At 40.9% G+C, this 67658-nt stretch overlaps 9 protein-coding genes across 14 annotated transcripts in view; 3 read left to right on the top strand and 6 right to left on the bottom strand.

The window, feature by feature from the left end:
* Window positions 1-4077, bottom strand: part of slc30a4 (solute carrier family 30 member 4) — a 6048-nt gene extending 1971 nt beyond the window's left edge. Inside the window, exons 1-5 of the mRNA XM_028401589.1 lie at window positions 3922-4077; window positions 3114-3630; window positions 1904-2050; window positions 740-893; window positions 349-565 (exon numbers count right to left, since the gene is read on the bottom strand). Of these exons, the coding sequence (XP_028257390.1) occupies window positions 349-565; window positions 740-893; window positions 1904-2050; window positions 3114-3510 (915 nt within the window). The 5' untranslated portion in view covers window positions 3511-3630; window positions 3922-4077. The remainder of the gene's footprint in view (window positions 1-348; window positions 566-739; window positions 894-1903; window positions 2051-3113; window positions 3631-3921) is intronic.
* Window positions 4057-7600, top strand: bloc1s6 (biogenesis of lysosomal organelles complex-1, subunit 6, pallidin). Of its 2 annotated transcripts, none has more exons than XM_028401591.1 (6): window positions 4057-4197; window positions 4404-4498; window positions 5137-5287; window positions 5967-6054; window positions 6160-6246; window positions 6327-7600. In XM_028401591.1, the coding sequence occupies exons 2-6, from the start codon at window positions 4441-4443 to the stop codon at window positions 6444-6446; spliced, it is 504 nt and encodes a 167-aa protein (XP_028257392.1). In that variant the 5' UTR covers window positions 4057-4197; window positions 4404-4440; the 3' UTR covers window positions 6447-7600. The 2 variants fall into 2 exon arrangements, with proteins under 2 accessions (XP_028257392.1, XP_028257391.1); XM_028401590.1 differs by having other exon boundaries at window positions 4404-4502; window positions 5135-5287.
* A 5905-nt stretch (window positions 7601-13505) lies between these two features.
* On the bottom strand, window positions 13506-15910 carry mibp2 (muscle-specific beta 1 integrin binding protein 2). Of its 2 annotated transcripts, XM_028402552.1 has the most exons (8): window positions 15653-15910; window positions 15006-15096; window positions 14748-14796; window positions 14372-14558; window positions 14227-14298; window positions 14041-14147; window positions 13863-13954; window positions 13506-13772 (listed from the first exon to the last, which is right to left on the bottom strand). In XM_028402552.1, the coding sequence occupies exons 1-8, from the start codon at window positions 15676-15678 to the stop codon at window positions 13764-13766; spliced, it is 633 nt and encodes a 210-aa protein (XP_028258353.1). In that variant the 5' UTR covers window positions 15679-15910; the 3' UTR covers window positions 13506-13763. The 2 variants fall into 2 exon arrangements, with proteins under 2 accessions (XP_028258353.1, XP_028258354.1); XM_028402553.1 differs by lacking the exon at window positions 14748-14796.
* A 2805-nt stretch (window positions 15911-18715) lies between these two features.
* LOC114433527 (hyaluronan and proteoglycan link protein 3-like) lies at window positions 18716-20917 on the bottom strand. The gene is made up of 6 exons (XM_028402153.1): window positions 20843-20917; window positions 20243-20382; window positions 19952-20171; window positions 19734-19879; window positions 19195-19497; window positions 18716-19115 (listed from the first exon to the last, which is right to left on the bottom strand). Exons 2-6 carry the CDS (start codon window positions 20346-20348, stop codon window positions 18832-18834), a joined length of 1059 nt encoding a protein of 352 aa, XP_028257954.1. The 5' UTR covers window positions 20349-20382; window positions 20843-20917; the 3' UTR covers window positions 18716-18831.
* Window positions 20918-21852: 935 nt separating this feature from the next.
* Window positions 21853-29160, bottom strand: LOC114433227 (EGF-like repeat and discoidin I-like domain-containing protein 3). 2 transcript variants are annotated; one of them, XM_028401677.1, is made up of 10 exons: window positions 28899-29160; window positions 26939-27064; window positions 26721-26852; window positions 24707-24820; window positions 24438-24619; window positions 24210-24365; window positions 23985-24129; window positions 23060-23262; window positions 22822-22977; window positions 21853-22569 (listed from the first exon to the last, which is right to left on the bottom strand). In XM_028401677.1, exons 1-10 carry the CDS (start codon window positions 28972-28974, stop codon window positions 22426-22428), a joined length of 1434 nt encoding a protein of 477 aa, XP_028257478.1. In that variant the 5' UTR covers window positions 28975-29160; the 3' UTR covers window positions 21853-22425. The 2 variants fall into 2 exon arrangements, with proteins under 2 accessions (XP_028257478.1, XP_028257479.1); XM_028401678.1 differs by having other exon boundaries at window positions 23060-23244.
* A 1441-nt stretch (window positions 29161-30601) lies between these two features.
* On the top strand, window positions 30602-44415 carry LOC114433114 (monoacylglycerol lipase ABHD2-A). 2 transcript variants are annotated; one of them, XM_028401455.1, is made up of 12 exons: window positions 30602-30792; window positions 31782-31866; window positions 32283-32317; window positions 32497-32712; window positions 35858-36033; window positions 37172-37339; window positions 37603-37786; window positions 38549-38641; window positions 38742-38843; window positions 39010-39079; window positions 39192-39276; window positions 40697-44415. In XM_028401455.1, exons 4-12 carry the CDS (start codon window positions 32504-32506, stop codon window positions 40903-40905), a joined length of 1296 nt encoding a protein of 431 aa, XP_028257256.1. In that variant the 5' UTR covers window positions 30602-30792; window positions 31782-31866; window positions 32283-32317; window positions 32497-32503; the 3' UTR covers window positions 40906-44415. The 2 variants fall into 2 exon arrangements, with proteins under 2 accessions (XP_028257256.1, XP_028257257.1); XM_028401456.1 differs by lacking the exon at window positions 32283-32317.
* Window positions 44416-45045: 630 nt separating this feature from the next.
* rlbp1a (retinaldehyde binding protein 1a) lies at window positions 45046-47645 on the bottom strand. 2 transcript variants are annotated; one of them, XM_028402295.1, is made up of 7 exons: window positions 47614-47645; window positions 47186-47314; window positions 46902-47106; window positions 46149-46327; window positions 45921-46079; window positions 45728-45838; window positions 45046-45656 (listed from the first exon to the last, which is right to left on the bottom strand). In XM_028402295.1, the coding sequence occupies exons 1-7, from the start codon at window positions 47620-47622 to the stop codon at window positions 45510-45512; spliced, it is 939 nt and encodes a 312-aa protein (XP_028258096.1). In that variant the 5' UTR covers window positions 47623-47645; the 3' UTR covers window positions 45046-45509. The 2 variants fall into 2 exon arrangements, with proteins under 2 accessions (XP_028258096.1, XP_028258095.1); XM_028402294.1 differs by lacking the exon at window positions 47614-47645 and having other exon boundaries at window positions 47186-47326.
* A 4266-nt stretch (window positions 47646-51911) lies between these two features.
* On the bottom strand, window positions 51912-55482 carry slc39a1 (solute carrier family 39 member 1). The gene is made up of 4 exons (XM_028402803.1): window positions 55208-55482; window positions 53887-54017; window positions 53442-53756; window positions 51912-53169 (listed from the first exon to the last, which is right to left on the bottom strand). The coding sequence occupies exons 1-4, from the start codon at window positions 55320-55322 to the stop codon at window positions 52816-52818; spliced, it is 915 nt and encodes a 304-aa protein (XP_028258604.1). The 5' UTR covers window positions 55323-55482; the 3' UTR covers window positions 51912-52815.
* Window positions 55483-55892: 410 nt separating this feature from the next.
* tmem208 (transmembrane protein 208) lies at window positions 55893-59108 on the top strand. The gene is made up of 6 exons (XM_028402551.1): window positions 55893-56093; window positions 56607-56702; window positions 57125-57184; window positions 57511-57647; window positions 58015-58099; window positions 58194-59108. Exons 1-6 carry the CDS (start codon window positions 56088-56090, stop codon window positions 58329-58331), a joined length of 522 nt encoding a protein of 173 aa, XP_028258352.1. The 5' UTR covers window positions 55893-56087; the 3' UTR covers window positions 58332-59108.
* The last annotated feature ends 8550 nt before the right edge of the window (window positions 59109-67658 follow it).

Here is a 67658-nt window from a genome sequence, read left to right as displayed (position 1 = left end):
TCTTTTTTTTCTTTTTTTAATTAAATTTTTCTACAGAAAAATCTACAAAAGAAAAAAGATTTAGGTCTTTGCAGTATTATTGTTTCTGTTTGTAGTCCAAACAGCCCTGACCAGTTATGCATGTGCAGGATTTGCTTCCATGCACTCACTACCCTGTTGATAAGCAAGCTACCATGGAGTATTTGATATTAACTGTCCACACAAACACACTGTCTCTTATTCAACTACCTTCTCATGTCTCAAGTTGCTAGCCTCACTGTCAACAATAAATTTGCAAGCCAAATAGAAGGCCCCAAAACAGCTGCAAAATAAGTAGTTTCTTTACTACAAACAAAGAAGGCAGGTTACCTTGAACCTGACGATGTAGGCAGCTATGAGCACGCCAACACTCTGGAGCAGATCTCCCAAAGCGTGAATGAAGGCAGCTCTTACAGCCAGGCTGCCATGTGGCCTCTGCTGCTGACCCGATCCAGCTGACTGTGAGCCTGATGCAGCTGCGGGGCCGTGAGAGTGACCGTGTCCATGTGAGTGGAGATGGCCACCTTGGTTTAACAAAAAACCCATTCTACAAAATCACAAGAAACACAAACATTAAAACATTACATGCTTAAAAAAAGTAGTAAAGTAGTCAAACATTACACAGTAAGGATCACTAAATTAAAGTGCAGTTTAGAGCACTTTGGACTGAACTGTTTCTGCTGATAGTTTCTTGTCAGGTTGCTCTGCAGATCTCACTTACATGATGTTAACAGCCACACCAACAGCTGCAGTGATGAGCATGACATCTCCATCTATGTTGAAGTCCTGGTGCACCGTCCTCTGAACTGCCTCGTACAGCAGTATGGCCGTCAGAATGTAGATAAGCATCACACTAAGGACTGCTGATACCACCTCTACATCAGGAAGTCACATTTAGATGTGTGAGAGAAGCATATTTAATAAAACAATAAAAATACAGTCTGTGAAGACATTGTGATTTCCTGTTAAATTTAGTAGCTACCATGCATCGTTTCTCTTTTGATAAACTCTCTGTTCTACATGCTGTTAAAATATAGCTTGTGTGTATATATATATAATAAGAATTTCCTTAAATAATATTTCAGATGTCATTTTCACTTAACTATTTATATTTTCCCTTTACTACGTTTGTGCCTTGAATTGCTTTGATTTCATTTTACAGTCACTAGGAGAATAAGCAGATGGAGAAGTAGAGGATTGTGGGGAAATTTAAAAAAAAAAAATCTCTTAGCCTGATAAGAAAGAACATTCAATAGAATGTTTTACAAAGTAAAAGACAGAGGTATTTCCCCTTTTTTATTTTCCAGTCACCAGAAAAATACCCAGACTTTACTGGAACCAATAACCAAATTATTCAGATACTCAGTCAGACACAATGATAATAAAAATAATCATTGCAGTCTTGTATCACCATTCTTTATCATGTTTTAGGGAGCTTTTCGCTGTCGATTTGTTGACACACAGATCAGAAACTTTCAGATAACAGATAACAATATAAACTAAAATAATACATATGATGCTTAGATAGAGAGATTTCTGTTTTGATGACTGAGCTGCAAGGACTGTCATTGTCATGTTTGACAATGTCATGTCAAAATACCTGCTTAGTAATAAATCAGGACAAGAGGAAACAAGACACTGCGATTTGAAATGAAATGGCAATTCTTTGCATGATCAGTTTCAGGGAAAATTACCAATGATCTGTCTCTCTAACTCATCTGATCTGGAATCTGACCTTACTGGAACACTGCTGAGCACACACTTTCTGAAAAGAAAGTGACTCATCTGCAGAACCACAAATATACGTCTGCTTCACACCACAGAGAAAACAAATGCAGAGAAAACAGGAAGTGACAAAAATAATAAGAAGTTTTCTGAAACTCACCGAGGCGATGCAGCCCAAAGGTGAACCTTTTGGTAGGTGGCTTTGTGGAGAGCCACAGCGCCAACAGAGAAAACAGTATACCCACTACGTCTGTTAACATGTGCACAGCATCAGTCATAATGGCTAAACTGTTTGACACATAACCACCTGTAATTAGAAGAAACTGACGTCATTCATGAGGTAGATTCAAGACACAAACAATAATTTAGATGGGTATGAGTCACACTGTAAAATATATTGTTAGACTTCTACGTAATATGCTGTGAATGGACAGGTCTTGTTGAACATTTTACATTGTGAATAAAAGGTAAAAGACTTATACAGCTAAACATATTTGCTGCTTGCCTGTGCCATGCTTTTCTTTCTTTCTGGAAATATCTGCTCCACTGATTTATGAATCACAGCAAAAACACATGGAGCTGTGTGGAAGTGGATTTATGGGGGCTTTATTAGAAAAAAAAATGTAACTGAGATTTCATAATAACATTTTCTTTAACGTGTAATCACCTGTATCTAACTTTTATTGGCTTAGAAGAAGGAAAACCGAAGAATCCTCTTCCTTACTGTATTGCCCTGCAATGTTTCTACAGAAGCCAAGAACAGACAAATGACTCCATGTTTTTATGACTACAGGTTCTGCTACAGGCATGTAAAGGGAGCGGTATTCAGTGTGTCACAATCAGCAGTGTGGACAGCTGAATGCCACAGAATCCTGCACAATGGCATGTTCAATTCTTTATAAAAAAATAAATGTATAATCTGATAGATTGTTTGGTGTGATAAGGTGAGAGGAACATGTTGACTGAAAGGATAGGGGGCCTCCATCTTGAAAACATCTGCAGCAACTATGACCCTGTGATAGGACTGTGAGATACAAGTGACGTCTTTGTTGAGAATGCTACGCACAGCTGGTGATTTAACAAGGGCAACAAAAAGTTAAAGTGCTGCGTTTTTCATGGGTCTATTCATTTTACAGTTAATTGTTTATTATGTTAGAGAAGGCTGCCTTTGTTTGAGGCATCAGAAACAGCCTGATTGGTTACTGTTTGTTTACTCATTGAAGGTATCTGTGTCTGTGTTCCTGTTAGACTGACAGATCGAGTCAGCCTTGGTTTCCCTGTTGGTTCTCCATCTGTCCTTGCTTCCTTGGTCATAATAAATTTCTGATGATAATAAAATGATTGTGTAGTGTGATCTTCACTCTGCTTACCTATAATTTCACCTGCCATAAAAAGAAAATACAGCAAAGCTGCAATGACAAGCCTCCTCATCACCCTCTTGTGTTTGATCATCTCCCTCTTTTTGGTGCAGTTGTCACAGGGGTCCATATTTAACCCCGGGCTGCCCAGGCTGGAAGAAGAATCGAGCAGGGAGTCATCATCATCCGCCACCACCAGCGTGTTCACTGCTACTCCATTAGACGGAGCTCCGGCAGAGTAGTCTGACATCTCTCCGGAAACCACGACCTTCAGCTTGTTGAATTTGGGCGTCTCATCTTCCACCAGCTCGTCGCTGAAGTCGAAGGGAGCCGTGTCGCTTAGGTCCCAGTCGTTCCGCTGCCTCCTGAAGGCAGACCGCACCTTGCTGAAGAGGTTCCCACCTGACATCTTTCGTGTTTATGAGGGCAAGGTATATCCAGGTGAGCTCTGTGCGTCCTCTGGTGTAATCATTCACATTTTTGTGACAGGTTTCGGTGGTAGGTTTGCATCATTACTCCATTTCAGTGACTGGATTAAACAAACAAAAGTGATAGCAGAAAAAGACAAAGCATTAATTTTCACACAATTTCACATCACGGATAAGCCTGATGTGTAAAAAAATACGTCGTTCAGTCGCACACAGTCCTACATAAGGTGATAAACTTTGAGTTCAGTAGTCCTCACACTTAAAAACAGTCTTGGCTAAACAGTAACAAGCTAGCTCGTAAAGGTTAGCTATCCTGTCATGTCAGTTCGGGACTCAAAAAAGCCCAGTTTTTAGAGCGGGGGTTTATTAAAAAGAACATAAGCCGGACTTACCTGTGAATGTGTTTCTCAAAAGTGGAAACTTACTTCACCCTCAAATTAAAAAACTGTCATGACCACCACTGCCTCCTTCCTTCACACTGATCATACACTATCAAGTTAGGTTTCATGTGCACGCAGTCACGTGATGACGCAGAAGTCACATGACGGTTTTTTTTTTTTAACAAGCGCAGCAACAAATCCAAAATCTTTCCGCTGTTGTCTTGTCTGTCTGTCAACATAATTCAGCTCATCACATCTGGGGTTACTTTCGAGTAGACATTAAAAAAGGTAAGGTGCTGACCGTGTTAGAATATTTACAGAAAGTGGAGCAGCTGACTAACCTACCGCTAATGTGTCATGCTGTTCTCATTATCAGGGCTAGCTAGACTTCCTCAGTGTAAGCTAACTACCCCTCATGACCTCAGAAGCAGTCATTTAAAGGATCATTTCAGAGGGGGGGGGATCTTTCTGATTGTTTGGTGACTGTATTGCAGGTTATAAAAGCAGACTGGGTCAACAAAGTCGTTTGATATGGAGGTAGAGGAGATGGAAGATGAAGGATCCTCGTCCCAGAGTGAACTTCCACACAGTGAGTGTGTTTACTTGTGCTTAACATGCTCCCTACTCTCTATACTTGAATCCAGTTTCTAGCACCAGTGTCAAATGGCAGCTCATGATGTGGAGCCATGATAAAATGTCGGGATTAATGTTAACATAGTTAGCATAGTTTGTTTTAGCTTCCTATCTACTTTCTAACCTATATAACCTTTAGCAAATGTCAAAAATGTCACATTCATTACATCATATTAATGTCATTTTAGAGTCATTAGACTAACACCTTTTTGTCTCTAATTAAATGAAAAGGACAGGCAATAAATCAATGAACAGACAGAGAAGCAACTTACAGTAGCCCTTTTGGGATGCATTATGTTTGGTTGGACTGCCAGAGCGGTAAAGATGAGATGCAACACTAGGTGATGTATAAGATGATCGGTCTTCCAGAATTAAATTTGCATTAAGTACAGTCTTGTCAATCATGTGACCTGATGAAGATCTCTCATAATGTAATCCTGCATCTCAAGGGTCAGCTGTCTGAATAAAACGGGTGAAAGAAATGTCAGAGATAAGCTTTTGTTATGGTTTTGTGAAGCCGAACGCTTAAAAAAAAATAGAAAAATGAGGAAGAATACTGAATGCTTCTAATGTTTTTGCTTACATTTTCATCAGATCTCCATCAGGAATCATTACAGCTGGAAAGCACATCCCTTGTAGACCAAGTGTACGTGGACAAGAAAGCAGTGGACAAACTAACAGAGGGATTCCTCGCTCATTACCTTCCAGATCTACAGAACTCTAAACGAGCCCTGCAAGAGCTCACGTATGTATCTGCATGCAGATGATCTCTCACAAGTTTAAACCTGCAGGATTCTTTTTTATCACTGCATTTTTTCAAGCATTGATTAATCCTGTGTATGTCAGGTGGAAAACTGCAAATGGGGAAGGGCATTGGGCAGATCATGCTGGTTTTACTCCACCTAAAGATAGCATCAATTATTTTATTGATACATTTGACCTTGCAGTTGTAAGCTCAGCCAGGAAAATGCACTTTGTATCATCACAAATGTTTTCCTTTTCTTTATTGAAGTGGTACTAAGAGAATCTCACATAGCTTTCAAAAAGACTTTTGTGCAAAGCTGCTTGTGTTGAGTTGTTGTTTAAAGAGTAAAAGTAAGGTTAAGAGTAAAACAGGTTAAACGATAAGTAGAAGTAGTAAGTAGTAAAAAGTGGGTTTGTGGAGGATAAACCTTTAAATCTTTGCCTGCTCAGCAGTCAGTGCCACAATTTGCAAGTACTGACAAACACAGGCTCCAGCCTGCTGTAAACAAACGAGGTAATCATCCATTTAGCTGAACTGGACGGATGGGTGGATGACTCCTTCTAATGCTGGCAGTGATAAGAGTCTCTAAATCTACCAGTATTTCTTGACAAACATCAAATTTCATGGGAGAAAAGTTATCTGTATTGCAGTCAAATCACATTTTTTTTGTCTCAACCAGACAAAATCAGGTGATCTTGTTGGACACACTGGACCAAGAAGTCACCAAGTTCAGAGAATGTAACGCCTTACTGGACCTCAATTCCCTGGTATGTCTGGATTTAATTATAATCTCCTTTGTACTTGTGTCGCTCTGTTTCCGCTCTCTGCACCAGCCAACAGGAATTATTTCTAAACCAGTTTGTTGCGTTCAGTTTACAGAAGCAAAGGTTTACCACAATAAACTGGTGAACATACGGAAAGAGATGATTATGCTCCATGAAAAGACAACCAAGCTAAAGGTATCTGCGCTCTCAGGAAATGTTTGAGGACTAATGTAAACGACATTGTGCATGCACTGATGATGTGTTTTTTATCTCAGAAAAGAGCTTTGAAGCTGCAGCAGCAGAAGCAAAAGGAGGCACTGGAGAAGGAGCAACAGCGTGAAAAGGAGCTGGAAAGAGAGAGGCAGCTTATAGCCAAACCTGCTAAAAGAACGTAGGATCCCCATGTTTGTCTGCTGTATTAAAAGATCGGGCAGGGGTTTTGCATGGTTTAGTCTATTTACTACATATCGGTTGTAAGTCACAATTACGGCTGAACATTTTCCAAAGTGCATGTTTCAGATTGTAAAATAATTTTAGTATTTTTGCTTGTATTTGGGGAACAACGTTTGAGTGTCAAAATGGAATGGGTTGGTAGTCTTACAGGTGCTTAATCTATTTTCCTACACATTGATCGTGGCCAAAATAATTCATGTTAATTGTATTATTGTAGCACTGACAGAAGAAAATCTCCTCAATCTTTCCATATAATGGCGGGGGTCAAGCAGTGTTAAGGTGCCACCTACTATGCCAAAGCAAGAACAGAGTGCTGGATTATTTATACACCATAATCCTGCCATTTTTGTCAGAACCTCTGTATCTAAGCCCTAAGTTTAAACAACAAAAGTAAGGATTTGTTATTACACGTTATTTCTCTCTCTCTCTCTCCCTATTTTCTCTCTCAGCCAAGTCCATGTTTAAGGCTTAAAGCTTAAATTAATTCAATTTAATTAGGACTGAGACTGGCTTCATGTATTTTATTGGTCATGTGTATTAGCCTGCTCTTGTCTGCTACCCGGCTGCTGCTGATGCTTATTGTGCTGTATTCTTTGGAAAATGGTTCACTTAATATGTGATTCTTGAAAGTGCTAAAACTTGCAAAACTTCTGAAATGATCCTGTCTGACATTGCCAAGATCACCACAAACCAAAGACATGAACTAAATCATCCGATGCTGTGACTCCCTTCTGTTGACACACAGATCCTGTGCACTTTCCTGAGAACAGGACACATTGCTCTCATGACTCTTTCACAGACAATGACCAGGGAGGATTGGTGTGTTTGCTGTCTTTATTGTTAAAGTATTAATATATGTTGTTCATAGGCTACATGCCTTGTTAGCGTTGAACGTTATGAAACACGTAAAATTCAAATAGTTCTGCACTTATTTAGATTGACTGTGGATCGTATGAGATGGGTGATAATATTGCAAACACGTTATACACAGCATCTGTATATTTGTTTAACAGATCCCTTAGAGAGGCTTCTATACACTAGTTTTGCCTGGAACTTCACTGTTTGTACAGTTAATAATAAAAGCGACTCAAACTGGTTTGTAGGAAATTCTTTTAAAATCCTTCAGGTGACTGTAGTGTAGCTGCTGTGTGAAGATTAGTATCCATAATTATTTCACTTCTTTATAGTTATTGCACCACAAACTTCCTCATTTCAGTCTCACTTTGATTGAGTGTGTTGTATTAAGTCTCTCAGTCCACCAGGTGTCAGCAGAGAACAGTTCATTGTCAAGATGATCTCAAGGAAGCCAGAGTTTCTGCACCACCTATTATGTTTCTGTGTTGACATCTGTGCATCAACATTGGATGTAAACAATGTGGTTGTAGCTGGCAGCAAGTATCTATCTGATTTAACAAAAAATTTGTTTACTATTTGTTTTTTCCTCATTCAATTCCATTGGCCTAAGCCTTCACCCTGCTTAACACTAGACCTGTGTGTTCACCAAACACTGTCTCTATTCACATTTTATATACTATTGTCACATGCCAGTCATACAAACAAGAGTTTGTTGACAGAAAAGTAGGTTACATTCCTCTCTGTCCGTCCCACCTCCTTCCATTTCACATAAAACTCTAATTTTATACTCACTACTATGGCAGGAAGTTCAGTCAAAACCAACATGGCTCTCTGCACCCCTGCCCTGCCCTTCTTGGAGCGGAAACTGCACCACAGTGTGGCTGTGGAAGGGGTCCAAACAGAAGGAGAGGGAGACGCAGGGAGAGAGGGGCAACCTGATTCCACACTGATGAAAGTGAAACGGTGGAAACCACATTTCGAATATAGGTTTCACTGCCTTGGCTCTGTGTATACAGCAGCTCAATATATGTGTGTGTTTTGCAATGCCAATTGTTGTTTTTATTCATTTTTGCTGGAAGTGGGTCACAGACTGAGGAAGGATGTTACACCTGGGGGCAGAGAGGGTAAAAATTACTCTCAATCAGTTCATTTTCATGTCATTACAGGAGGTATTATGTCTCATATTGTCCATCGTTTACTTGTAAATATGTTAAGAGGATGTTCACTTGGACTAAAGAATGCCCTTATGATGGTCTAAGGTGGTTCACTGTCTTAAATCTAGTTAGCACTTGTTAATGTACTTTGTTTACCAGAAAAGAAAGTCAAATTTGCAGATTCCATTGTTATTGCTCCTTCATGTGAAGAATGTGAGTATAATAATCCTTACAAAGCCGAAGTGAACACAGATGTTAAAAAACATGATAAGTCCGGCTTGAGACGTCACCTACACAGCTGCAAGGCTCCATTTTTAGTTTCATTCATTAATTGTTTTTATTTCCCTTAAAATATCTTTAATGCATGACACACTTTTTTGTTTTTGTTTTTATATGCTATTTTTCTTTCAGGATCTGCTCTTCATTATTTTTGATTGAATAGTGCTCCGTTCTTCCAAAAAGAGGGGGTGTAAAAGGCCTCAGAGGTAGACAGCTCAGTGGTTTCCGAGGCTGGGCCCTGTTGCCTCCAAGCTCTTGGTTTAAACTCGTCTCTGCTTTTAGAAACTTGGCCGTCAGGGAAAACACAAACCCCCCCCACTATTACCAAAAGCCACAAGCGAGTCACAGACACGGAGCAGCAGCAGCGGCAGCAGCAGCAGCAGATGATGATGTTGTATAGAGGGCGGCCTTCCTGTCTAAGTAAACAGTGACTCAGATGGGTGAGGAGTGGGAGGCTGTGGTCGGCTTCAGACTGGCAGCACCAAGCCTCTCCCAGACCTGCCACAACAGGATACGGTCCTCCAGGCCCACATTGACCATGGTTGCATCATATTATTATTTTCCCTCGGATTTTACCATTTGGTTGGCGTGGTAATATTTATGCACACTGAGAGCCGTGAGAGGAGCTGGACCAAAGGTTCTGGAAAACATATCTCAGCGTGGTGTTTTTAACCAAAGCAAGAGTGAAACTTTCCCTTCTCAACCAGCTCTTATATAACTCATCATACGCAGTTCTGGATAAATGGAGAACATCAGTAATTCGATTTCTGAGACAGAGTGGATACTTAAACACAACAGTTTACGGTGCAACCACCTCATCGGTCCAAAACAAGAACATTTCAACTGATTGAAAGGGACTAAAATTCATAGTTCACTTGTATTTTTAGAGTTAAAATATGCAGAGCTTTAGAGGGATTTAACGGGAAAACAACTTTACAACATTTTCTAGCTGTAGTACAGTTAATGATTACATACATAAATTTTTAAGTGAAGCCATATTTTCAGGTTAAGACGAGGCCATGGAGGAAGTACATACCTGGCCAGGAAAAGGTCTGTAAGGGTAGGATTTAGAAGGCATTTACATGCACCCGCCCCCGTGCACATGTGCATGTGATGCATGTGAGACCTTACCACCATGTGTTTGCCTTGCAATGTATTAAGCAGGATGTTTTTGTATATCTTTATTAATAAACTCTGTTACTGTGTGTGCAAAACAGCAGCCAAAGGACAAAATGTTTCATTGTTGGACTGCAGCTCAGCTCAGATTCGTGGTTTTGAGTTCAAAAGGCAGGACATACTGTACCTTTAAGCCGTTAATATAATATAATAGTAGTGCATATTCTGTCAGCCCGTGTAAATGGTTTGTAAGAGATCATTTTGCTTATGTAACTCAACAATCTTTTCCTGCAGTAAACTACATTCTTCTCCCACCGCTGACTACCTCTGCTGCAGGAACAGCGGAGCTGTGTGTAGAGTCTAATGCCGTGTATGTGTTACACAGTGTCTTGTTGTGTCTGCACTGTGGTATAATTTCTCCCAAGGCTAGTTCCACTCAGAATAAACACAGACAGAGCAGGTCAACCACAGTAGGTGTTTTCACTCGGGCCCCCACAGGTGCAGAGTTAACCCAACTCGCTGCTGCTGCTGCTGCTTACGACGGGGTCACATTTTCAAAACATGTCCCTCCAGCAACCCCAATTGTCACCAAAATGTTTTATGGCACGAATGGCTGGTTTCATGGGCTCCTCTAAGACTGCAGTAAAGGGAGTAAATATAGAAACAATTCGTAGGCTGGGGGGAGACTTTGAAGAGCTGTGTGGTTGTGGTGCAGAGGAAAGGATGATTTGATTAAATGAATGTACCCTGTCTTTGTTGTTGTTGTTGTTTTTTCTGGTTGAAAACAAATTGAAGGATTCGTCGCAAAGCTACGAGTGAGACAAAGAAAATGTTTTCAGACAGGCAGCCGCAGAGTTGCAGTCACCTCTGCTGCCAGGACGGTCAGTGGTTGCTCGGCTGCGTCCCGTCTGACCTGCGGAGATGTGATAATCCAAACCTTAACTGTATGGAGTTAGAGGTCTGAAGGGAGGATTTATAGGGTTGTTTATATGCTCTATTTGAGTCGACCACAGCAGACTGTTGCTTCCTCTGCCATTTTAGAGAGGTGTGTGAAGAGACAGAGGAAGAGAGACTGGTGCAGCAGAGACGCACATACACCCATGCAGACAGAAAAGCACACACACACACACTTACGTACACAAACAAAATCCAGTAAGAGCCAGTATTGCAACCCTCATAACCCGTAGTGATGGTCGGAGTGGTTTAGAAAACTGCAGGGTTTGTTGCAGCCTCGTGTGAGAGGGCGATGTGCTGTATCGCAACAGAAATATCCCATTAAGTAGAGTATCTTTGCCATGATAAGATGCAACCTCTGATTTAAGTCATGAAACCACTTCAATGTTCAGTAATACAGAAGTAGAGGCAAGAAAAACATGCAGCTTCACTGCAGATCTGAAACTCTGCTCACTTTGTTTTTTTGTTTTTTTTTGAGGAGGCCATGCCAAGCAGCCTGTTATGTAACTCCTTATCTCTCACATTCAAGTCTGGAGTGATGGGTCTGCACACTTTGTGAAGTAACACTCATTTTAAAATGAGTTAGCTACCCTTTGAGGAAATTAACACCACCTCTAAATGATTTGTTGCTGTATTATGAGTAACTGTTAAAATGTTGTCCTATATGAGGGCCACAAAAAAGAACATGGTTTTCTCTGTTTTGTGCGAACTTCCTCTCTAAAGAATCGACCATGGACTGCCGGGGGATAAGGCATTTTGGTGTGTTTGTCCTGCTAAAGAATAAAGTAGGCGGCTTGAAATTCCCAAAGTGTATTGTAATAAGATCTCCCACTCAACCACAGTGTTCGTAACACTCACTCTCTCTTCCTCTCTCTCTCAACCTCAATACGATTGAATGTGCTGGGCTGAAGTATTTAAAATAACTGTTGTTGTTGTTGTTTAGGTTGTGGTTGTGTTTTAGAGGTGATGAATGAATATATGGTGCATGAATCTAAACAATCACAGTCCCAGTGTAACAAAAGAAGTTTATAGTGTGAGGACACACAGGGAAGATGTGTTGAAATGTAGCAGAAAGGAAATGGGTGGTGTAAAGTACAGTAAACAGTCAGCCAAGACACCACACACAGTTAATAAGCCTCCTATTCTCCAGTCTAGTGTATAAAAAAGGTGCAACAGACAGATGTTCATTGTGTATCTAAGACTCAGAAGTCATGCAGTCTGTCTGCAGGAGCTGTGAGTGCTACAACACATGCTGTCTGTGTGTGAGCGCCATGCACGCAGCGTAGTAACAACACTTGAAGATTGTTTTACTGAGTTTCCATCGAGCAGTGGAAAACAGTGACTGTCAAACGGAAACTGATTCATGGAGATAGATCTAAAACTTATAATATTTTGAAATGCAGGTTAAAAATAGCTGCGTGAATAAGGATCCTTTAAACAAAGAAACCCTCGAGCAAAGAGGAAGAAACCTCTTCTCACATATAGGCCAGGAGCCTCTTTCTCCAGCATACATATATACACCTCTGACCTACTTTCATGCGCGCCTATAGTTGTATTACATAATATGTGCTTTTACAGTAGAGTGAGGAGAACAGTGTGAAACTGATTTCACTGCCTCAGTGAGGCCTGACACACCCATGCCTCAGACAGTTCCAGACTTCTGTGGATGTTAGCTTTTATCTAATGCTCTACTGACACACATGCACATCGACAATGCACAGGCCTAATTCATTGTTATGGTACTTTACTGTACAGAAAAGGTTTAGCTGGAAGTGAGTGTTGAAAAACACACGCCTGCTGTACAAAAATAAAAAGGTTTAAATGGTTTATATTGAAACATAATTCTGTTTTTAGTAGCAAGTTGTCTGTATAAGAACTCATTTAACAACAGGCTACTTTTAGATTTATATAATTTGAAACATCCTTGAAATCTATTACAGATATTTTAATTAGCTGTAGAGCTGTTTATTTAAAAACATGGAAAGCACAGTGTCACTATTCTAATCTCCATGTTCCAGACATGGCTTCACTTTAATGCCACGCACCATGTGTGCTTATTGTGGTTTTCTAGAAAGTTTTATTGAATCTACAAACGTACAACCATGTGTTAGGTGAGCTACATACACAACTGGTGTAAAGTGCCTTACTCTCATAGTTTGTCCTTGTTTACAGAAACCAGGAACTCAACTGGTGCATACCTGACATCTAATGTTGTGGAAAACCTAAATAAAACTCACTACGCACTGTATGCTTGATACCTTGATTTTTATCTTCTAACACCAATGAAATAACCAGACAGGTGGGCACCTGATATTTAACCTGGTCTGCTTCTAAAAATATTAAAGTGTTGAGCTTTATTTAGCAGGAAAAACATCAGCAGTAAAGGTTCAAGTGTGCTGGAATTAAGATATGAGTTATTTAACCTGTGGTCACGAGACTCAACCTCGCCACTTATCGCCCACACCAACTGTCGCCCGAGGGCGAGATAATGGAAGCAGTCTGCCAAATGTAGCCACTGCCCAGGGTAGCAAGTGTTATAACTATATTTAATAACTGCAATTTATAAACATGGACGTCACAATTTAAAAGTAGTATAAAACAGCTGTACAGGAATCTCCTTTAATGAACACAACAGCACAAAAGTGTTGGCAGGAGGATCATTTATTGACATCTGCAACTAAGTGCAAGCTTTCTCTGAACAAATCCATCAATTCTTGTTGGAGTGCAGGCTGTAACAAAGCAATAAATATGGGAGATATAAAATCATGCCAGCATCTTACGCTCAGTTAAAAATTTACAAATAATAAAAACGCATAGCAGTCAGCCAAATGAGCTGCCAGGTAGAAAACTTAAGGCAAGGCGGTGGTCTGCTTGCAGGATAGTTATGCTTCATTTAGCCGATCAGATGACCTGAAATACAAGAAAAACAAGTCAGCAACAATTATTTATATTATATCTGGATAAAAAGATATTAGCTGTACAACTGGATGATTTTAGTACCTTTGTTTGCTGAGACTTCTGGATGTTATTCAGGATGTCACCATAGACAAAGTTGAACAGTTGCTCCTTTGACAAGGTTCCATCTAGCTGCGCTGTAACACCACACACACCTCATCAATATGATCCATCTTTTAATACAGTAACATGCACACACGAGAAAGAATAAATGCAGATTTACCAACGTCAACATCTGATGTCTCCATGATGTTTTTGTGTTTTAAGTACATGGGCCAGACGTGGCCATCGAACAGGCCGGGTGGGTCTGGCACTATGTAGTTCCTAGAGCTGCAGGAAGAGACAACACCTGTTAGGAAACAAAACAGGAGGCTGCAAGCTCACATGCATATGGAGTCTAGACACTTACCACCTCCTCTTTTTGCATTCTTCATATGGGATGGAAATGAAGTAACGCTGGTTCAGCACGTCGATCAATGGTCTGCAAAAGTAAAGCCAAATCAGTGTTGTCTTGCAAAACAAAAACAAACATTTAATGGACATGTAGTCCTTACCCGTAGGTGTAAAGCAGGAAGCCCTCCACGATAAGGATGTGAGTCTCCTCCTCCTCACGGTCAGACTTCGGGACGATCTCAGTATCCAGGGTGTTATTAACGCCATGAGACTTTTCAAACTTCACTGGGTTCTCCAGCCATGCGTAGATGGTACTCATCATGGCATCCATGTCCAGAGCAGTGATGACTGCAGAGAAAAGCGAGTAGGAAGGATGGAAAACGGGGTAGAAAAAAAAGCAAATAGAAAAATCGCAAAACACAAGTAAGAAATATGCTCAGATGAAGATTTTGTTTATGTTGCATGCAGATGACAACTGACAGCTCAAGCAAACAGACACACATACACACACATCCATTCATAAAAACCCAGGCTTACCATCGTACTGCTTAAAGCCATCTTCATCAACTTCAATCTGATCTTGGGGCTGAAACATACATTGATAAGATGTACCCGTGTACATTCCACTACACTCTATATGGAAGGCTCTGATAGGGTTTTGACACACTACTGTATCTGGTAACACAAGCAGCAAAGCATCAACACCCCACTTACTTGTGTTACTTAAAGCTATCTCTCCAGTTAACTACTTCCAAAAAAATGTAAAGAGATGTTTGTGTGTGTCGTGAGGCTCACCTTGAAGAAGTCATCCTGGTGCACCACACAGCAGTTGGGCAGGTTCTTGATCAGTTTGTTGGTGAGGGTGGTTTTCCCTCCATTGGTAACACTGCGTGGAACAAAGCAACATAAAGGAAATGAATGGCGCACGATCCAGAACACACATGAAGAAGTGAAACTACACCCATCACGTTTTATTGGTCCGAGTAATTTTCAAAGTCAACCATTATCATTTTACACACAATACAGTACGCTTAATTGGTCGCGTTGAATCCACAACAAGCCATTTGAAAACACATTACACTCGTAGATAAAATATTTAAAAAGTATTTCCTCATTTAATTCATTTAGATTTTAGTTCCTGCATAGTTAAAAATGGGTGGGTCAACAGGATACATGGCGCGCTACTCGCCTCTCTTAGATGCTTGTAAAAGGTTAGCTTAGCTATTGTTTATAAATTAGCATTACATGAACGGCTGACTAAAAACTGACTAATACACTTACGGAAGTTTTTTAACAAAACAACAAAAAGGGCACAACAATTTAGCGGATGTCATGAGCGACCTCTCCACGTGTACCGGGCTTTTACGGCCTAGCAGTTCGACTGTGGCTAACCAGCTAGCTTAGCTTAGCTTTAGCTTCACCATTCATCCAGGAAAACTCACCCGCCGATGCCAATGATGTACTTCATGATTCGGATGGTCAAAGCTCGTTGAAAAAGTCAAAACGTGGTTAAACCGGACCAGGAACGGAGCGATCAGACGTAGAAGAAAACTTAAAAAGAGAAGGGTGCAGCAGGAAACGTCAACTACTTGATTCCTCCATGGCACTTGAGTTAAGGGAGTATGGTAAGAGCAGAGACGGGCTGTCACTCGAGCGCGGTCTTCCACCAAGAGAGGGCTTCACTTCACTACCGCTTCTACACATACTGGTTAGAGCGAAATGATTGGCTATTTAAGCACCTCGCGCTGCCTGGGACACTCCGATCAGCCAATCACAAGAGAGCGTAACCCCAGCCCCGCCCTCCGCTTCCTACCTACGCTCAAAATGATGTAATTTTAATTTTATGTCCCAAGGGCTGAAAAAAACAAAACGACGACCAACACATACGCAACGCAAGCCCAAGGTACGTTCATACAGTCACAAAAAAAACAAGACGAAAACATATAATCGTTAAACTACACGTATTGCTCCTTTTCTACTTCTAAACATCCGTTACCATATATTACATATGTTTGTCAAAGTATAGCAGATCTGTTCCTTGATCCGTGCAAGATGGAATATTACTCTCATAAAACAACAACAATAGAAGCACATTCAAACACATCACTGGAAGACTCGTGGGGCCTTCAGTGACTCACAGAGAAACCTGTTGTCAGTCTGTGTTGTAGCCTTACTGCATTCAGCCCCATTCAGTGGATATATTTCCATAAACACATAATATCCAAGATGCTGCCTCATGTAGTTCATGGTGTCTGTGAATCACAGACACAAAAGCAACACACGATAACATCTCTGAAGGCACTCACATTGCTGCGGTGTTCATTTCACCAGCCTGAACATGACCTCTCTGTTTTGTTTAGAAACGTCTCAACCAGCTCCATGACACAGTTTCCTGAGGTTACACCAAAATATTGCCTATGTCGGGGTTTACACCCCCGACAACCTCAACTATGAAGAGGAAGTCTGGAAGTGTGGAATTCAGTTCAGATTGTAAGGTTTCTATTCATAGTTTTACTTGTAGTTTCATTCAGCCACAAGATTTTTTTCTGAATGTCTGCAAAGATGTACAGCATAAATAATGTGTTACAGTCAAGGTTATAATCATGCATTTATTAGAGCAATAATGATTTTACACCTAATTGTTGCCACCCAATTTGACCACCATGTGATCAAATGGTAATACAATAATTTTTTTAGGATGTGACTGAGACACTCATCTCCACACTGAGGGTCTAATTATGTTTTTCATGCCATAATTTGGCGAAGAAGTGGATCTTCAGAGACATGAATCTTCACTTTTGTTTGCACTCGTGTTGTCAAACTGTATTTAAAAGTCACAAGACATAATCTTCTCTAATCGAAACATTACAGACACAATGTTTGATTGTGTTTTGGAGCTTCAGTAGACAGACGATCTTGACACACTTGAAGCAATAAAAAAAATCAAAGTAAAAGCTTAAAAAACTGTCTTAAAAAGTACAAGTGTCCTGAATTGTGGTTCTCAGATACATGTAGTAAAAACAGCACATTTTTAACAGGATAAATTACCATAAAATGGAAATGAACTTTGCCTCTGGCTGCACCACGGCAGAGCCCAACAAATAAATCAACACAATGGTGGTGTTTTTCAAACAAAAAAAATAAAGAGAAACCCTTATTTTGTGTAATTGGCAGACACACTTTGGATCACATTTTGTCACAGGCTTTTATTTGTCTCTGTTTTGGTGGTGTTTTTACACATAGTAGTACAATTAGACAGTCTGCCCTCTTCTTTATCCATAAAGTACAGCTGCAGCAACTTACAGCCAAAGAAACAGCGATCACGGCAGACAGTCTGTGCACTTAAATACATGGAAAAATGAGTCAAAAAGTTGTGGAGGCTGTTGGATGGGTCTGGAATATTTCAATTTCATGACACATTCAAAAAAGACATATGAGCATTGCTGACAGAGAAAGTGGGTGTTCAGGTAAAAAAACTGGTTATTTTTAAGATAATTCTTGAAGCTAAGGGGTAACAGAAGGCAAAGGTGTGTGTTAGGTCTTTAATTATCTATAATGTAGAGTAAAGCGTCACACACCCTCATGGCTGAGAGTTGAAGTTGAATCTTTTCTGTCATTGCATTCTTTTTAAATTAAAGATTATGTTCACTTTTCACTCCCTTACTGTCCATGCCTGTCTGTTCATGGTACTGATTATGTGACTGGTTATGTCACCAGACATGCCCGCACACTCCTAACAAGACCTGAGGCACTGAATCAGCCGCTCAGTAAATATTACTGTATGAATGCCTCATAAACCCGAGAGATACCGCAGGAAGGTTCTGTGAACACACTTTTTGGTGGCTCATTACAGCTCAGACATCGGCCTCATCTCACATTTTTCAGATGTCACATTTCCAGTCATCCTACATTCTTCACGTTTAATTTGATTGTGCTTCCATAAATGCCAGATTTTCTGCATGACTGTTGCTCTGATTGATTCCAGGGGGGGAAAAACGGGTTGTCCAGGCTGGCTGTGTGATAATGTGTTAAACACTAAATGAGAGGGGAATAAGATTTTGAAGGTTTTCTAAAGATTGGTATTAAATATGTGAGACAGTGTGTTGTTGCACATTTTGTTGATCTGAAAAAATGTGTGACTGCCATCTGCTGGCTCGGTCCTGTATGTTCAGCCTTCACTTAAAAGCAAGTTTGTGATAAAATTAACACAATATAAAGTGTTTTTATATGTGAAACAACTGATGATTGGTTATTAGATCAAATAATGTTTTTGTGTTTTAACTGAGCTTCAAAATCAGGGCATTGCTTCTATCCCTCTGTGCTTCATCCTATTGTCATTATATTTCTTTGCTTAGTGACAATCAGACCTTATATATATTATACCAGTGATTATAAACTCAGACTAAAACCATTAACAAGGATTAAAAAGATCACAAAAAACCTGGATGCAGACTAATTTATGGGTCTGTCAAACAACATTTCCCCTTTAAAAGAAACTGACCGTCTTCTGTACAAGGATTTTAATAAAGATGATCAAGTCACACCCACCACAAATTGCAAACAGTAAAAATATCATTTACAAATGTGAATATGTTTAGAGTCCAGGGGTGATCAGCTGAACTCAAGTCGCCTTGAAGCAGAAGACTCCATACTTGGCCTGAGGAGGTGGGAAGCCGAGATAACGAACCCCAGGTTCAGGAGGGCCGCAGTTATCGTGTGGCTTGGTGATGGGATAGCGGACGCTCCCGTCATCCAGCCAGCCACCATTACAGTAGTTTAGCCCGTTGAACTTCCAGGCAGCGTAGAGCTGTCCAACTTTGGCGATCTGCGCTCCATCATTCTGACATGCCTGCTGAGCCTCAGCCAGGGTCATATCGCTAGCAGGAGTCAGGTAGTAGACGGTCCCTTTAAAGGAGGCAGGTTATGCACAGTTAGAAAATTTGAGACGTCTCAAAATGTTATGCTTTCTAACAGACCGCCTCACCTCCAAGTGTATCGGTAAAGCAGAAGGAATCGAATTCATCACGGTTTTCATACAGCTTCCTGTAGAGCCGGACACCTGGGTCAAGACACTCTCCCCCGCATTCATCTCTTGGCTTTGTGATGGGGTACCGGACTGTGCCGTCGGTCACCCATCCTGCTTTGCACCAGTTCAGGCCCTCTTTCCATTCCTGGAGGAGCTGTGCAGGAGTGGCCAGTACGGCAGCCTGAGACTCACAGGCCTGCTGGGCCCCAACAAAGCCCAGTTTGTAGCGGCCAGCAGGGTGCTGGTAGGGAAACACCACACCTGGGTAGAAGAGTAGCACGTGTCATTAGGCCTGTGCGTATGTGGTATTCCCAGTCACTGCAGTAACATTTATCATTAGTATCTGTATGGTGACCATTGGGCTACTACTTCACGTTAAGATGCCATCCAAAAGTGAATTTTAAAACCCCGTTTCCCTGATCAGGCACCCTCAGACTACCACCTTATCCTGAGACAAAAGAGTGCAACAGTCAGTTATATGTATAAACATACTGCACCATGCAACTCCAGTTTAACAGTGACACTCCCGTCCTCCTGTCCGTCCACAACCTCACAGTGATAACGGCCAATGTCACTCGGCTGCAGACCAGAAATCACGAGTGCAGCATCTCCTGGGAAATCCTGCCTGAGCTTCACCCGTCCACTGAACAGACAAACACTGTGGGTTAATGAAAGCATTGCCAATCATGGATCAATCATGTGTCATATTAACAACCTGTAGCTTCCAAAGTCCCGAAAGCTAGATCCAGTAGCCACCATCACATCTGTGTCCTCTGCCCAACGACCAAGGACATAAGTCCACCTGATCCAGACTTCTGGTAGAGAGCTCGGCTCAGGCTCGTACCAGAATTTACATGGCAGGATGGTAGCGCTCCCATTGATTGCAAACACTGTTGGCTGTGGTGCGAACACACGCAGCTTCGTGCCATTGAATTCTGCAGGACAAACAGATATTTAAGAGAAGAGCCTGACATCATACAAAAATATGATAGTCAAGTGTGCATACGGTCATTGTATTCTTCTCGGTCCTTATAGAAGAAGTTGTTTGGGTTCAAATGGTCCCCACTGATGCAGCGGGAGAGCGTTGCCAACAGCAGGACAGAGCAAAACATCCTGGCTGCAACAAAGGATCTCTGTGCACTCAGCCTGTGACGAGAACATGAGAGCAGTTTAACATTGAAGCATTGCAACAGGTTAAACATCCAGAATCTTAAATTCTTTCCATGTAAATTGATCTATGGGCAGTCAGGCTCTAGTTTGGGTGCATGAGTATGCAGTACTTCAACCAAGAAGTGGTCCTGAGACTTCAATTAACACACAGCTTGACGTGCCTTCATCATGGAAGGGGCACTAGAGGGCAGCATAACAACATGTTCTGCCTGCTCATTTCACCGATTTACTCAGGTGTGTTTTGACAGCCAAAAAACGTCTTCATATTATTTTCACCACTGGTAAAATATTATTTTTTCTACATTGTAGAGGCACTAAACCCCCCCCCTCCTCCTCCTCTCGTTTTCCAGGTGGGAAGTTATTTGAAAAAAAAAAATAGGAAAAACTCGAAGCTCACTTAACTAAAACATCTTTACACAGTCATGTTCCCACTTACCGAGTAACTGCTCGCGTGTTTTGCCGTAATTCCCCCCAAAGAGGGAGCGCTAAAGAAAAAGTGCAGAAACCCCGGTTTATATCTCCGCCCAGTCTGCTGACAGCAGGTGCAGATCAGGTAGGTTAATTATGACGAGAGGTTTCAGCTGCAGAGCAGTGAAGCTGTGAAGCTGCAAGAGCAGCTCGTAGTGGTGACTGGAAACCGGCCTGCATGTGAATGATTAGTTCTCTCAGATCTCTGCAGCAGTCAAAGCATATTAATAGTTTTGTACATAAAATTGATAAAACTAATAATAAATGTATTTCCTAATTAAGTTAACAAACAGCTACAAGTAGCCTATGCATAATTTGTTTCATTTAACTCTGCCTTTAACCAAAGTTTAAATGCCTTTGACAGATGTTTTGTATAAACCTCTATTAAATAAAACAGTTTGCACAAAGTTAATTCCCGAATCTTAGACAGATATTTCTCCACAGGAGAAGCAGACATAAAAATATTTTTTATTCTAGAGTTGTGTTTTATTGGTGAAATTTTTTTTTTACATCACTCATAAACACTTAGGAAGCAGATGTTTGTTCCATGGGCTCCTCACCAGGAAATACACATGCACAACGTACAGTAGACATGCACACAGTGAGGACAGAAGTTTTAGAGTTGCCATGTTTTGTGCTGATGAAAGCAGACAACTGTGAGCTTAGCCAGGTGATGAGGGGCTTGTGATGATTACTCTCTAGTAAACAGCAGGCCCAAGTGTGCTGGTCAGGACCCTGAACTTCACATTCACACAGATACCAGGATTTAGGAAGCAAGCTAGGTTTGTGTGTTATATAAAACAAAGTACACATAGACATTCTGTCTCTATGTCTCTTTCATGTCACTCACATTGTGTGTTAGAGACTTCACTGGCATAGTTGTGAGCTCAGAAATCTGAAATCAGCCACCAGCGCCCCCTTAGACACAGACAGCTCCTGAACAAATTGGACTCTTGATTTAAAAGACACACACAGATGAACATTTTAACATTTATTAAATGATCTTAATTCAAGACCGACAATGAATTAAAAAACAAATGTAAAACAGTGCTTAAATCCTACATATTTGTTGTAAAAATTATTAAATTAGAATGAAATTATAATTAAGCAGAAAAATGTATAAAAAGACATCAAATGAAAAAACACAATAAAAGCACTAAAGTTTGACTCCATCAGTGAGCTGCTTATCAGCTTTTAATGTTCTACTCTTTCTATTTTTAACGCTCTGTATTGCACAGGCCCTGCATCCTTTCGCTAGTTAGTGCTTGACTAAAAAAAACAACACCTGGTGATGATGAAGATGTTTTGCTGTCTTCTCGAAAAACTGTTAAATACACATGAATAGCTACTCAAAGCCTTAATTCAGGCATTGTCAATTACTTCAAAGACGCCACACTGGCAAAGTCATAAAACACTAGTCAGAAAGTGCTACAAGTGTTAAAGTCCGAGCTGTTCAGCGAACTCCATGGAGTAAAACACAGACGATTTCTCCGCCGTGTTCTGAGAAGGTGGAGCAGGTGGATGCACTGATGGATGCTTACTGATGAGCTTCTAATCATCGCAGCCGAGCAGCTCCATGCGCAGAGTGATGCGCTCGTGCCACTCCCAGGGGACGACCCTGATGTACCGAGCGTAGAACGGAGGCTCAAAGATATTCTTCTTGTGAGTGTTGTTGTCGATGTTTCCCTGGAAAAGCTGAAAGAAAAAAAAACATTATGGTTATTGTTAAAGTACCCAAATTATACTGAAAGCATGTTTTGTAGTTTTTCTGTGTAACACCTAGACCCAGGCTGGATCTTATGCCATGAGCCTATTAATAAAAACATCTGCTGAACAAAGTGTAGAAATGTGCTTAATGTCCTTAAGCTACCAAAATCTGTCAATCATCCCGTTTATCATGTGACTTTTCTGACATATTAGGATAAGACATTTCATAATGTGTCTGACCTTATCGTTGACGGTGTTCTCATCTTTCACAGTCTTCCATGTCTCTCCATCATTGCTGTACGCAACTTTAAACACAGACACAAACTGCACCACTCCAAAGTCCTTTGCACCCTGAGTGATGATGCCTGTGAGACGTTTTGTCTTCTCTAAATCAACCTGGTAAAAGGAATGAGGAAACAGTGAACATCTGCTGGCTTTGAGGAAATTTTACTGATAACGCCTGCAACAGTGTCCTCACCTGGATCCACTCTGACCGGTTGTTAGTGGCCGGAGACCAGGCGTTGGTCTTCCCCATTTTGTCCAGCCGGGCAAACTGAGGATGCCATGTGAAGGTGTCGATGCCCCATGTTCGGAATGTGCTGGAGGCTGAAAGCTGCCCATCAGATATGAGCCTGGACTTCATTCCCAAAGGCTCTGAGCAACCTGCCGTGTTTGAATGAACTGTGAATCCAAAAAGCAGGGAAGGATGGAGAGAAGGGGGAAAGCGACAGAAGGAGAGCGAGCAGAAAACAGAGGAAAAAGCCAATTAACACACCCAAAAAAATCAACTTCACCAAGACAAACACAGAATGACACTTTAACACCCACCAAGGACCAAACTGAAAGACCAGAAAGAGGATCACAGAGTAGAATAATGCATGCAACAGAGCAGCTTTAACCCATGAATGCAGTCTGTGTGTATTAACCACATTTCTCGGTGGCTGTTTAAGTTGTTATGGAGCTGAACAAAAACACAGATGTGTTTTTTTTTGTCTGCAAGTGTATGAAATGGCAAATGGGTGTATGAAATGGTGGTCATATGAAATGAGTGTATCAAATGGTAAATGGTATTTACTGTTGCATAGCAAGGGCTAGCCACAGGGTGCTGTTTATACAATACATTTTCTATGTGGTCAAACCACAGCTAGATGCTATGAAGTTGAAATAAACTCCCTGACTGTCATTTTGCCTGTCAGCACGACCACAGTAAGAAGACATTAAAACAAGACACAGAGAGAAAGGTAAACAAAAAAAAAAAAACCTTTCCCCTTGGTGGGGATTTGTGACGTTGCTCAAAACAGAAAGTTCACTGAGGCTACGGCTCAACTTAAACCAAATGTAGGCCATCTTTCATTAACATTTATTTACTTCTGACAGCATGTAAAATGTTTCTCTGTGTTTACCATTCAGCTCGCAGCCCACCAGCTCCATGCGCAGCGTGCAGGCCTTGCGACACACCACAGGGATGATGCGGATGTACTGGGCCACGATCGGAGGGTCAAAAAGGTTGGTCTTTGTGCTGTCGTTATCTATGTTGCCTATAAACACCTGCAGCACACACACAGGAAAAATGAGGTGAGCAAGCTGAAGAAAGAGAGGCTAAATAACATCCAGTTAAAAGCTCTAACCATATCCCTGCGCTGGCCCTCCACTTTGTATGTTGTGTAAGTGCTTCCGTCAAAGCTGCTCGCCACCTTGAAGGCCTTGATGTACTCAGCTGAGCCCATGCGACTGGCTCCCTGAGTGATGATGCCCGTCAGACGCATCTTCTTCTGCATATTAACCTGTTATTAGAAAGCTTCAGTCAGTGTCACCACTCTCACTGGTCAGCCTCGTGACTTTTAAGCTTCTCTCACCTCGATCCAGGGGTTCCTGTCATGGGAGGCTGAAGTCCAGGCGTTCACGATGCCCTGGTTGTTGAGTCGAGCCAACTCTGGGCCCCAGCGTTGAAGACCCAGAATGCCGTAGTGCACAGAGGAAGCAGAAATCTGAGACTCAACAATGGATCCACCCTCCATCCCCAGCAAGGAAATGCAGCCTGGAACACATTTTTTTTGTTTTAAAAAACAAAAAAACAAGTCCGTGCACAGAGTGTGTGAAATGATGTGGGAGATGGTGAACATACGTAGCTGGCATTGCTTTCCAACATACGGTGAGGTGCACTCGCAGGTGTAATCTCCATCAAGATCTCGACATACACCTCCATTCTTACAGGGCTCGTTGGCACAGTCATTCACATCTGAAAAGAAAAAACAACACAACAACTCAGCATCTTCATATCAGGAATCAGTGAAGTATTTAATGAAACAACCATCAGAAGACATAATCACTGGAGATATGGTGCAAACCTGGTCACAAATAATCAGAAATGCCCTTATGGAGCAGTTTAAGGGTTACAGTTGTGCATTGACAGATTTGTGAGGCTTTGCAGTTTTTTTCTCTGTTGTAACCATGGAAACAAAGCAAGTCTGTGGTCATTTTCTTGTTGTTTACATCTAAGTCAGATCCTTCAGAAGCCTGGCAGCCTTTGCCGATGCATGCTCTTGTATACATGCAGAGGATTGTGGGTGACAATGTAGAGAATGCACAGAAGCATCCTGTGAGACACACCCTGTATCACCAAAGCACATGTGATGCTCGGAAATCTCCACAAGGTGGCAGGCTTACAACATATGCTGAGGGATGAATGGACATTTTAAAACTAGACAGTAGCACCTTTTTACTCTTTAAGTATTTTTGACAGACGCTTAATAAACTAAAGATAGTAGTGCTTTCAGGTAATTGCTGATTTTTTCTGGGTCATAATGTTTATAAGATTTCTGCAGTACGATCAGGTCTGAGTGCATCTCCTCCTCCTGCTACTTTCAGATCAACTCAAAACACACAAACTGAATAAATCACATCTACTAAAACTATGTGTCTGTTATAGTTTTTATCTGTAAGCAGGAATCTGAATCATGTTTTGGAATAAAATGTCTGTATATATGCATCTATGTCGAGCTTACTACCGTACACTCCACACACAACAGCAGATGACAGGTTGACGTAATGCCACATGGGTCTGTTTAATTCTTGTTCCTGCTACTGCTAAGAGGATTGGTCACAACTTAGAAAACAAATGCCTGTCTGGCTGTGACAACACAGCACAACAAACAACACGGAGAAACGTCTGAGACTTACCAAGAGACTGCACGAGAAATAGCCTCACTTATCTATTCTCTAAATCCAGCCTGTATAGTATATATAGCCTGTACTAAACATTTTCTTTTTGTGAACTGGTATTATTTTTACAACATTGCTGACAGGATATTTATAATAAATATGCATGAATTTTCCAGAAGTTGACATTATATTAATGGTTTCTAGTGATTAATTTTTTTTTTTTTGGCAGGATAGAGACCTCATTCAACTTTAATCAACTTTATTAGTATCCCATGTTTAGACTAGATTATATATACAACACCATTTAGGATACCACACAACAGCCTGATCTATACAGATACACACAAATAAATACAAATAAAACTGGGAGGAGACTGCACAAACACTACAACTGGTGGTCCGACTGTGGGTTTTGGGAGTTTGAACGACGGTATAAGCTGAATTTATCGTACATATACAAACGCTTTTAATTTTAATTCAAAGGATTTTGGAGATGTAACCGCCTCTGTAAAGTGTTTTTTTTCGCCAAAAAAACCCAAACTTCTGCTGAGCTAGCTGAGGAGTTTTATTAATAGGATATGTTTTATGTTTTATCACAGTCTGATTGGGTCAAGCTTCAGCACAAACAGATGCAGCGTTGATCCTGTGAGGAGTGCGCCTGAATGCTAAGAGAGTTGGAGTGGTCTTTTACTAATTAACCAAACAGAATAACCACAGAACCCGCTGAATGAGTCCCTTTCATGAAACTGCTGAGCGGACTACACGTCTCGTTCACCGTGTTGTGACAGGACGGGACAAAACCCTCATGTTCACACAAAAAGAGTCTAAGAGGGCTTCCCAGCAAATTTTGCTCAAATCGCAGGAATCCGTTTTTGCAGCTCCTTCATGTTTGACTGCTTTAAAAGTTAAAAAGTCACATACAAGGTCATCCTGTAATGCTTTTACAGGCAAGGTAGGAAGCTCAAGAATTAACTCACTGATCTGGCAGTGCACCCCCTCAAACCCGGGCTGGCACTTGCAGATGTACTCATTGAAAACATCTCCTCGCCTGGTCGGAGCAAGGACCTCACAAGACCCATCATTCTTACAGGGGCTGGGACTGCAGGGTCCTGAGGAAGAGATAGAAAAGAAGGGCATTACTTTTACTCTCAGTGAATAGGATTTTTTTTGGTTCTCTTCAAAAAATGTCTTTTACCCGTCTCCGTCAGGTTACAAGTGTCTCCACCGAAGCCATCAGCGCAGATACAGATAAAGGGATCCTCTCCGACCCCGGTCACACACGTTCCTCCATTTTGGCAAAAATTTTCTTTACAGTATTCGCCTGAGTGAATGAAACACAGGAGCATGAGGACTGGTAAAAAAACATGTGCATGTTAGGTTAATGAGGGACACTAAATTGGCCATAGGTGTGTATACATGAGACTGGTTGTATTACTCTTTGCTGGCAACTTATGCAGCATGTACCCCACCTCCTGCCCATTAACTGGGAAAGCCTCCACATACAAAGCGGGTTTAAAAAAAATGGAAGTATGTACAACAGTGGTGTTTCTCTTGTTGTTATGGAAACCAGCTGCAGCTACAATGCACATGCTGCTCTAAATCACTGTTTTTTATGAATGGGAAAACCACTTGGTGTCATGATATTGTAGTATTTCTGAATTTCGGAGTAAAACACACATTTAAGCCCTCTGATTTAGAACCCTAGAGTGAAGCAGCAAAGTATGAGCCTCAGGAGTTAGTAAGAGCCTAAGGGAAAGAGAGATCTCTTGTGTTTGCTACTTGTAACTTAAGTTTCTAGCCCGAGTCTTGATAACAACAGTGGTTTTCAGCTGCGAGGCCCAAAGTGCTGACCCACAGATCCTGCCTGTATCGAGTGAAATGATGGCTGAGACCTCCAGTGGGAGCGGCTGGGCACTGATTTATGAGTCACGCAAGAGCTGCCAAATACACAAAACCTGTTTGTGCGTCTGTTGACTCATCAAGTGCCATGTCAGAGTCACAGTTCAAGCTCTAGGCAGGACCAGGTGGAACTGCTGGGGTTGTTGTTTATAGCATAGCATAGCAACACAGAAGACGAGGAGCTACAAACAGGTTATTAATATAAAACTGATTAAATGGCATTTTTATGAAGCCAGCAATGACAGGCGAACATGTGTCTATGAACAGGATTAAGAGCTTGCTGGGATTAGCCAGGTTGCACAGAAGCATGCAGCTCTTTCAGGAATGAGCAGTTACACAACATGACAGTGCAACTGCAGCACACGAGTGGCTCAGGACAGGGAACACACCTGACTAACAGGTGGAGTAACAAGCAGAGCGATACGTCCTGAACATACAGGAACCCAGGTGTCACAAACATGACACAACTTGGTCCCTTTCAAATTTGACTGATGTATTCGAAGTCCTGCTGGCTGACAAGATGTTTGCAGGTCACATTGAAGTGACGTAAGTGGACAGCTGGTTTGTGTTGGCACCAAGGATGAGCACATATGGTGTTATTTTCCGCTCCATCTGCACCTTGTCTGACCTGTAAGGTGTCCACAGGGACAATTATAACCAGAATGCATCTGGTGGGGTGGTGGTGCATGAGAGCAAAAACACAAACACACGGACTGTTCTCTGTGTTTACAAACCTGCTTTTTACAATAACCACCATGCAAAATATAACTTATAATGACAGAGCCTCACATGTAATAACAGAGTAGCTTCACATTTAATCACCCATTCTACCATGACAATACAATGCTGGCATCTGTATCAGTTTCACATTGAATTCACTACAGAAAGTAAGTCTGGATGCTAAAATGGTTTGAAACAGACACATAATATAGAATAATAACTATTCATATATGAGAATAACATCAAGTTAGTTGACAAAATACTATGATTGTTACAAAAAATACCAGTTGTCCTCTTCTTTCATTCATTTAACTCTCCAGAAATCTAACTGGCACGATGAAAAACATTAAGTAGACTTGTTGTGACCTGATTACTTCAGGGTGTACTGACAAGCATCATGGAAAATAAGACTAAGTGGCAGTTCTGAAGTCCTGCTGTGGTTTTAATGGAAAAAAAAGTGACTGGAGTCTGGAGTTAGAAAACGTCTGAGCACGATTACGTGTCGTTTGTTTTAAAAAAAAAAAAAGAACACTCACCTCTGACTGACCACAGGCAAAGCAGAAGAGTAAAAGTTCCTAAATGCGCTGTCTTTACATTTCCAGGTCGTTTCATATTTGTTGACGCTTCCCTTCCTTTTGTTGGTCCTTTGTTGGTGTGATTTGTTTTGCTGTTGTTTGCTCGTAGCCGACTTTTCAACGTATGCTGCCTTAAAGTGCTCTCGGGAAAAACTGAGACTCAACTGAACGGCCAGGTGTTAGCCTGGATGAGGAGGCTGGGGTTTTTCAATAACACCCCGAGTTAACGACGACATGTGACGTGATGTGATGGGCGGATAGCTCAGAGAAGAAAGAAAAAAAGGAAGAGCATTTGAATATTTATTCATGGCGACCTGCATTTCTGTTTCTAAAAACATGACATGAAAATTGTAAATTCTCTTTAGCCAAAAGTTTTATTTAAAAATAGATTTTAAAATATATATATTTAGATAGTTTTGCATTAGTCTAAATAAACACTACTTACAATCGTGTGCACACGCCCAGTAATCTAAAAATAAAAGGTCCTGCAAACAGAAACGTCTCAATAATTTTCTTTCACTATTACAGGTAAATATAACCTGTTTTATGCCGGGCATGTGAAGGCAGCACGTACCCCCTCCCAGATTGACTGGTAGGCGGAGTTCTGAATTAATTAAGGATTACTTTTGCCATAGATTACTGACGTGCTACATTTTCCGAGGTGTAAATGAAAATACCTGTCAGCACGTGTAACACGTATAATCTTGCATAACTATAAAAAAGGAATATTGTTTCTATTAGTGTGGTGGCAAACATCAAATGTGGGAAAGAAATGGCAAAATATGAGGGATTTAACAAATTGGTACTTAATCCTCGTGGGAAAACTTGACCCTTGCCAAGGAACACACCAGTCCCAGCGCAGCACCCACTTCTCTTCTGAGGCCACTGCTTTCTTTGGTCAAGGGCATGGCTAGAGTACTGCCAAATATCCGGCTTCTTAACTTTTAACTGGTTAAAAAATATATATCTAAATTAACACTTTTAACTGTCTTACTAATTGTAGGGAAATTACAGCTGCATTATTTTGTGTAAAAGTAATATCACTGTATATAATTATTTATGTGTATAAACATATGTATTATATATGACCCATACCCTTTAAAATTAATAATGAAACAGATTAGAATATAATAATAAATATAGAATATAAATTATATAGAATATAAAAATAATCTGTTACACTCTGTCGCCATCAGGTGGATAATATACTGTAACTACAACAGGGAGTTCCTAATTGGACTCCTCTATAATACTCGTTATTATCATTTCAATTATCTGACTAATGAAATGTCTAATTGAGCAAACGTATGTTGGCTATAAGTAACAAACTACAACTATATTTCTTATGCATTGTGGTGTATGTGCATTAATCTAACTCAAAATAACAAATATGTTATGTAACAACAGCTCACGTTCCTTTCACGTTCAGAGAAGATCTTCCTGTTAACTCTTTAATGCAAACGTTTTCCTCAAAGCAATGTTATTATGGGTTATTTTTTTAAGTTTAGGGCTGTAATGTTTGTTTAAAATGTGTTTAAGGACAAAAATAAATGGAAAGAAAACAGACACATCGCAGAGGGGCGTGGGGGACTGGCTGACGTCACTGGCAGTTTAGCCAATGAGAGAGCCGGTATTCAAATTCCAGATTGTTCTAGGAAGTGACATGTCAGGGCTGGCGTTGTTAGTTGCTACTCCATAGCTAGGTGCGGCTAGCTAGCTTCAGCTGTATGAAAAATAGAGCGTGTTTCACACAGCAGGCAGCCATGCTGTAGAGACACATTAACCAAAACAAATGACGCCTCGGAAATAAATAAAGCCTGACGCTTTGAAGCTGGTTCACAGTTTCCCAGTTCAGGTAAGTGAGCTGAAGACGGAGCTGCTAATGCTTCCTCTGTATTCTGTGTCGTCTCTTTAATGAAGCTGCATCATTAGATCGATAACGCCCAACCTAAAGACAATTAAAAGCTGTTAGCTAATCTTTGTTTTCTTTTTTTGTAATATATACAATGGTGATTGAAAAGAAAACAGCTTTTAGTGACAATACGCAGCATATTCCGATTGGGAGGGCAGCAAAAATCATCCAAAAGCCGATTTTCATTTTCTAGTGAACGAAGATGCGACGATGACTGCTCGGCTATACTCGGACTGGTTTAACATCTTGTGTTTTTGTGTCTGTTTTCTCACTATGTTTAAGCTATTTCAGTGAGTGCCCTTGTGGATGTTAACGCCTCTTTGGCTTTGTTATGAGTCGTGACAACAGAGCAAGTGGCTAATATTAGCAGCTGAAGAAGCTTTCTTTAACGGACACAGTGCGGATTGTTAGCTAGCTAGTTGACAGATATGCGCTGATGGGATTTGCTTGCAGTGGATGAGAAGCGGGTTATTAGCTTTGTCAATGTGGGCCAGTGTTATTTAATGAAGTAACTCGTAATGCAGCTGAGGCTAATTGTGGCAACGTGTGCCGTTTGTGGCCGTTTATGTGTACATAAATGCTTACAGACACAATTATCAGCTTTTATTATGTATTTTTTTAATACATTAATTAGCTTCTGACATCCTTTAACGCGAGTCTTAAAAGGTGGTATGAAACCACTCTAGAAACTTAACTAGATTTGGTAATTTATCTGTCTGAACCTCATCTAAAAACTAAGGTAAATACACATAAATGGGAGTCTTTAAATAGCTTTATGGTATTTGAGTTGTGGTATGTGTGCAACTAATAATTTCATTCAGTTTGTAATTAATATTTTCACTTTACAGTAAGTGCTGTCAACCAAACAACTGTTTATTTCTTGTTCAGTTATAACCAAGCTACCCCTTGTCCCTGTGTTTTATGCTTCTTAGGTTTCGACCACATCACTGTGACTTCACATATACACATTTTTAAGGTGTTTGGAGCAAGTTGTCAGAGGCAAACTTGAACGTCAATGTAAGTAAATGTCTTTGTTTTTTTCAGCTTGGCCTTGTTTATTCTTACAACACACAAAACATTTTCTTTTCATGATAGTTTTATCCGGAATCATTCACCACAACTTCCTTTTTTTTCATAAGGCACTGTGATAGTTCCTGTTTTCTTCTGTAACTCCACAGCCTAGATAAAGTAATGCTCTTACCTCTGTCTAATCTAGAGTGTGTTAAAAGTTTAGCACATTTTTGAAGTGGCGTCAGTGAGTCAAAGAATCACTGTGAGTCTGGTCTGTGTAATGATTTATTTAAAGTAATGTCAGCACCTCTGTCTTCTGTAGAGGAAGGTTTCCTATTAGAGTTGTTTAAGCTGTAATGTAATTAAAGTGAGTGTATTAAATAACTCACTGTGCTTTATCTGACGCTCCTGTATTCCCACAGTTCTGCTGCTACAGGGCACCAAGCAGAATATTTAGGTTGGTCTGATTTCTTTTTTCCATCTCTGACTTCATCCTTGGAATTCAAGAAAATTGTAAATTGTGTAATTAATGGTCATTTTTTTTTTATGAATTCATATTTATCAAAACAAAAGAAACGTTGTAGTCTGTATTGCCAGAAGTGTAAAAGAAGTGTGGTCTACTGTGCTGTTTTTCAGAATAATCATGAACACCCACGAGTCAGACGTGCATACCATCTCTCCTGAGCTGCCGGCAATGTTTGATGGCGTAAAGCTGGCGGCAGTGGCCACGGTGCTTTACGTTATCGTCCGCTGTTTGAATCTAAAGAGCCCCACTGCACCTCCGGACCTGACATACCAGGACACTCCCCTCAATCGCTTCCTTCTAAAGTCCTGCCCTCAGCTGACCAAAGAGTGAGTTGCTTTTTTTTTTTATTTCTAAGCTTTGTGTCTGTGACTTAAGGTGTTGCTATGGAAACGCTGCTGCTGCACGGCCATCTGGGACTGCAGTGAAGGTAGCGGTTTGCCTGGCATCGGTCCCATCTGTAATCAGTGTTTCTGAGTGGGCCACATGTATCTGCTAGAGATGACAGCTCTGACATGAATTAAACAGTAGTCTGTATTTTTGGGGTCATCCCACTGGTAGACTGTCACACTTGCATTATGAATAGACACTCATTCACTGCAGGGACAGCAGATTTGCATTTACAACGATGCTCCTCCTGACTCTGACGTCAACTACAATTTGAATCTTCCGACTGAGTTTATAATAACTAATGCAAACTAAGGCTGAACGATTATTGAATTGAAAACAAAATTGTCATTTGAAACTCTGCTATCAGCAAATTCCATGTGTGAACAGGGAACCTTTTCACGTGTAGGCTAATCCAGCAGAGGTCAGACCTCCTTTAAGCAGTGTCAGCATCATGTTTTTCTATGTCCTGTTGTTGTTGTCTCACTTGGTAGGGACATTGAATTCCGTAGGACGACTCTCTCTATAACCGCTTACATAACCGATTGTTACCGAGCCCTTTGCCTTTCAGCTGCAGGGTCGCCGATTCATAAGGCCGGGCTGGTGTTTACATTTTTCTCTGGCTTGTTATCATTATCATTTCCCTCTTGTGCTGCATGTAGACCTGTCGGCATCAGTGTGTAGTTTAACAAAGTCCTGCAACCTGTCTACATTTTTAAAGGTGGTGTTGACATCATCTTTGTTGTTGAGAAGTCACGTTTGTAGTACCTAATGACACCCTGTGTTGTTGCATAACGGATCAATTACACAGTGGAAAGCAGAGTAGGGGTGTTATGAGGTTAACAGAGTATTTTTGTTTAGGAACATGCACACCAGGGTTGGGCCATCATGCAGCTCAATATAGAGCAAATGTCTTTCTTAACCAGAAGTTCTTTTATTCATTCTACAAAATTGTCAGTATTGGTTTGATCTTAAAAAAACCCAACAAAAACTAAAAGTCGCAGATGCTTGCAAAACATTTGAATTCTCCTGTTTAAGTAGCAATAGCAACTATAAACATGGGAAGACATAGCAAATTTATTTTTAGTCCCATCTTACATTTATACACTTTATCCAGTGATCCAGAGCAACCACATCCCCTTTGGTAGAAGTTGGCATCATAGACCTCCAGAAAGTGGTTCATTGAACTCATCTGCTTTGACCTTAGGTCACAAACTTGCCCTTCCGTCATGGCAAGACACCTGTTGTCAGTGCCCTGATCATCAACAATAATAAGAGAGGAAGTACAGTTAAAGGGCAGAAAGGAAATTAAAGCCATAATGTTTCCTGGTACCAGTCATCTGAATTCTTTTTTCTTATGTCAGGATTAGTCTGGTCTCTGGGTTTGAGTTGGATTTCCAGGGGGCAGTACCAGCTGAAGCAGATTGTTCTGCTTTTGGACACATTTAGATTGACATACAACCAAACAGATAAATGAAGCATGTGATGTAAACAAAGCAACCACCAGAGCAGTAACAACAAAAGACAAACAAATCGGTATAATGAAGTAGGTATGCAATATTGTTGATTTTGTCTTAAAGAAAAAAACTTAAAAAAATCCAAGCTGTTAATTTCAGTTCTGCAAAATATTTTTGAAGAAGGCAAGCAACAAGCTATTGCATTTTAGATAAACCTTTACAGTTTAAGGTTTGTGGCTCTGAAGGAGGGGATTTCCAGACCTATTTCACAGAGAGAATGGATAAGGCTGGCCAGGCTACAATGTTGGATGAATTTCAGTCCATCTGTGCTCTACATACGAACAGCCTGACTTTACTTCCGGACTTTGATCTGGACTTCGCTTTATCAAACCACACCAATGCATCTGTTTCCTCTTTTTGTTACCTAATAGTTATAAAGGATAACAGTGCACACATTGTACTGGATTGGACTGGTGTCATTTCCAGGGTCTGTAAGCACAGTATATAATAACAAGGGTATCTTTAATTTAAGTTTAATGTACATTAGTGTTGTTTGTATTAAAATGTGCTTTAAGCCTGCTGCTTTCACATCAGTGAACTCTGCTAACCTGGAGGCACGATTATCCGCCAAGCCACATTACATCAATGAGGTTATCCTCTTTCTGTAGCCATAGATTAAGTCTACAGCGTGCCTTCTAGAAAAGTGTGGTTAAGCTTTAACTACAGTTACCATGCATGCTAGGGGCGATTACATTATCTCCAAATGTGAGTAGTCTGTTCTCTGATTGACATTTCTCTTATGTAAGAGTGTATTTTTCTGGGTGCAGTAATTGCTGGCACAACACCAGGTTAAAGGGCTTGCGTAGCTATTGATGTAACTACTGCCACTTATCAGTCTTTTCGCTCTGTGTGTATACACCACCAGCATTGACGTTCTGGCTTTGCTTTAGTTTACTGTTATGCAGATCTTGTTTGTGTCATTGCCTCTAAGATGTGCCACTCTCTCTCCTCCCTTCAGTGTCTGAAAATTTAACAGGAACCGTTCCAGCTATGATGTTATATAACTGAAGAAGAGTGAGGAAGAGGCGCTCAAATGTGTTCTTTCTGAACAGTGAAGCAGTGAGATTAGACATGCTTGGAAGGCTGTGTTTGCAAATGGAAACTACAACTAAACCTGTCAGCTGAAATGCTCCTATATTTTACTTTGTGTCATGAAGTAAATTTCAGTGGCTGCAACATCACATCAAAAGCAAGCTGTTGTGTAAACAAGTTTGTAGAAATAGCATGGTGATTCATGAAAGGAGAGCATTTCAAAGAATATTACATAATCTCAAGACTTGACTCCTCCAGAAGTGTCGGTGGAACTCGGGTATGCACACTGAGCATAAACATAGCAAAATATAGCAACAGACTGACATTAAACATTGATGTCTGCTGGGTATACAGAGCAGCCACAGAAATATGTCTTTTTATGCAAACTACTGCTAGAAGGTCTGTCTGTCTGGGTCTAATGCCACCAATGCAAATGTGTGCCAGTATTTCTATGTATTACCCTTGTGCTCCTATGGAGTGTGTTCGCAGAATAGCTCATATTTCCGAATCAAATTTCATCCAGTTTTTCATTTTGCAGGTACATTCCTCCTTTACTGTGGGGTAAAAGTGGTCACCTCCAAACAGCACTGTATGGAAAACTCGGTCGGGTGAGCGCACCTCATCCTTGTGGAATCAGGAAGTATTTACCGATGCTCGATGGGGCCACTGCAACCTTTGACCTCTTTGAGCCATTGGGGGACCATCGGACAGGAGGTGAAGCAGCATGTTCATACCTTTATTTGTACAATAAAGTGGCAAAAAAAGTATGTGAAGTGTCACAGTGCTGAAAAAAAAACCTCAGACCTGCATGGTAGTCAGGAGCCATTTTGCACTCCTCTTCTATACAGAAATGCTTATGCTCAGCCATGTTCTGAGGATGCTGGGTTAACAGCTCCTCTGAGGCATCACTAATGCGTGCTGTGCTTTTCTTGTTTTAATTGATTGGACTCCAGGTTTATAACCCCTGATTCCAATTAGCTTTTATTGGTGTCAAGGGTTTCACTTGTTCTAACCAGCACCATGAGCATTTGAATGATTTGCAGTAGCTATTCACATACTGTTTTGCCACTCTTCCTTTTAGACCATGATATGTCATGACACTGAACTCTCAAACATTTTGTAGTTTTTTTGTAGTTTTGTAGTTGCCACATGTTATTCTGTTTCTTTATACTGTAATTCTACTGCTGCTACTTCTGTCTAGTTTTTTCACGCGACACCTATTGCGTGTTTGGAAGAGGGACCACTCCTTCGCTGATCTTCCTGAGGTTTCTCATATTTTGTTGTTCCTGATAGAGAGCAATTTGACTTGAGGACTAGATAGAGGGTCTCATAAGATGTAAATCCCTCTGTAACAAAAATCTGACCCCAAGACACTGTAGTGTTATGTTACATTTGATATTAAAAAAACTTGACTTTATTTCATCATGTCAAACTGTGATTTACCAGGTTCAGCTGTAAGCACTGACTCCTTCTCAACTACGTGACCTTTTAATCAGGCAACAGAGTCATGTGAGGACTGTTTTAAAGATGGGATTTCTCTTTGAAGGCCTCAGCTGAACCCTGACCCCTTTACCTTAGCTTTGGTCTCATCTGAAAGCTTAAATCTTTGTCATTTGGTTCCAAGATAGCGTTACTATTTTCATTCTGTTAGAATAGCAGTAAGTAATTCTGTGTAACTGAAGCTATGTTTAACAGACAAACAGCCTAATCCTTTACTTTGTATTGGCTCCTGTACTTTGCCATGCTCCTCTTAAAATGTTGTGACCTGCTGTGGAGGACCTGCTTCTCATCTTTGCTTATGTGCTACTCAGTGGCATAAATATCTCTCTGACACATCTGCCCGTCTCACCAGATGACATCACTATGGTGATATGCCCTGGTATTGGTAACCACAGTGAGAAACATTACATCCGGACATTTGTGGATTACGCGCAGAAGGATGGCTATCGTTGTGCCGTGCTGAACCACCTGGGAGCTCTTCCAGACATGGAGCTTACCTCGCCACGCATGTTCACTTATGGTGAGCTGTACCATCATATTTGGCTTGGCATGTCAGTCTCATCGAATTGTCTGTTGTGGTTGATGATTTTAAAATAATCCAAAAGCACTAACCTTGGCTGAAGTTTAGACATCTTTGGATAAATTATATCTTGTTTTGTACAAATCTGATACCTTGAACAATAGGCACCTCCAGCCAGAAATGCTTAACAGAACACAACATTCTGCCCTTGAGAAGTGTTGCTATATGTATTGATTGGTAACACTACACTGTTTCTTTTCCAGGGTGCACATGGGAATTTGCCTCCATGGTTGGCTACATTAAGCGGACGTATCCTCAGACTCAGCTAATCGTAGTTGGCTTTAGTCTGGGTGGGAACATTGTGTGTAAGTTCCTGGGTGAGAACAGGGCAAACCAGGAACGAGTGCTGTGTTGTGTCAGCGTCTGTCAGGGGTACAGCGCTCTCAGGTGGGTTGTTGTCCTCTCATCTCTTAATTAAATGCATGATTCCATTAGGGCGGCTTTCTAACACAGAGACTTGGTGCACACGTGTTTCTAAATATAAATGAAGCTCATATAATAATGCCACAAAATGATTAGTGCTTGCATAATAGTGTCACATGTTTAGTCATGAGTCTACCCAGCATTCAGCTATTCTGTTTACTGTGGGTCACTTGCATGTATGCAGGACAAAGACATGAGTTATGATGGTGTGTTTAAAGCATTGTAGGGGAATGAATCACTGTGTTCATGTCAGCCACACCTTCTGTGTTTTAAATGCAGCCAGCATCTCTTGGCAGACTTGACAGGCAGGTCTGTTAAAGTTTGGATTTAGACGGGGGAGGGGTGGGTGGTAGAGTCTGGGCTTTTGTGAAATTGGATTTGCAGTCCTTTCATTGATATTGTCTTTTCAAATCAGTGTCCAAATTGAAGCTGACTCATCTCTTAGTTGTCCCTTTGAGTTGTATGTTATTCTTACAGTTCTGTTGTGACCTCCAGATCCCACAGGGAATATAAAGAAAAACCCCTTTTCCCTCATTTGCTGGATGTCATCAACTCTTCTTTTGCTTCAACCTGTCTCTGTCAATGACTTGCATATTGCTGCCCATCACTGCTCTCCACCAGTGTGACTCTTTGTCCGGTGGATTACGCAGGACATTCAGCGTGTGGTTTGGAATGTAGACAGGCTGCACAAAGCTAACTTTCTGTGTGTTTGTCTTTATCTGACAGGGCCCAGGAAACATTTCTACAGTGGGATCAGTTCAGACGCTTCTATAACTTCCTCATGGCTGACAACATGAAGAAAATCATCCTCTCACACAGGTATGTTCCACAGTGCAAAATGCTTCTAATAAAATGTGGTTTAAATGCCTCAGTCTTGTTCTCTGTGCATGTCTTTAATTTGGTTTTATGCACATTACAGACACAGTCTGTTTGGAGGAAGTTCAGTTAAAGTGATTGATGCAGATCTAAGTCGGCTGTACACTGCAACGTCCCTCATGCAGATCGACGACAACATTATGAGGTATTGTGAGCAAACTGTTTGATTGCTTCTAGTGAAAGTCATAGCTATCAGTGTTTTATGTAGAAGCCACTTTAAGTTACCGGTACTAATTAAAATCCGCTCTGAAGTGTTTGTCTCAACCAGACTCTCTGCTGGTTAGTGACACTGCATTTTTGCATTTCAACAGAAAATTCCATGGCCACAGCTCTATCAAAGAGTACTACGAAAAGGAGAGCTGTGTACATTACATTCACAACGTAAGCACTGCTTTTACATTCACAACATCTCACAATGGTTTTTCTGTTTTTTGTTTTTTTGGTCTGTTTGTGTATTTGTGTGATGTATGGCATCTTGTTCTTCAATTTCCAGGTAGACGTGCCACTGCTGCTGGTGAACTCTGCCGATGATCCTCTGGTTCATGAATCACTGCTCACCATCCCACGCACGCTAGCAGGTAATTGACCAGCATGAGTCATGGTGTCGGCAGTGGCGGCCCTAGATATCAGCCATTTTCACTTCAGTGCAACTTTCTCGGCTCTGTACTCTGTGCTATGTCAGGAAGTAGATGTACCTGCTGACAGATTGTGGTAAATGTTGACTATTCACCACTTTCTGTGGATTCGTACAACAGGATTCTCCTGCTGTGGGTTTACTCCACACTCTGATCAGGACAGGGTGGGGCCTCTATTCTGAGTATTGCTTTCTGATGTCTGGCAGCTGCCACTGTAACATACACCTATAAATATAACTTAAAGTAAAAATAAGGCTTAGACTCCCTACACAGTCCATGCCAGGGTAAAAGCTAACACAAACAGGCAATCAGCTCCATGTGTGACTGCACATTATGAAGCGTCCTTCTCAGCATGTGCTATTTTTAAACTTAATGCCCACTTGAACTATTTTGGAAAATGAAAATTCCTTTTTGCTTTGGTGTCTTTTTTTTAGCTACAAGCTGTCCTCGAGACCATGTGTCCTCACCTGTCACTCAGCGCCTGGTGAGGCTGTAGCTCCTCAGGGGCAGCTCAGCAACTGTCATGAATAGTGCACAGTGCTGAAAGCCCTGCGGGATCTTAATCACTAGTCACTCCCCCACTAACCCAGATACGAAGAGAAAAATAAAGAGATCCAGGCCAATCCTTTTCATGAGACCACTCTGCCTGTCCATCCACAGCTGCAGCACTCTGCAGAGATTCAAACAGCATGCAGAAAGAGATTAATGGGTAGTCTGAAATGTGAATGTGGCCTACTTTGAGTGTTAGGGGTTATTTGTTGTGAATGGAATTGGCATGAGTGCATTTCCAAGTCTCTTCTGTAGCGTTAACCAGTCTCACTAAGAGACACACAGCATTCTGCCTGTCAATCATTAGCAATGAGTCATTTTAGAAGTATATGGACACAGGGACAATGCTGTCATAATCTAAAGTGAGGATTAAAAAAAGAGAACACCATTCACTGCAGTGTTTGCACAAGATGTCTGTGTACTCTGGTGGAGTAAAGGATCAGTGCACAAGAAGCCCTTTTAGATAAGGCCATATGAGGTGAGAGTAGCTATTTTAAAAAAAAAAAAAAAAAAAAATTTGGGGAGAGCTTTCTCTGGTGCATAAGACATTAACAGGCTCAGAGACTCAGGCAGTTGAGTCAAACCTGTCTTAAATATTTGTTTCTTTTTTATGTGGTGGCCAAACTGTACTTAGAGCGACATGGCATTACGTGCCAGAAGTTTAGTCATCCTGTTATCAGTTTGACCATATAAAAACACACCCTCGCTATCTCGGGCATAAAATAATCCATATTTGGGTATGTGCCTGGTGTCGATGCTGATGATCAGAGTACAGAGTACAGATGCCTAATTACTGTTCCATTTCCTCTTTCAGCAAAGAAGGAGAATGTGATCTTTTCCCTGACACTTCACGGCGGTCACCTGGGTTTCTTTGAGGGCGCGGTGCTCTTCCCACAGCCCCTCACATGGATGGACAAAGTGATTGTGGGTTACGCCAACGCCATGTGCCACTGGGAGAAGCAGAAACCACCGTGCCAAAGTGGCCACCTGAGTGAGAGCACTTGCGTCAAGCAAAAAGCTTAAACCTCTGTATGTTTCTCATTACTTCTCTCCTGTCACCCTCTCCAACACCACTGTCCCTACTGCACCGGGAGACACCGTAAACTGCTCTCTCTTCTCTGCCTTCTCCTCTGGTGCTATTCACCACTATCCTTCCCAGGCACACGCCTTCACCACAGTTCCCCTTTGTCATCACCATCACCTTACAGTATGAACTAAATAACTAACTGCCTTTGTGCTCTTTTCCATTGCGAGGACTCGGAGCAGTAACAATTTGTTTCCTATCTACACAACAATGACACTTTTGACTAATGGAGGTGTTTGACCAAATATTGAGGAGAGAATAACGCAAGCTGGCGTTCAAAGGAAAGCGAATTATACCACATTAGAGTAGTCCAGTGAGAAACAAGAGCACACACAAATCCTCCTATTACAACAAACAAGGATTGTGCTGCAGTCGGTGCTCATTTACTGCACCTGTAAGAAGCTCACTGCTTATCACCGCCAAGGCCATATAGCCTAGTCTGCTGTCTTAACCAATGCAGCATCTTTGTAGTATGTATGTGTGTGTGTGTGTGTGTGTGGGTGTATCTGTGCAGTCTGAGAGTTAAAGACCCATGATAAAGCATGTGGTCTTTGTTGTTTGGTTGGTGTGATTCTTTAATTATCGTCTACCTGCCCTTATAATGTCTATTCTTTTTGGATAAATTGTCACTCTGTTGTTTGTAGAAGAAGAAAACATTCTACAGTAGAAAGTATTATTGGTGGGATTTTCACATTGTTTCCAGCCCATAATATCCTCCTGGCACTTTTTTTTTGCACTTGAGATGAAAAGTGTTCAGTGCTCACCAGACATGACCAGGGATCTACCCCATGCACATTCCCACGGTCACATTCTATCATTTGATTCAACGCACTTTACATACTGTATGCCACAATCCTTTTTTTTCCCTTAATAGCTGAAGAGCAGACACAGAGATTACTAATGGTTTAGCTCTCCTTTTGACAGAGAGGAAAGGGAGCGAGGATGATAACAAACAGTTAGATGACTTCACGTCTTCCCCATGTTGTGTCTTTCAGCCCTCTTACTCTTTCTTCTGCCTTTGATCAGCTGCAGGTCCAGCCGATATCCTTCTCTTACTGCACACATACAAACTGACTGCCACAGAGGCTAACATGCAACACCCACTTCATCTGGTGCAAGCATCTTTTATCATTGTGCATTTTTTAAAATGTGGTTTTAAGAAATTGAACACACCATCTTCTGATTGGCACATGAGGTGCTATAACATGGAGAATTCAGTTCATTGTGAAGCAGATGTTTTGAATAGTCTGAGCTGTGAGGTTTGATAAGTAGGAGGGCTAAAGATACCAAAGCTAAACTACGTGTGTATTTTAGTGTTTGTACAACGCTGGAGATTGTCATAGAGGGAGAATGCTGCATGTGAGAAAGGGGGATTTCAAACCTTTGTTTAAAGGACTATTTAGAAGCCTATTCCTGTTAACCTGGGCGTTAAATACTGCAGCACTGGGACTGAACTGTGGACTTTTTTCAAAACCTGACTCTAGTTGAGAACGTTGTTGCAAACCTTGTTGTAAGGGCTTGGGAAGCTTCTTCCGAGGCAAAGTCCAGCCAAGAAACCTGTGCTCTAAAAAACTGCTACTCAACACTGTGATGAGACACACGGGTGGTTTGAAGTGGTCAACAGCAGCGCATTGTGTTTGGCTGTTTAGGCCTAGGTTTGTGTGCGATAGTACCTGGGTGATAGTATTTGTGTATGTGCGTAGTAGCCTTTATTCCAGGGCATATCAGGGCATTTCATATACTAGTCCACTTGTTGTAGAATAGTGACAAAATATAAGAATAAGAATTTCTTTTGAATCCCTTATGGCTTAAGGATGAACACCATGAGCATGCAAATTCATACTTGAACTTAAAGTAGCTCAGGTTAATTTTTTTTCTTCATAAGAATAGTACTGTACTGTGATTCTGATCACTATTGAAATCCGGTCTCGTGTACTTTGGTCAAGGAACATTTCATGACCACTGCAGCTTTGTTATTTGACATGCAATTAGCTCGACCTTCTTTGCAGAGAATATTCTGAGCAAATACTATGAAATCCAGGTATTAACCTAACCAATGCTGGCTTGGATTCACTGATCCAACTTAATCTTCATTTACTCAGGGCATCTGCAAATGTCAACCAATCCAATATCCATGCCCTCTTTTCCCCACATTTTCAATCGCCTCAGCTCACCATAGTCAATTGGAATCAATATGCAGTACTGTAATGTAAAAGTAAGATGAGAACTTGGCTGTGGCGCCAGCCAGCCATCTGAAACTGAGATGTATATATTTGACGAACTCTATTTAATGTGGATCAGTGACATCATGGCCGACTCACTCAGTAAAATGTCTCTTTCTGAAGGCCATCATCCAGCATTGTCCAAACAGCAAATCACTGTTGCCATCTGTTGTCAGAGAGACCAAACTACAACTGCCAGTCATTCATGGCAAACATCCTCTCATCCACCCCGCAGTCAGATTAAAGGTTCATGGTTCGCCCCGTCCACAGCCACTCTCAAGGTGTGGTCTGGGTTTATTCTGGCTTCTTGAAAAAAAAAAAAACAATCAATAACACCAGCACATCCAGTTTCTGCAGTAAGAGCCACTTCGTGTTCTTTTTAAAGAGTTTTGCCTCTCTCCAACTTTGCACAAAAATGCAGGTTTGGATGTATTATTTAGATGTGTTTGTTTTCTAGGTGATTATTTTTGGGTATTTTTTTTGTATTTTGTATTGTTATAATGACTTTTGGTGTTATTTGCTTGTGCAAATGCAGCAGAGTGTGAGTGCTGATGATAAACATAAAACATGTGTGTACTGTGTCATATCGCCACCTCTGATCAACAAAAACCAAAACTTGTTCACTTTAAAATCAAAATACATATTTAAAGATAGTATATAAATATATAAATATATTCAGATATTTGAGGGACCAGGGAGGAAAAAAGGCAATAACCAGCCAGAAGGGATTAGTTAAAAGATTTAATGTGACATAATGGTGTCAAAACCCAAAACACGTCATATAAATTCGGGTACTTTCCCCTTGGATCTGACATGTTATTTTACTATATTGATATCAGAATGTGCTCCTCTGTATTAATCTTGACCCCAGTGCTTCGAGCATCCAGACTGTGGGCTCATCATTACTTACTTGAAGACTGAAGCGATGAACATTGTCTCACGTTCAGTCCAAGTATGTGGATGTATGCCCACAGTGTGTTAACCTGTAATGATCATTATACAGCTTTAATTTTTTTGTGTTTACAAACTTGCTGGAGAATCGTTAAGGGATGTGGGGATGATTATAAGGGGCACTCAAAGTCACACAACATGATGATACCGAACACTGGATGTTTTGTTTGTTGAAGAAAACCAGTGTGTGTTTGTGTGTGTGTGTGTGTGATCTCATAATGTGAGGAAAATATGGTTATTGTGTTCCAAAATAAATTATTTTCTCAAATGAAAAAAGTTTGTTTTTCACTTTGTTATTCTCTTAGTAAAATGTAATCTCCTGTACAGCTGTCATAATTGAAGAAATTAATTATTTTTGTTCCGGACATTTTAACATAGAGGTGTGTGGGATTTGCCCAAGCAGCAAGATCTGGGACTGAGACCTGAACCCCATGGTGAATACTAAAACTCAGAAATAAACATGTTTACAGCCTGGTACAAAAAATTCTGGTCTCTATTGACAAGTTCCCGATTTGTCACTAACTACATAGGGGTGGATTTTTTTTTTTAAATACTTAATTGTTTTAATGATATATGTATGTGCTAATATCTGATACAGGTAATACTAATGCAAAACTATCTACTCTTTTGTACTATTCAGGAGTCTTTGGCATTGGCTTGAGCATGACATGGACAGTTATGCCCCCTTGTGGCTGATTGGTTACTTCACTCAGACACATTTAAATCTTCTATGTGAATTAAGAATAATTATGAACAAATGACTGCTTTCAGTAAGCAAAAATAAACAGAGGACACAGGATGAAACCCATGTAGAACTACAGACACACACAAAATAACTTTTATTAACCATTACAGAATACAATGCAAATTGCAGAATGGACCTTTATGGCAATCAGGCATCTGAGTGTTACGACTTACACGATACTTTCAACGCTTTTTTAGATGAGAAACTGTTTCCAAGGCACTGCATCAGGAAACCTCTGCTCCATGAAATGATAATCTAACGCAGGCTCGTCCCTTTTCAGTCTTTTCTCTGCATATCACTCTAAACTTCACCCAACACAAGGCTGCTCCTGTGAAATGAAATTTTAAGGCAAAAAGCACCATTCTGGTTGTGATCTACATACAATACAGCATCATCAACTCCTATCCTTCCTCATACAAAAGGACAGCTATCAAATTACTCTCTCTCTCTGTGATATCTAAGCATCCTTTTTCTTTCCTGTTTATTTCTCATCTGCAAAATTTCCTCTGTCTCTAACTCTAACTCATAAAAACTGCCTGTATAATAAAAAAAATGTAAACCTAGCTCCAAAGTCGACCACATCTGATCACAGTAGAAGCATTTCTGGAAGGTGATGATTGTTCTTTCAGAGAGCTGTGTCTTCAGAGCCAAAAAGCTTGGTGGCGATGGCGTGGCAGTCAATCACAGGAGCTTTTCCATCAAAGTCTGTGGGCAGGAAGTCAGCGTCGAATTCTTTGAGGTAGTTGTCCAGCTCGTCTCCATGAACAAAGACCTGAGGGAGAGACATGGTGGTGTGTGAGGAAGAACATACTGGACATCAGACTGAGCTGTCAGTGTGCCTACCCTCTCCAGCAGCTTGCTCTTCATGAAGGGCTTCACTACATTGTACGTGGTGGTGAAGTACCATGGCTGGTGAGTAACATGCACCGCCTTGAAACGGGCAGGAAACGAATCCTGCAAGAAAAACAGATTGAAGAAGAAGATGTGAAGAGCAACTCTGAGCCTCCAAAAGAAGACCACTTTCCAGCTTTCAGACCTGCAGCATGTCCACCATCTTCTTGAGCTCAGCCGGCTTTATCCCTGAGGCGTGCTGCATGGTGAAGCCTTTAAAATTCTCAATCAGGACAAATCCATTGATTTGGGTCTCATCATTCTCAAGCAGCTTCTCCAGGATCACACAGTATGCTCTCAAGATCTGTCATAAAAATATTATTTATTTACTTTGAGACAATAGTCTTAAATCATGTCATCCGGCTTTAGCTACCTCGTCAAAGGTGATCTCCTCCAGGTCCCAGTTTTCGATGTTGAAGAGCAACACCACACGGCCGTACTTGTCCCTGCTGGGCAGGACCACGGGGTATCCAGCCTCGATGGTACTACGGACCGCCTCGGGGGTCAGGTTCTCAAACAGCTCAGGGTAGTCCTTCCTGAAGCGCACATAACCTGCATGCAAAACACACACACACATCAAAAGGCACCAATACTGATGTCTACGCCTCATCATACCGAGGCACCAAATAACCCAACATCAAAGTGTGTTAGCTCAACATCAGCTTAATCACTGTGTATCACTTTTATTTTGGTAGTGTTTAAAGACCTATGTGTACCTGCTATATCTGAAAAAACCGCTTGGGTTAGGAAACATTTTATTAAAGAGTCTAAAACCTACAAAATACCAACAATAGGCAGGTCAGATGCTGCCCTTTCTGCTTTCTAATCTCCCTTTCAATACAGTGAGCACAGGCGTTCCCAGCAGAACACAGCGGGTTCACAAGTAAAGTAAACTTGTTGTCCCATTTGGACACAAAGGAGGGCTTTGTCAGCTGGAAACTCAGAGGCATCTCAAAGCCCCCAATTAATGAACACATGTCTCTCTGTCTCATAGATGGACAGGATTCATGCAAACAAGCAGCACAAAAGAGGTCTCACACTCAATTATTGCAGCTACTGGAAAAATGTCTGCAGAATCTGAATCAAAGCATGTGAACGCCAGAATGAGAGCTCGTCTCCAGCTCACCTTTCATGAGCTCGTGGGATCTGACGACGTCAAACTTTCGCGCTCTGAGGAAGCGCAGCAGCAGAGAGTCGGGTTTGTCCCCGAAGCGATCCAGAACTATTTTGGCCAGGTCATCTCCCTCCGCCGCCCTCTCCTTCATTATGGCCCGCAGGTCCTTCAGTGATGACACCCGTCTCTCGTCAGTCTCGTTCAGCTCATCCTTCGCCTAAACACATTAAAAAGCAAACACCTTTCTGTAAAAAGAATGAGACTCATAACTCATCTGCATGAAGTCTTACTTTTACCTTTTGCACCGTGTGCCCTGGCAGTTTGTTGCACGGCCCGAACACCGGCCCATGATCCTTCACTGTCAAATGCTCCAGCTTTGACCTCATGGCCTGCTCCTCCTCAGACACCATGCGGAAAGATCCAGTCTGCACATACATCATTTAGTCTGTTATAACCTGCTGGTTTTAACAAAGAAGTGCACACACAGATAAACCACACATGCACCTCAGACTCCAAACGATGCACACCACTGATCGGCCACCTAATCTGCTTCACATGATTCCAGAAAGGACTTCTAAAGCCACTTCTTTACTAGACAGCTTAGGGGTCCATCCCAGAGCCAGCATCCACTGGCACAATAACAGTATCATGTGCTGACAGTCAAAAACTCCACAGCCTTCTAACCCAGGCCAGCTCTATTTGTACACAAAGTCATTCAACTTACAGCAGCCATGGTTGCAGCGTCTCACAGCAGCTACACTGCACACTGCAGAGAAAGAGAGGTTGGCAAAAAAAACAGAGCATGAGGGAGAGCCGAACAATCAGAGCAGTGGTTGATAAATTACACAATCGACACAAAGAGTCTCATAAATACAGTGAAGCCCAAATATTTAGCAGAAAGAGTTGTTTCTCTCTTCTCATCCTGTTACATAATAATCTGACACAATGGGAGAAAAGTCTCAGTCACAGAGATAAGCATCCATTTTTCAACTAAGAACAAACCCATTTCTCAAAGTTCAAAGTTGAAAGAATTTACATAAACAAAAAAAAAGTTTTCACACTGAATGGTCAGAAGAGACGTTGTAAGAACCTTCAGCGAGTGAAACTGATGTTTACCAGCCACAGCCTGAGTATAAAGTACTGGTGTGGATTTAACCAAGAAACATGGACCCATCATCAGCGAAAGTAGATGTACATTCAGACCAAGAATGAGCCAAACAATCAATGCACAAACCTTCATGTTACACTGTATGACACAAGTATATGGATCAATGGCTTTTAAACAAAATACTCATTGTTTCCTGATCTATCTATGAGTTTTATTAAAGAGCTGAGCAGCCTTACCTCAAGCAGACTGGATGAGAGTCTCACAGAGAGTGGCGGAGGAGAGGACAGGGGCAGAGAGGACCGAGGGGGGGAGGGGCTACTGGAAACGCCAATCAAAGCAGGATTAAAATGACACAGTGGATTACAATGAGTGTCTAATCTACATAATGCAAACTGACGAAACTGTGACGAGACGGCGAGCTGGGATGGTGGAGGAGGAGGCAAAAACACAATAAAAGTATCAAAGATGTTGTAAAACATTACAGACATCAGAAACAAGGCAACAAATCTTCAGACGTCATCTTCACATGTGACAGACTGGATGTTGCCCCCACACTTAAAAGGGAGGATTTCATCTTGAGCATGGCGACCACCTGTGAAGGAGCACTCACACTCTCCTCCCCTGCACATTCTTTGAAATCCTCCCTGAGAGGGGACCACTTGTTTTGGTTCCCAGATTATGGATTACTTACCCATGATTGCACGACATAAGACGGTCTCTCTTAGTGCCGGCTGTTAATTAAAATAATTGAGAATCAATCGTTTGCTTTGATTGTTTGGAGATTGATAGAGATTTTTTTTATGCATGAAGTACCTTCTCTGTGGTCATTACAGCTCTAACATCAGCTCTTTCATTGGCTTCCCTCTTTGATCCAAACTACCAAAGCACAGAGTGTTATTTTGGAAAGATTCATGTTCTCCATAAGATGAACTCCTCTGACTTTAGCACAGCCAGACAGAGGCCTTTGTGTTTTGGACTGAAATATCAAAACCTACACTGTATTACCAAAAGAATTCGCTCACCTGCCTTGAGTCACAGCTTCAACTCTTCTAGGAAGGCTGTCCACAAGGTTGAGGAGTGTGTTTATCAGAATTTTTGACCATTCTTCCAAAAGTGCATCGGTGAGGTCACACAGTTTGGTCGAGAAGGCCTGGCTTTCAGTCTCTGCTCCAATTCATCCCAAAGGTGTTCTATCGGGTTCAGGTCAGGACTCTGTGCAGGCCAGTCAAGTTCATCCACACCAGACTCTGTCATCCATGTCTTTATGGACCTTGCTTTGTGCACTGGTGCACAGTCATGTTGGAAGAGGAAAGGACCCGCTCCAAACTGTTCCCACAAGGTTGGGAGCATGGAATTGTCCAAAATGCTTTGGTATCCTGAAGAATTCAAAGTTCCTTTCACTGGAACTAAGGGGCCAAGCCCAACTCCTGAAAAACAACCCCACACCATAATTCCTCCTCCACCAAAAAGTTTGATACAAATATTCACATAAACATGCGACTAAAACTTTGGCATTTATTCTAGTGCAGAAAAAACATTAGCTTTATCTGTACTTGGTATTTTGTGTTAATTAGCAGACATGATGACATAACAGGCTTTGATGTAAATGTCCTAAACAACAACTTTAAAATGGGATTGACAGGGGGACAAGGTTAGCATGTTGATGCTAGCCTTTAGCTCAGCAAACCACAGTATTTACATATTAAAAGTGTTAGAATGGTATTCATTTTTATCACATTTTCTGCTTACTGTTCATGTTTTCGTCTCTTTTTAACACTTTTATTTCACTGTCCACACCTGTCCTCATTCGTTAATGATGAGCCACAGCTCCCACACCCATCTCACCTGTTTTATATTTTCTAATCAGCATTATTTGTGTCTTCTTTTTGCCTTTATTGAATTAACATTCTCAGGCATTTGTCAAGTCACAGACAGCAAGATAAGCCAAGCTGGCTGGGTCTTCCATTGCTCTGGATGGGTATTTAGGTGGTTAAGTGGGCTATATTTAGTTATTGTGCTGAGTATTTAACGCAAGTCTACTACTGAAATGTATGCTAAGCTAAGCTAAGCTAACCATCTTCTTCATATTTAGTTCTTCTCTTTCCCTTTATTTATTGTTCTTTCTTTGTTTTGGTCTTTTCATCTCCTGCAGACTTTGTTCTATTGAAACCATTCAGCCAACACTTTTTTAGGACATGTGTGTCTCTGGCTCGCTCAGAATATAATTATGAATTATTCATGTGTGTTTTTTGTGTTTTACCAGATTGATTAAGAGGACTCACTGCATTAAATATAACAGTTTGTGTTCTGAATAAGTTCTGTCCACAAGGGGGTGCCACATGGTTCCAGAATTAGGCTTCTTCTTGGATCGGTCATTGGTTTAGTTTAGTCTAGTTTGCTGTACTGAACTGGGTAAAAAGGTTTTGTCGCTGAACCTCTTACATAGAATGAGTTGCAGAAAGACATGGAACATAACTGAGTTAATTTCATTGAGCATTTTTAAATCCAAACTAAGAGTTCTTGAGGCTGACGGCACAACACGCACCTCTTTTTCATAACCTGTTTGTAAACTTAATATTTTTATTGATTTCTTTTGCTTGTTGCTTGTGTTTTACTCAACATTAAAATGATTCAAATTCAACCGTTTCAGGTTCAGATGCAATTTCAGCTGTTTGACAAATCAAGGTTATCTTCAGTGTTTTATCTTCCAACATGAAAATGATTCAACCTGTTTTTTTTTGTTAGCTCCGGATAAAATCCAGTCTTCTATTTAACTTCAGTTTTGACCATTTCTTTAACAAATTCAGCTCAGATTTCAGCTTCTCCAGCGAATCCTTCAGCATGCAGCAATCAAACACATTTTTCTAGGTATTAAAGAGCTATTATCACCTGCTTCTTGCATCAAGCATGTCCCTGCAGCATGAAAACCTGCTCTACGCCTGATCTGCATCATGTCTCAGAGCAAAAACGCAAGAGTACAGCTGAGAGCCATTACTGAGAGAGGAGGTTAATGAGCTGTGGGTGAACAGAGGACGCGTCCATCCCGCACTAAAGCTCGATGCTCTGCTGGGTCTCCCTCCTCGGCACACTGAGGCCTCTCATTCAGAAACTGGCAGACTTTACTGTACCTATTGTTCAGCACTTCTCATTAGTGGATGTTTATGAATAGCCTCCTATTCCCTGACAGAGACAAACAGGGGTTAACAAGGCCTCTGTGTGTTATCACATCTCACATATCTAAGTGTTTTTGTGGCACGTACACAGTTAAGTTCCTTAATGTGGAGAAACCTCCTGCAGGTTATGGCACCCTGCAGCTATCAAATAATGTTCTTCATATCATGACATTGGCTGTTCTGCTGTTTGAATAAATAAAATTATAATTTTTTGAAAAAAACTTGAAGTTGAAGATACGCTGCGCCAAAAAACATACAGAAGAATAAAAAAGAAAAAGAAAGAAAACCCACTAAGCCTTTCTGGATATTCTCATCTACAACCTTTTGTCACAAGACTGAGCTGAAGGCAGGCGACACTTAAAAGTAACAGCAGAACACTGGGAGATCTGCAAATGATTTTAGTTGTGTCTCAGAAAAAAGAAAAGAAGCACCAAACATCTGGTTTCTAATATTTCAACCATGTGAAGAAGAAGATCAAGCGGTGATGTAGTAATGTAACAGTCTGAGTGCAGTCAGTGTGTTCTACGAGTAAAAAGCAAGAGTATGAGTTTTGGAAAGCAGCGCCTGCCTCTCCATACTGCGGGGGGACTATCAGTGAGAGGATCAACACTCCCACCAAGTGGTCCCAATACTCTGTTGTCACTAGTGCCAACACACAAACAGCACAGCAGAAACAAAGTGGGGAAACACACATTCAGCACCAGCAACAACTACTGTGTGAAAAGACACAAAGACCGGGCGAACATCTGAACACCTTTACTTTGATCAGGTTCATAAAACATCTCGCCTGTCATGAAGTGACAAAAGGCACAAAAACCGCAGTTTAAAATTAAACAGCTGTTGACACAGAACAGGTTTATTACAACACTGTAGGAAAGCTGCTGCTTGGCATACAAATCAGCTGACAGATGAAAAAAAAAACGAAATTGAGGCACACCACATTTTCTTTTCTTTGCTGACAGTTTCCCTTTTTTGTGCCACATATTCTTACTTCCTGCTATTAATCACATGACTAACAAAGTTCGCTGCTATAACTGCATTGATTGTACGCAGAAAAATACATGATAATAGAGCTTTGTGTGCTGTATAATGAACCATTATTACGGTAAAATATAACCAAGTTCTTTTACACTTCCCTCTGATAAATAAAGCTGTGAGTTACAGGGAGTGAGCCTTTTTACCACCAGTGAATGGACAAATGTATCTGGGCATAATTATGTTTTTGAAGAAACAAACTTCAGCAAAAGTGAAGGCACTATCAAAGAACTATTTAAAAAACAAAACATGTAAACACCTTAAGGTACTGATGTACTTACATAACTGAGGAGTCATATATTTACATTCTGTAAAAGCACTTCAAAATGGTCAGTGATTAGTGGGGGATCCACCCCTGTATCTGTTTCTGAATAAAGCTATCCAGATTCTTCTTTACATAAAATCATCTTAAAAGGAAATATAAAATATTGTCTTTAAAATATGTTAAAAGTAATAAAACACCAACCGATGCACAATAAACTGCAGAGCTGGGTGTAACAGTGGAGTGGGTGTAATGTCTCTTTGTACTAAAGTGACTCACGGAGTTGCAGGAGCTGCAGCAGTCGGAACACGTCTGACAGATCTGTCAGTTGACATGACAACGGGTCCCTCAGCCCAAAAATGTCAACGCTGCCATGATGCTGAAGCCCAGCAGGATGAAGAGCACCTTGAGGAGCTGCTTCCCAGGTGAATTGAGCTCATGTGGGAGGATCTCAAGGAAAGTGATGTAAACAAAGGTCCCCGCAGCGATCCCCTCCAGGATGGCCTGAATTAGAGCTCCCTCCGACAGCTGGGCCTCCATCACGCTGATGCCGATGCCAATGCCTAGAGGTGACATCAGGGCGAAGACCACGATGTATGCTGCAACCCAAAAGGGGCGGACTGCACTTTGGACCAGCTTCACAGATAGACTGAACACTATGATGCTCTTGTGGACAAGAATAGCAATGCAGATCTCCAACACCTGCAAAAAAGACAATATAAAGTTTTTTTGTTTTGCTGTTCTCCATGTTATTTATGCCATTAATTTGTCAGGCAATAAAGACAAATGGTGTGCAGAGACTCCTTATAATCAGAGGAAACTGATCTGACTCCTGTAAAAGCGTTCTGAAGCTTTAAACTGAAACAACTGAGCAACACATTCCTATGATCAAAAGTTTACAAAGTACATGTTGCAAAGAACCACAGAGGTGTGTGTTACTATAAACTTCACTCTCCTCTAGTCTGTCCCCTTACCTTTGAGTCAGTGTTTTGTAGGCCGATAGCAAGGCCCTCAAAAACCGAATGGAGTGACAGAGAGAGGAACAGCATGAAGGAGCGAAATGGGGAGTGGGCCTGAAAGTCAACGTGGACATGGTGGCCACTGCTCTCCAGATCAGTGGTTGTGGCTGGACTGTGACCGTGGCCATGTCCATTCCTGTTGTCTGGAATAAGTGGTGCTCTCTCCTCATGAGCCCCATGCATCTCCCGGCAGTTCAGGACAATCCTTTCCATTATGAGGACTGTGAAGAAGCCAGCAGCTATGATGAACTCTGGAAGAGGGAAGCTGGTCTATTTGAGACCGAGACAGGGATTAGAGTTTTAAATTTCAGTGTGGCAGCCAAGAAGTAAATAAATAATAATAACCACAACAATAAACATTAAACGCTTTGCTGTCAAATCAGTCTGTGGTTGGACCTACCTCCACCTTTCGAGCATCCAGCTCTGTGTTGATGTCTGACAAATAATCTGGAATGATGTCGAGCAAACATGCTGCGAGGAAAACCCCTCCGGCAAAACAGCTGATCAAGCTCAGAACTGTCCGGTGGGTCTCTTCAGAGGGAAAGATAAAAACATGTGCCATATTTCAAGGCAACTAAAACACTGCAGACAGAATATTCTAAACAAAACAAAACAGTTTGAGAAAACATGTCAATTATTGCTGTATGTTCTTTCTTGTTATTATCATAACATAACATAATTAGACTTGAATTGAGAGATTAGGGGTCAGGTGGGGTATTGCTACCAAATTCGGTCATGCTTTTCAAATTCAGAACAGTTGTTGGAACATTACATGATTTGAAACATGATCCCACTTACAGGAACAGCACAAAATTCAAAATGACTCAGCAGGGGCCTCCCCACACACAAGGAAGAATGTGAGGATGTAAAAAGGAGAAATGACACTTTCACTCCCATTTAAGGGAGCCAAAATTCCACAGACTTTTTTTGTGTTTATAACTTAAATGTGACCATGGCCTGAGAAGGCTTTGGGCTCCAGGCTTCATCCCTATCAGGTGACTCCACTTATACCAGTTAGAGGTTGACCTGGTAGTTATAACCTAATGTACACATACATACACACATACATGCACACACACACAGAGACACACACACACACTTCGCCTGACAGCTAATAACTATAACATTATAGTAGTGTAAGAATTACAATAAAATATTTGTTATTCTGTAACTAAGATCTGGAGCTCACTGTATTATTCTACATGTTTGTTTCTAATCTCATATAATAGGACGTTCAAAGCTTCTGAAGTCACAGTTAATAAAATCAAATTCAGGGAAATTCCTTTACAACATTATCTGCAACTGAAACATGTGATTCGCTTGGAGATAGGACTGGCTCACTATCTAGGACCCTATAAATTCCCCAATCTGAGGCGGAGCCCTCTAACCAAACTTAATTTAATCTTCTGACAATTTAAAGTTTCCATGCTCATGTGCAACTGGTTTTACATTCTGGAAAACTGCTGACAATTTAAAATAATCAATAACTTCCGCTTTTTACTTCGGCTGTGGTGTAACAATACAGGACATAATCTAATCAAAATAAAACGTTTGATTTGTTCGAGACGGTTTATCTGAGATCGAAACAAACCATTATTCAATGTAAGGGTGTAAATAATAGAACAACATGTCAACTAACTAAACAAATGCCCCCGTAAACAGTTGCTGGAAGTATTATATTGGTATTATGTAAGTATTATATTATATTAACGTGTACCAACCTCTCCCGTTTGTTTGTCTGAACCATTTGACTCTAGCAGGGATGAATCCAAACAGCAGAGTTAAGAGCAATAAACCGACAAGAGCGCCGATTTTCACCTGGAGCAAGTATTCCATGTTTAAAATGCCATAAAGTGACAGTTCAGGAGTGAGTGAGGTCCGCTAACTCTGCTACTAGCTATGTGGCATAGCGAAGCATGCTAGCATTAGGCATCAACCGATACTGAGATAAGAGTCAAGTGATTCAAGCAGCCTTAGCTTATGTTGTTGTTTGGAAAGTAGCTCCACCAGTCAGGCTACGGTGGGCGAGAAGGGTCAAATCGCGTCATGGGCGGAAAAAAATGTCTGAAAATCGCCATTTTTAACCAAAAACAAAACAGTTTGAATATACATTAATAAATATACATGTTGTTTCAAATGTTTTGGAATAGAGTAATAGATCACATGAATTAGCTGAACACGCAAAAATTAAAACGTATATATTACTTAAACTTGTAAAAACTAAATGCACAAACTTACATTGTGTAAACCATATTTTTCTGTTGTTATTATTTTATTTTTGTTACAATTTTTAAAGCAATTGACTTTGATTTTTTTTTCTTTTCTTTAATGGACCAGCAGATGGAGTTCTCTCGCCAACATTTAACGAGCCTCTTTGGCGGAGGACGCTTTATGACGTCACATTCCTGCGCCGGATATGTTGCCTTCCCCGTAAACTCCCCTAATGCTGATGTGTTTCAAGACATTTTACCCGCAGGGAGACCCCGGAGTTTGATTGTTTGATGCAGTAACAGAATAACGGGATAGAAGCGGTGGTGGGTCAGAGGTCCATGACAAGGAAGACGCAGCAGAAGAGATCAGCAGCCCCGTTTCAGAGAGCGAATGGCGGTAAGAGAATCAGACACATGCCGCTGCAGCAGTACCAGGAACAACTAATTTACTTGTACATTTACTATAAGTGTTTACCCAAACTAATGCTGCTGTACAGAGTGACACAGCTACAGAGAAACACTGACAAGCAGCCCAAGAAGCAAATAAGTGGTGCATGAAGGGAAAAAGTAAATCCACAGATATTATTGTCACCTTTTTCTGTGTTTTATCTTTTCCTTGACAAAGGTTGTCAGACATATTTCTTAATTTTTTATTGCTGAGTTTCATTTAATAGCAAAGGCATACTGGATTTAACCACTGTATATTTAGATGAATGTGTTGGAAATGCACAGACTCAATTAAGCTTTATTATTTACTGTTTAATAACTGCATCTGCCCAGAATGCATCTTATTACCATATATAAATGGTCATGTGTAAATAAAAGATTGCTCGATTTAAATAAAAAATGCATGGACTGCTTTATATGGTTGTAAACCAATGCTAACACTACTCTGTTTTTTGCCCAACAGCCCAAAGGTAAAGTTGGCACAAAGGGAAAGAAGCAGATCTACGAGGAGAATGAGGCGACTCTGAAGTTTTACACAAGAGTCATCCTTGGAGCTAACGTAAGAACCTCAGTCTTATATTTGTGTCTGTGTCAATAAAAAGGACGCTGCAGTCCTGGATTAAGAGATATTATGTCTATTTGATTCAAGGCAGTTCTTCAAACTTTAATGCATCCTTGGATGCTGTACAAGTAGTGATCTCCTGACAAGACATTTTCAGTTTTAAAAGTGATGCAGTTTCCTGGAATTGTAACTATGACACTGTGTTGTGATCTTGTACAGAATTAAATATCCAAGCCAGGTGCAAAAGTTTACATACGTATTTAAAAATATGTATGTAAACTAGTTAAAGAAGTCGATTTACATTAAAGTCACTGTATCAGAGACGTTGTTTCGTTTTGTGTTGATCGACTGACCAAGTAGTCGACTAGTTGTTGCTACTTTGTTTGTGCTGACTCCCACCAAATATTCTCCCTCTGCAGGCAATATATGCTGCTGTAAATTTCCTTATTTTCTACAGTTCATCCACATTTTGGACATGGGTGAGTGTATCCAATCCTCATAATTATAATAAATAATCCACAAACGAATAACAAAATAAACAATTTAAAACAAGAATCTGCATTTATTGGTTTAACTCGCATGTTAATTAGTTTAATCCAATTGAATTGGATTAGAATAATTGATCTATTTGTTGAACATGCAAAAATAAAAATGCATCTATATTGTAATCTTTTAAAAACAAATGTATGTATTAGTGTTATTTTGTGTTACATCTTAAAGAAATCTAATATGTGATGCAGTACCACTATATGACATAAAGTGCCACACACAGTCACAGGTTTTGAACCTGTTGTGTCTCTTGTAGCTGCTGCTCATTTTTGCACTAGCAGTTTATGTTGGGAGCTACCGCTCCATGTCTGCCATGGCCAAGCCAGTGTTTGCTGAGGATGGAAGTCTGCTGGATGGAGGGATAGACTTGAACATGGAGCAGGGAATGGCTGAGTAAGTGACTGCAATCACCTTTACTGACAAGAAAACTAAGTTTTCTTCTTTTCTTCTCTGATATGCTGTGTAAGCCACTTTTGTGGGGTTTTTTTGCCCTGGATTTCCCCTGACAGGCTGCATTCATTCTTAGATTCTGCTTTACTGTGACAGGAAGCTTCACAAGCATTCAGTGTTTGTAAACATTTGCCTTTATTAGTTAGCATATAGGCAGGAAAATATGAACAGTCATGCAGAATGATGATAATACTATTCTTCTGAAACCTGCACTTTTGTCTTGCTGTAAAATTATTCTTCTATGTGCACAGACATTTGCATTATTTAGTAAATATTTATTTATATTAATGCCTGTAATTTCTAATTTTAGGCACCTGAAGGACGTCATCCTCCTTACAGCCATAGTGCAAGTTCTCAGTACAATCTCCTCATATTTCTGGTATCTCTGGCTGCTGGTAAGAGCTTCTGTAGAAGGTGTCCAGTTTGTCTGAACTTCTAAGAGGTCGCTGTTGTCACATGTTAATGTTGTCATCTGTTTGTGTGTGTCAGGCTCCGGCCCGTGCCCTGCACTTGCTGTGGGTCAACTTTCTGGGTCCATGGTTCATGGCAGAAAGCCCGTCGGCACCGGAGGAGGTGAATGAGAAGAAGCAGAGAAGACAAGAGCGCCGACAGATGAAGAGATTCTGAAGCTGCAGAGCAGACGGAGCAGTATTTTTATACACAGAATCTAATATACAGATGGCAAGTAACTCAAAGTTATTCAGGAAGAAATTTTGTTATTAAGTTAAACTCCATCCAAATCTGATACAGTGGAATCTTGTTTTCCATGTTTGTTTTCTCTCTGCTTTCTCCTGTAACTCAATTTTCTCCCTAAATTATGAAATGAAATGTTCCTTATTTGGACAATATCACAGTCCAAATATCGTTTATCCCCGTACAGGGTTTTGCTGTTGCACAATGTTGTCACACATTACATCTTGCACACCAATCCCAAAAAAACTGAATCTATCCTTTCAGCAACTCTTTTGTTGTTGCTTGAATTTTATTTTCTTTTTCACAAATTTCTTCATGATTTTGTCTCAGAGCCGCTAAGTCTTAGGAATTGAACTGTTTTAATAGTTAAAATGGAAACTGTTTTGCAATTAAAAATATTCCTTCATTGTTTAAAGTTGCGTGTCAGTTAGCAGATGGCTTCAAATGGACCAGTTTTTTATCAAAAAGGATGAAGATCAATCAATTAAGTATTGTTGAATGCAAAGATTTACTTTATATCAGCAAACCGAGTACAGTACCCTCCTACGTGCGCAAAACAAGCTTTCCTTTCAAGGGCTCATTTCTGTGTACACTGTCAGCTTCTGTCAAACACATGGCAATTAATATTATCAGTGCCTTCATAATCAGTGAATGTTTCCTGACTGGATGGGAAGACTCCTCCCAGGAGATAAAATGATGCTTTCACAGACACCTGGCGCGTCCTTGAAGCATAAATGTCTCCCAGTTCTGAACTGTTGTGAACTTAAGTCCTAGCAGAGTGGATCATTACTATTCTAAAGCATTATTAACACACAGAACTGTTGTGTAATATATATTATTAAGAAAACAGCAACTAGAGTCATCTGTAGCAAAATTCTAGCACATGTCCAACTAAGATAATGCAATTATTGATGGATATTTAAGTATTATTTTCAAGCATTATAGTAAGTAGCTGCTCAGGGGCTCCTGAAAAGAAACTGCTCACATATTTGAGATTAAAGACTTGAACTGACAGATCAATACACAGATGACAGGCTAATCCCCCAAATGCTGAAAAAAATGTTAAAACTGCTTCTTACACACAGACACACACACTCATACATGCTCCTGTTTCCATCCGGGGAGCTGATCCCTGTCCTCAGGGAGGAAAAAAATGTTGTTTATTATCAGGTCTGCTAAGTGACTGTGTTGACAAAGTGAATTTAGTGATTAGCTCTCAAGAGTGAGTGGGCTGATCTGATCCCAGTATAATTGCACGTTTGTTATTATTGTTATATCCACCTCAACAAGCTGCGGCCTGCAGGTTTGATGGTGTGAGTCCTGTTAGGAGGAAACAAAAGAGCAAGAGTTTGCCTTAATCTCCACACATGCAGGAATTCAAACAGCTTCATGCTTTTCTCTAAAAGCTTGTTGTTTTCAGAATGACTTCTGCTTCTCCTCCTCTACCATTCTCCTTCATCCCAGCCCTGTGGTCCTATACTGTCTCTATTATAGGGTTATAAACAAAGTAACCAAAATTAGAGCAGGCACGGCATCCAGTTGTCAGGGCCAATCCCAGATGTGGGCTTTGAGAGGGACCATGCTGCAGTGTAATTTAGTACCGGGGCCACTCGCTCGCACGTAACCCCTCTTCCCCACCCCACAAAGAAAACTTTTGCTTGCTGTTATGTTTTCTGTACAAAAATGAGCAGTTTTTGTGTTTTTTACCCTCACAAGAGAGAATAACATGGTCCATCTAGGCTGCTAAATTAAGATTGAGGGAAAAGAAAAGAGTGGGAGAGCGAGGTTCTACTTCATCCTGACAAGATAAAAAAGGGAGTTGAAGCTGCATACCACTTTTTAACCTTCGTGTGCAGCACTTTATACCCATTAAAACTGGCAACACCCTGGGCAGAAATAAGTTAATGTGAGACTGAAAGCAAGCACGGGAGTGACGTCCTGCTGTCTCCTTCACGTCTTAGCTCCCCTTAGCTCTGCTCACACAGCCAGACAAAACAGGAAATTGGGGGGCATTTGGGCAACAGCCTTTGACCCTTGAACTGCAGCCCTCCCGCTCTTTGAAGTCAACAGAGAGAATCACAAGCAATTACATGCAATGCAGAGTGAACATCCAGCCTCCACTGTGTAAACAGAATCAGAACGTGTGGGCGTAGTCCTCTTCCAAGTTCATCATCTCTGCTCGGCTTCGGCCTCGTTTTGACTGTGCTGACCCCACACGCGCTGCACAGTGTGAGTAGCGGTGAAGGAGTATGTGATGCTTAAAAAAACGATGGCCCATATTTACAGCATCATCATTTAGTGTAAAGATGACACCGGCCAGGCGGTGTTCACAGCTCCCTCCATGACCTTAAAAGGAAGCTGTCAGGAATTCCTGCTGCATTTGACTCTTGTGTGTGTGTGTGTGTAGTTGTAGTTCTCATGTTGAGGCGATCTGTATACACATGGTCACTTTTTCCTTCATTAAATTTAAAGGCCTGGTTAAAGGATTGTGGTTACAAGTCTTAAAGAAATTTCAGTGTTATGTCCTTTTAAATGTGTGTGTGTGTGTGTCTGAAAGTACCTCAAGCATGAGGCTCAGTGGCAAATAGTGCACCCTCCTCAGAGATTGTCGCCTCATGTTTGACATCTCTCTCTGTCCCCCTGCCAGCTCGTCATCTGCTCCTGTTTGTCACCACCTGCTAACTGAAGACAGATCAATAAAACCGGCATGTGCCTCCGCTGTAAGCAGATTGATTTATTATACCTCAATATTCCTCACTAATTAGTGATACCCTTTTAAAATACTGATCTGCAACATGTGTAATGATACGTTTTTGACTAGTACTGTGGACGTGTGCTGCCGAAGCACTGGTCAGAAAAAAACATCCTGATTTAACATATCAAAGTCTGTTAGGAGGAGCAGCGAATAGGTTGGAAGCCACTGCTTTATATAGTGTTTTATAATTGCTAGCATTTAGCATAATTTGCTTGCATTTTACATACCTATATTAGTCATTTTATTTAAGTAAAAGATCATGTTCATTTTAAACAGACTAAGAGATCATTCTGAGAATCTCGGTTTGTCTTAGTCATCAATCTCAGTTCAGCCCTGTTAGGTCATCTATATTAAATTATTCCCTGTAATATGCCAAATCTAACTCTGCCAAGGTTATGAACTTGAAGGCATTAAAGTCATGTTTTGTAAATTTAAATTTTCTGGCTAAAGCAGCCCCCATGAAGCTGCCATCTCATGATGAAATACTTCAGTGTCAGACACTGTGAAAATCAGCCTCACGTTATTCTTGATTTAGAGAAAACATCGTCCACATGAAGCGCTTCATTTGTGGCTGCATGTACAGAATCTGAGGTGAATCGAGGATAGGTTAACAAATCAGCAAAAAGGCAGACATGTCAAGATGATGATGAATGTTCTCCTCAGGAGCTAAAATGATCATAAATAATTCAGTGAACACACAGGAATGTGTTGCATTCTCACACTCAGTGTTTGTAGTAACTTGTAGACACACAGTTACAACATTGTTAGATTTTGAGATTAGATTTAGGTCATCGGCTCGCTCACTTTTTATTCAGTGATGGTGAGAAACAAGAAAAACCCTCTGACAACGGTTGCAGATCTTTGCAGCATCACACTCTCAAACCTTCTCTCTCTTCTCACTTGCTGTCATCTCTCAATCCTGCATCACGTGACCCTCACGTGAGAATCACTGACTGATTTTTAATCCATCACATCTCCCTTCATTCGTCATTTTGTTGGATTGTTTGTGCTTTCATTAGGAATAAATAAACAGAAGGTTTTCAGTAAGTGACCGCTGGCATTTAGTGGCGCCACAGGACCAGTGAGGGACAGCCTCCATCGCTCTGGTTTCCCTTCCTCTTCCTTTGTTTTCATTCCGCTTCCTTCCATGTTTTCTTAGATACTGTTCCCCCTGATGGAAGTCCAAACAAACTACAATACTGTGAAAGTAAACAAATGCACAAATATCGTGTCTTACAACCTCAATAACAGACCCACTTTTATGAAGATGCTGTTATCATGGCCTGAGATACAACACTGTGTTTGTGCATAATATTTTTGTAATTTTGGTAAATTCACATCACTAAAGAGAACATGCTGACCTGTGAAATGCATCACTTCTTTCTACTGTTGCTGACCCCCCCCCCCCCTTTTCCCACCTCTTTAAACCATCACTCTCCCACCCTATACTATTAGACATATAATGGAAGCCCGGATTAATGGTTAATTTCCAGGAAATCCCTGTGTTCTGTCATAAAGGGCTTTCCATTAATTAGCGACAGCGACTCGGTTTCTCAGAATGGAGGAGGGGGAGAGGAGATGAGTGATTAATGAGCTAACTGGTGGAGTCGGCGGCTCGTCCAGCCTCAGCGGCGAGCGTGAGAGTCGGTCCAGCAGAGACAGAGGAAGAAAAATAAATATGTGGCCACTGAAAAAAAAAAAAAACATGCATGGAAATTCATTGAAAGGATAGCTGGATGGAGTTTCAAAGGGATAGCTGGAGCATTTGAGCTGAACTGTGAGGGAGAGGGCAGAGTGAGGCTTGATTACGCCCTCTCTGGTGCCAGGAGTCCAGCAGAAGGGGATGGGTGTGGGCTGAACTGAGGCATGTTTGAAGAGAGGCAGCATCTCGACTACTTGTTCCCCCTTAAGGTGCACAGTTCTGCTAAAAGATGAAGTCACAGTGACAGTATAAATATTATTGTACAGTATGTTGTATGCTTACAGTTTTTAAGTGCTTGTTTGTTTTCCAGATTTATTTGTGCTTATTGCCTATAATAGTTTAGCTTAATTCAATTTAATCATGGACATCTTAGATCTGGAGCTTCAGGTTATTTTCCACTGACAAAGCAGTGTAGCTGTTGCTAGTCTTTATGCTAAGCTAAACTGACTTGTGACTCATTAGTTTGATTGCCATGGCAATCAAACTCTTGTTCTTCTACGTCTTTATTAGTTTGATTGCTGCAAAGCAATCAAACTATTGTTATTCTACGTCTTTATTATTCTTATTATTATTCTTCCGTACGTTTTTTGGCTCAGCATATCTTCAGAATGCATGGGCCGATTCAAACCATTCAAACATCAAAAGATTCAGCTCATTCAGGACATTCCCGGAAACCTTCAATAATAATTACAAATATTATAATATTAAAAATATTAAACATTTTCCACCCTCAAATTAACATTGGAGTCAATGGGAGAGCCCTTCAAACCATGCATTTTGCAAAATGCTACTGCTCCTACAAATATTAAGTTAGAGAAACCATTCGAGGCTTAAAATACTTCCAACGTCTTGGTCTTCAAAAGTTGTATTCAGAATTTGGAAGTTCAGCTCCGTCTTCAAATGATAGGGGATTAAAGATGAAGTGGTTTTTGAGGTCTCTTCTGAGTTTAACATTAGTGTGTATTGCGTGGAATGTTGGGAGCTAGAGTGGGTGAGTCATCGCTCAGAGTGCGGGAGGGAAAAAAATTAAACCAGTTTCTGCGTTTCTATCCTGCTGTCACGTCTGCACCTTTTGTCTGACAGGGATAATTTGGCCACCAGTTCGAAGGAAAAATGGTCTGGGTTCTGTTGGTGTCAGTCTTAAAACTCAACACCAAACAGTTTTGCCTGTAGATCGAGCTGTTCGGGGAGAGTGCCGGTCATTCCTCCATTAAGACATAATGTAAAACCAAAAACAGTGAAGCAGAGCTGCCATATTTTCTAACTCGCCGCCATCTCCACATCTTCGACATCCCAGACATAAAAATCGTACCAGTTGTAGAGCAACTTCTTGGGATTCTGACGGTGTTCTTATTTTTCGTCTAAAGTCTTCGGTTTGGAGAATATGAGACGTTGTTCGGAGGGTGGTTTTACATAGGAAATGCATTAGGAGGGGGAAAGAGAGCTGCAGTTAGGGGCAGCTGATAAACATTCCGGTTGCCATGGATGCAGGCAGGCAGGCAGGCAGGCAGGGCTGTTACCATGGTGACAGACTGACTCACTAGAAGCATACAAAGCAGCCATATTTGTAGTCTTTATCAGACTTTAAGCATTATATCTGTCATATTGATCATCCTTCAGCTGTATACTACTTTTCCACATTCAAATCACACAGCCTGAGCTTCTTATAGTCTTATGGTATTATTCCACCCTCAGACCTTTCATATGGTATATTCACAGGCTATTCTTTAAGGTCGTGACTTCATACTGTTCTTGTCTTCAGCTGTTTCTCTTTCATATCTTCATAATATTAAAACATTTTCTACTTTTCCAGATAAGAGCTTCATCTTTCTAAATTCTTAACTGTGTTTCAGCAAATTAAGTTCAGATTGCAGATTCTCCAGCAATTCAGAGCAATCGTTCACATCAGCGTTCAAAGCAATGTTTCAGCTGCGGCAATCAAACTTGCATTTTCTTCAGGAAATGCTTTTCTAGTTATTATTATTATTATTCTTCCGTACGTTTTTTGGCTCAGCATATCTTCAGAATGCATGGGCCGATTCAAACCATTCAAACATCAAAAGATTCAGCTCATTCAGGACATTCCCGGAAACCTTCAATAATAATTACAAATATTATAATATTAAAAATATTTAACATTTTCCACCCTCAAATTAACATTGGAGTCAATGGGAGAGCCCTTCAAACCATGCATTTTGCAAAATGCTACTGCTCCTACAAATATTAAGTTAGAGAAACCATTCGAGGCTTAAAATACTTCCAACGTCTTGGTCTTCAAAAGTTGTATTCAGAATTTGGAAGTTCAGCTCCGTCTTCAAATGATAGGGGATTAAAGATGAAGTGGTTTTTGAGGTCTCTTCTGAGTTTAACATTAGTGTGTATTGCGTGGAATGTTGGGAGCTAGAGTGGGTGAGTCATCGCTCAGAGTGCGGGAGGGAAAAAAATTAAACCAGTTTCTGCGTTTCTATCCTGCTGTCACGTCTGCACCTTTTGTCTGACAGGGATAATTTGGCCACCAGTTCGAAGGAAAAATGGTCTGGGTTCTGATGGTGTCGGTCTTAAAACTCAACACCAAACCATTTTGCCTGTAGATCGAGCTGTTCGGGGAGAGTGCCGGTCATTCCTCCATTAAGACATAATGTAAAACCAAAAACAGAGAAGCAGAGCTGCCATATTTTCTAACTCGCCGCCATCTCCACATCTTCGACATCCCAGACATAAAAATCGTACCAGTTGTAGAGCAACTTCTTGGGATTCTGACGGTGTTCTTATTTTTCGTCTAAAGTCTTCGGTTTGGAGAATATGAGACGTTGTTCGGAGGGTGGTTTTACATAGGAAATGCATTAGGAGGGGGAAAGAGAGCTGCAGTTAGGGGCAGCTGATAAACATTCCGGTTGCCATGGATGCAGGCAGGCAGGCAGGCAGGCAGGGCTGTTACCATGGTGACATGCTGACACACTAGAAGCATACAAAGCGGCCATATTTGTAGTCTTTATCAGACTTTAAGCATTATATCTGTCATATTGATCATCCTTCAGCTGTATACTACTTTTCCACATTCAAATCACACAGCCTGAGCTTCTTATAGTCTTATGGTATTATTCCACCCTCAGACCTTTCATATGGTATATTCACAGGCTATTCTTTCAGGTCGTGACTTCATACTGTTCTTGTCTTCAGCTGTTTCTCTTTCATATCTTCATAATATTAAAACATTTTCTACTTTTCCAGATAAGAGCTTCATCTTTCTAAATTCTTAACTGTGTTTCAGCAAATTAAGTTCAGATTGCAGATTCTCCAGCAATTCAGAGCAATCGTTCACATCAGCGTTCAAAGCAATGCTTCAGCTGCGGCAATCAAACTTGCATTTTCTTCAGGAAATGCTTTTCTAGTTGTAACTTAATATATAAACAGTTTGACATTTTGGGAAATATGGTTATGTGATTAATGTGCACTCATCAGTCTTCCTCTGCAGTCCTGGTTCTTGCGGTTTCCCCTTTTGAATGACAAATTCACACCACTGCCACATACTGGTATGGTGGTGGTATGGAGAGTTACCGTCAACAGTAGAGCGTACATGTTGGCAGGTTTTTAGCTGTAGTTTAACTGGTGCGTTCAGGGGCCACTTTTTGGCCCCAACATGCATAATGTGAAGTGATGTTCCAGTTCTTTAAGTTCTTTTTTTAATTATTTTTTTTATTTAATCTGTAAAAGGTGGCACCAGTGGTTGAATAATTGGACAGACAGCATCTATGGAAGACTTCCTGTTTATTGCCATGTGCGCTACTGCTGTTGCCTAGCAACCTGCAGCTGATAAAATGTACTCTTTGGCTGGTAGAGTGTAGCTGACAGCTTATCCTTTATAGATGAGTTTCAACACCAATTTTTTCTGTAAGCTCAGATTTATTTAATTAAGGGTTGAACAAATTCACACAAGTTGGCCAAAGCAAGCAAAGATGGATGTCTCACTGAACTCCTTATTTATTCAGTTTAATTGATGCAATTAATTAAGCAAGTCTTCAAGGTGGCAGTTGCAAAGAGGAACTTATTCCTGAGACGTGCCCATGTCCTTCTAATCTGTTTTTTTAGGGTTTAATCATTTAGACAACTTGCACCTCTGGTAATGAATGAAAAACAGCTGCCAACTTGAGCCATCTGGTGACGTCAATGCTTGTAAGTCGTAAACATAGGAATCTTTCCTATCATCACCTTCCCTCCCGTTTAATGTGATGTGAAGGCAGCATCATGCCACCAGGGCACATACGTGCATACATTCAAATAGGTGTAATTTACAAACTGTTCCTTTAAGTCAGGATCAGCTCCACAGGGTTGAATATTTTAGCTGGCTAATGTTACTGACCCCTGGCAGAGTTTGGACGTCAGTTTAAGTGGCCATCCTGGCGTGAGTCCAGAGGTCTGGCGAGACATTATCTCCAGCACCCCTGAATGTTTTCATAACGGGGCCTCCTAGTCTCTCCAGCACGGCCTGTAAGTGGCTGGGAGTGGGCAGCAGGAGTGTTTGTGCATGCATGAATGTTTATGTATGTGTCTGAGTGTGTGTGTGTGTGTGTGTGTGTGTGCAGAATAAACTGCCGCCTTGGTGGGGCAGCACACTGTCTGCCATGTCTCTAGTCTAGAGTAGAGCCATTAGGAGAGCGATGAAGCTGATGACATGTTGTTCCTGTGACGGGCCGCCGGGGCCCCAGGCTCCTCTCTGCTGCTGCTGCTGCTGCTGGAGCAGTGGGAGCAGGTCTGCTGCACACACACACACACACAGAGACACAGGGACGGCGTTTATTTTAGG

Source organism: Parambassis ranga, chromosome 3 (assembly GCF_900634625.1).
Source record: "Parambassis ranga chromosome 3, fParRan2.1, whole genome shotgun sequence".
Taxonomy (NCBI): Eukaryota; Metazoa; Chordata; class Actinopteri; family Ambassidae; genus Parambassis; species Parambassis ranga.
Note: the sequence above shows the minus strand (reverse complement) of the source record. Positions and strands in the feature narration are given on the sequence as shown.

Coding starts and splice junctions, on each gene's coding strand:
- LOC114433527 (XM_028402153.1), bottom strand. CDS start 20,348: ATGTTTTGCTCTGTCCTGCTGTTGGCAACGCTCTCCCGCTGCATCAGT. Junction 19,498..19,733: donor TGTTAAACTGGAGTTGCATG/GTGCAGTATGTT, acceptor TCTTCTACCCAG/GTGTGGTGTTTCCCTACCAG. Junction 19,116..19,194: donor CTTTACCGATACACTTGGAG/GTGAGGCGGTCT, acceptor CCTCCTTTAAAG/GGACCGTCTACTACCTGACT.
- LOC114433227 (XM_028401677.1), bottom strand. CDS start 28,974: ATGAAACGACCTGGAAATGTAAAGACAGCGCATTTAGGAACTTTTACT. Junction 26,853..26,938: donor TTGTAACCTGACGGAGACGG/GTAAAAGACATT, acceptor TCTCTTCCTCAG/GACCCTGCAGTCCCAGCCCC. Junction 24,366..24,437: donor ACAGGAACCCCTGGATCGAG/GTGAGAGAAGCT, acceptor TTCTAATAACAG/GTTAATATGCAGAAGAAGAT.
- rlbp1a (XM_028402294.1), bottom strand. CDS start 47,326: ATGTATGTGCAGACTGGATCTTTCCGCATGGTGTCTGAGGAGGAGCAG. Junction 47,107..47,185: donor CAGGGCACACGGTGCAAAAG/GTAAAAGTAAGA, acceptor TAATGTGTTTAG/GCGAAGGATGAGCTGAACGA. Junction 46,328..46,901: donor ATCCCACGAGCTCATGAAAG/GTGAGCTGGAGA, acceptor TTTTGCATGCAG/GTTATGTGCGCTTCAGGAAG.
- slc39a1 (XM_028402803.1), bottom strand. CDS start 55,322: ATGGAATACTTGCTCCAGGTGAAAATCGGCGCTCTTGTCGGTTTATTG. Junction 54,018..55,207: donor CAGACAAACAAACGGGAGAG/GTTGGTACACGT, acceptor TTCCCTCTGAAG/AGACCCACCGGACAGTTCTG. Junction 53,757..53,886: donor TGGATGCTCGAAAGGTGGAG/GTAGGTCCAACC, acceptor GGTCTCAAATAG/ACCAGCTTCCCTCTTCCAGA.
- bloc1s6 (XM_028401590.1), top strand. CDS start 4,441: ATGGAGGTAGAGGAGATGGAAGATGAAGGATCCTCGTCCCAGAGTGAA. Junction 4,503..5,134: donor AGTGAACTTCCACACAGTGA/GTGTGTTTACTT, acceptor TACATTTTCATC/AGATCTCCATCAGGAATCAT. Junction 6,055..6,159: donor TACTGGACCTCAATTCCCTG/GTATGTCTGGAT, acceptor TGTTGCGTTCAG/TTTACAGAAGCAAAGGTTTA.
- mibp2 (XM_028402552.1), bottom strand. CDS start 15,678: ATGAAGTACATCATTGGCATCGGCGG. Junction 14,797..15,005: donor ACCAGGATGACTTCTTCAAG/GTGAGCCTCACG, acceptor TGTATGTTTCAG/CCCCAAGATCAGATTGAAGT. Junction 14,299..14,371: donor TTCCTGCTTTACACCTACGG/GTAAGGACTACA, acceptor TTACTTTTGCAG/ACCATTGATCGACGTGCTGA.
- LOC114433114 (XM_028401456.1), top strand. CDS start 32,504: ATGAACACCCACGAGTCAGACGTGCATACCATCTCTCCTGAGCTGCCG. Junction 37,340..37,602: donor GCCACGCATGTTCACTTATG/GTGAGCTGTACC, acceptor TTTCTTTTCCAG/GGTGCACATGGGAATTTGCC. Junction 39,080..39,191: donor GTGTACATTACATTCACAAC/GTAAGCACTGCT, acceptor TTCAATTTCCAG/GTAGACGTGCCACTGCTGCT.
- tmem208 (XM_028402551.1), top strand. Junction 57,185..57,510: donor CATCCACATTTTGGACATGG/GTGAGTGTATCC, acceptor TGTCTCTTGTAG/CTGCTGCTCATTTTTGCACT. Junction 58,100..58,193: donor TCTGGTATCTCTGGCTGCTG/GTAAGAGCTTCT, acceptor TGTGTGTGTCAG/GCTCCGGCCCGTGCCCTGCA.